General features: G+C 45.6%; 2 protein-coding genes across 2 annotated transcripts; both read right to left on the reverse strand.

The window, feature by feature from the left end:
* Positions 1–23088: 23088 nt before the first annotated feature.
* On the reverse strand, positions 23089–28927 carry LOC147958214 (uncharacterized). Its single transcript, XM_087531994.1, has 3 exons — positions 27649–28927; positions 26140–27588; positions 23089–23696 (listed from the first exon to the last, which is right to left on the reverse strand). The coding sequence occupies exons 1-3, from the start codon at positions 28925–28927 to the stop codon at positions 23089–23091; spliced, it is 3336 nt and encodes a 1111-aa protein (XP_087388120.1).
* A 42-nt stretch (positions 28928–28969) lies between these two features.
* LOC147958215 (uncharacterized) lies at positions 28970–32709 on the reverse strand. Its single transcript, XM_087531995.1, has 8 exons — positions 32544–32709; positions 32157–32339; positions 31859–32041; positions 30648–31076; positions 30481–30573; positions 29490–30410; positions 29260–29403; positions 28970–29121 (listed from the first exon to the last, which is right to left on the reverse strand). Exons 1-8 carry the CDS (start codon positions 32707–32709, stop codon positions 28970–28972), a joined length of 2271 nt encoding a protein of 756 aa, XP_087388121.1.
* Positions 32710–72089: the final 39380 nt, after the last annotated feature.

The raw sequence follows: 72089 nt of genomic DNA on the forward strand, positions 1-72089 counted from the left end.
TTTCCCCTTACTTACCTATCAAAAAAGGTAATTTCACCACTTAATATTGATGAATCTATGGTGCAAATGAGGTGAGGAGGAGGAGGCAGCCGACAAGCTTGGAGAAGGAGGTGGAGGGAATCAAGTGGGGAAAGTGAGTGTGTAGGTGTGGCTGTCCAAAATATCTAGCTGGTCCCAGGTTACTAATGGCGCACCACACAGCCATGTGCCATTAGTAACCCAACATACTAATGGCGCACCTCCTGGCCGTGCGCCATTAGTAGTTTTGCAAAAAAGTAATATATATATATATACATACTAATGGCGCACTTTGGAACGGTGCGCCATTAGTAGTTTTACAAAAAAAAGAATAAAAAAATACAGTAGTGGCGCACTCTATGGCTGGTGTGCCATTACTAGTTAGAACTATTAATGGCGCACTTTGCCTGGATGCGCCATTAGTATGGTTGGAAAAATGAAAAAAAAATTGTTACTAGTGGTGCACCTTGTGCCTGGTGCGCCATTAGTGTCTTCCACACTAATGGCACATCACCACATGGTGCGCCATTAGTATATAGTAGTGGCGCACCACTTCTCTGGTGTGCCATTAGTGTCAATTTCATCTATAGCCCTTTTCCTAGTAGTGTAGAGTTTGGATGCCCTCCTAGCACAACATACCGACCCTCGACCCCTCGGCGATCCTCGACCCCTCGACGAGCGTCGACCCTCGAACCCTAGGCGATCCTCGAACCTCGACCCTTGACCCCTCGGTGATCCTCAAACCTCGACCCCTCGGTGACCCTCGACCATCTACCCTAGTTCCCGACCCTCGACCGCTCAGCGATCCTCGACACCCTCATTCCAGATAATAAGAAGAGGAAGAAGAAGAAGAAAAAAGAGGAGAAGAAGAAGGAATAGAGGAGAAGAATAAAAAATAGAAGAAGAAGAAGAAGAAAGAGGAGAAGAAGAAGGAATAGAGGAGAAGAATAAAAAATAGAATAATCTCCTCTCTTTTTATTCTTCTTCCTCTTCTAATTTTTTCTCTCCTCTTCTTCCTCTCCTCTTCTTCTCGTTCTTCGTCTCCTTCTTCCTCTTCTTATTTTCCTTTTTCCTCTCCTTCTTTTTCTTCTTCTTCCTTCTTCCTTCTTCCTCTTTCTTCTTTTTCCTTATTTTCTATTTCCTCTCCACTAACCTAAAATCAACTAACCTAAAATCGATATCTACTAACAACCTAAATAAAAAAAATTAATACATATATGAAGAAAAACATGCTATGAACATCCAAACATATTAGCCACATCCATACATACATATAGCCACATACATAAATAAATTATATATATGAACAAAAAAATTCATCATATAAAAAAATCGACATATAAGAAGAAAAAATGCAGAGAGCCGGGGTGGCGGCTCACAGCGGAGACGGCCGGCGAGGGCCACGGCGGGGGCGGCGAGGGCACGGCGACGGCGACGGTGGTGGCTGGCCGGGGCACGGGTGGCGCCGGCCGGCGCGCTCGGGGGCGGGGCAGCAGGGGCGGGGGCAGGGGCGCGTGGGCTCGGGGACGGCGACGGCGATGACAGGGCACGGGCAACGGCGATGGCAGGGCGGCGGACGGTGTCGGTGCAGCCTAGCAGCATCGATGTCGTTGGCGTCGTCGGGGGCAACTGCGAGGTGAGAATGAAATTTTTCACAAGTGTTTGCTTATATACCCAGAGCATTGGTCCCGGTTGGTGACACCAACCGGGACTAAAGGGGCATTGGTCCCGGTTGGTGCCACCAACCAGGACCAAAGGTCAGTTTTCAGCAGCCCAAAGGGAGGAAGCAAAGACCTTTGGTCCTGGTTGGTGGCACGAACCGAGACCAAAGGTGGGTCTTCATCCCGGTTTGTGGCACCAACCGGGACCAAAGATGGGCATTGGTCCCGGTTGGTGGCACAAACCGGGACAAATAAACTGGCACGGCGGCGGTGTGGTGGGAGTTTAGTCCCACCTCGCTAGCTGAGAGAGCTCAACACCTATTTATAAGCTGCGTTGCGGCAGAGCTTTCGAGCTCCTCTCTAATTTGCAGGCAGTACTTGCCTACCCACTTCACTGCCATGTTGGGCCTATTGGGCCTGCGGGCCTGCATCCGGGCCCATGTACAGATGGGTTTCTAGTCGTATGCAGGCAATGTGGCCCAGTAGGCGGCATTTTTCGTAATTTTTTCTAGTATGTTTGTTTTGTTTTTTGCATTACTTAATTTTCTTTTGCTTTTTGATTTATTTTTAAAATTATTTTTGCCTTTAGGTCACAAAAATTATAAACTTTCTATTAGTGCCATTAGTTTTCAAATTTAAATAGTTTAAATTTGAATTCTTTGAAATTTGTGTGAATTACTAGTTTTGAATAACTTCATTATAAAAATAGATTTTTTAGTGATTCTTTTTCCTGCTATTTAATATTAATGTATTTTATCATTATTTTCAAAAAAAGATTTTGTTATTTTAGTTTCTATCAAAAAATTGTTTATGAAAATTCTTTTTGCTATTGAAGTTTCTAACAAAAAAATCTTTATGATAATTCTTTTTTCTATTACTGTTTTGAACAAAAAATACTTTGATAATTTAAGTTGCATAAATTTTATAAAAAATTAGTTTAAAAAATACTAGAGGTTTATAAAATCTTTTTAGTTGATTCTTGCTATTAGAGTTTTATAAAATCTTTTTAGTGGATTCTTTTTGCTATTGAAGAGTATTATAGTTTTGTATTAGTTGATCATAACAGAATATTTTAATTGATTATTTTTAGTTCATTCTTTATGGTATTAGAGTTTCATAAAAGTTTTCTAGTTCATTCTTTTTGCTATTAGTTCATTCTTTGAGCTAAATGACCCTGAAATTGAAAAGCACTTCAAATGAACTGTGAAAGGGTTGAAAGTTGGCATGGTATGATCATTTCACCCACATACACTAGTAGAAAATGGGCCTATTGTCCCGGTTTGTAAGGGCCTTTTGTCCCAGTTCTTGAACCGGGACTAAAGGGTCGTTACTAATGCCCTGACCCGTTAGTCCCGGTTCTAACCAGAACCGGGACAGATGGGCCTCCACGTGGCCTGCGCGCTGAGCCCAGGCAGGAGGGCCTTTGGTCCCGGTTGGTGGCACCAACCGGAACCAATAGGCATCCACGCGTCAGCATTTCTGTGGCTGGGGTTTTTGTTTTTTTAAGGGGGGGGGGGTTGGGGGTTTTGGGGGGTTAATTTAGGTATTTCATATATTGTGTTAGCTAGCTAATTAATAGAGAGAAGTGTCCTCTCTTATGTCCGTGCTTGGTCGACGCTACGTACTATACATACGTATAGAGAGGACTAGACATGCTAGCTAGCTAGTAAGCAAATGAAGGAAACAGAAGAACGTCATGAACATATATGCATACAGAGAGAAGTGATATTGACCACCTCTCCTTGTCCGAGAGATTGGTCGAACAACAAGTTCTCGTATATCTATCCGACACTACCGGCTACAAATATACAATAATTATCTCTTACAAATATAATCTCCTAAATTATGGACGCATGGTCCACATAGTATTCTCCGTCTTCAGCAATCACGTGGAGAATGCCGCCAATTCCTCTTGAATTGCTCGCATGCGATCTGGTGCTAGGAGTTCATTCTGCATCCGAAACATCTAATTTAAAGAATGGGGTCAATACATATATATATATATGAATGAATGAAACTCAACACAAATGATGGTAATAAAATAAAATTGTGAATATTGTTATTTATGCACTTCATATTGTTCGTTAGAGTAGCCCTGCTCATAGGTCGTGTGGCGGATGGACTCGCAGATGTAGTATCCACAGAAATCATTCTCTGGTTCCTACCACAACCACTTTACTAGAAATAGAGGTCAATCAAACTGATAAGCAAGAATTCCAAATGGTATTGATGAAACTAGCTACTATAGTACTTACTTTCGGGTGTCTAAATTGCAGCTCCTTCGGCAGTCCCAGAGTTTTTCTGGTGAATTTTCTCCAAACCCTGCTAGACAAAGAAAACAATTACTTGATATCTGAAATGAACAAAGTTGCTGATATGGTGGATATCGATTTAACTTACTTCTCGAGCATTTCAGTCATGTCCGCATACTCCTGGGGATCTTTTCGTCTAGAGTCCAAGACAGTTACTACTCCTTGCTCAAGCCTAATCTCTAGGAGAATATAGTGGTACCTGCGCACGCATGCATAACTCATCAATTACATTACTATAACCTGGACTAATATATAAGGGAAACCGAATATGCACAAGACAGTAACACTCACTTGAAGTTGTAAGGAAAGAGTATTATATCTTTTTGTTCATTTATTTTGAATGATCGTAGCAAGTTGGCCTCGGTTTCTGCGGCATGAAATTTAACCTGAGTTGCATCTATGAGATATGTGTTAATGAACCCAATATCACCGACTTGCCTTTTCTTCAATTCGGCGATCTTCAATCTGCATAACTAATATAGTGAGGATAATTATAAATACATGCAATGAAAGAGCTGAGCTATATAGAGAGACTTAATGACAGAAGTAGCAGTACTTACAGACAGTAGCAGGTGACCGTTGCTTTATCGAGGGCCAATTGATTGAAAAACTGATAGAACTCCTCAAATGGAGTAGGCAACAGATCAATTCCAACGAGGTCATGCTCCGGTTTAACTCTCACATACAAAGTACTCCTCCCCCAGACTCTCTGCAGATTTTCAAGTACCAATCATGCAATCTTTGCATCATCGTTGTTAGAGATTTTTCATCTTTGACGAGAGGCTTCCCGTACTCGTATCTGTGTATCTGCACGTCCATGGGATCATAATGTACATCGTCGGGCAGGTAATCTTCAAGATTGCTATAACCGGGCACCATCCTCGGATCGACGATGTCGCTAGGCACGTTGAGCGGGGGGCACGATTGCTTCGCTTGTTTACCGAGCTAGGCAATTTGTTTCCCAGCTGCTTGTCGTTCTTTCATCCTTTGATCACTGACTGTACTTCCCGACCGCTCCGCTTCGGCCCATGTCTTTCCAATAATGTGCTCATAGTTGCCTTTCGGCGGAGACTTGGGTGGTTTTGCCAGGGCAGCTAGAGTGCACTTCACTTCCATTGGATCTACCTTCTCCTCCAGAGGTGGATGTCTCTTTGCTTTCAACCCTTAAAACCAGTCATCCACTTCACTTCGCGCGATCTTCGCGTTCTCCTCCGGGGTCCTCTCGTATGGTAACTTATCTGGAGTCTTCAGAGAAGGACCGAATCTGTATGTCCTCCCTCCTCTGGCTGTACTGCTGGACGCCAGCCGAACAGACGGAGCAGCTGTCATCTTTACTTGCTTACGAGGTGGAGGAGAAGGACTACGACGCGCCGGAGCAGCTGCCGGAGCGGCGGCGGGTCTCTTCCGCCCTTGCTGACGAGGCGGACAAGGAGGAGGCTGTCTGCTCGGGCGCGCCGGCGCAGGCGGAGAAGGAGGCGGAGTGCCGCCACGCACCAGAGAAGGAGGCGGCCGAGGGCCCTGATCGTCACTCGCCGGAGGAGGAGGCGGTGGAGGAGGCGGAGTGCCTTGACTCGCCGGAAGAGGAGGAGGAGGCGGAGGCGTCCGGATCGGAAGGTTGATGAGCTCCTTCCGCCATAGGCATGGAGTCTTTAGAGAAGAACCCAGCCGAGTCTCCCCTTCTCCGGTAGGGTGGTCAAGCGGGAGGTCCTCAAATCCCTTCGTTATTTCATCCACCATCACCTTAGCATATCCTTCTAGAGTCGGCCGGCAGTGAAAAGTTGCGCCGGGTTCATTAGGAAAAACACAGCCAACAACCGCCTTGACCTTCATATTCATCCATTGCATCATAAGGTGGCAATTTTGAGCCTCCGTGATAGCATCCACGGGATAGCTGGCAGGAGCCGTCAAGACAAGCTCCGGCTGAAGCAGCTCGATGGAAGCCACGCTGCTTCTCCGCTGAGATGGCGGGGTAGCTTCAGGGGAAGCTTCGGCAAGTCGTTTGTTGTGATTTGCTTCTCGTTCCTCTATCGCTTGTACCCTTGCGTGCAGCGCCTGCAGTTCGGTCTGCTGCACTTTCTTCCTCCTCTCGTGGCTTTTGTAACAGCCTGCGTCCGGAAACCCAGCCTTCCACGGAATGGAGCCTGGCGTGCCTCGTGTCCGTCCAGGGTGCTCAGGATTTCTGAGGGCCTTTGTGAGCTCGTCGTTCTCTCTATTTGGAAGGAACGTCCCTTTCTGCGCTGCATCGATATAGTACCGAAGCTTCTTCAAGGGTATGTCAAGTTACTCGTCCGTCCAAATACACTTCCCTGTTAGAGGGTCCAAGGATCCGCCAGCCCCGAAGAACCAAGTCTGGCAACGGTCTGGCCAGTTCATTGTCTCTGGTTCAATCCCTTTATCAAGCAGATCAGTCTCAGCCTTTGCCCACTTAGGCCGGGCTTTGAGGTAGCCACCTGACCCCGTGCGATGGTGAAGCATCTTCTTCGCAGCATTTTTCTTGTTTGTCTCCGACATCTTCTTAATCTTATCCGATGTCTTGTGGGCCACAAATGCGGGCCATTGATCTCTGATCTTCTCATATTTTCCCTTGAATTCTGGTGTCTCTTTTTTGTCGACAAACCTTTTCAGCTCATTCTTCCACCTCCTGAATAGCTCTGCCATCTTCTTAAGAGCAGTAGACTAAATTAATTGCTCTATAACAGGCTTCTCCGGATCCTCCTCTGGCGGCAGGGTGAAATTTGCCTTCAGCTCCTTCCAAAGATCATCTTTCTGCATATCATTGACATAAGACACCTCAGGGTCTTCTTCAGCCGGCTTAAACCATTGGTGGATGCTGATCGGGATCTTGTCCCCAACAAGAACCCCGCACTGAGCAGTAAATACATCCTTCGTCCGGATGGGTTCAATCGGTAGGCCATCGCGCGCGATTGCTGTGATCTCAAACCTTTCATCCTCGCGCAACTTTTTCTTCGGGCCTCGTCTCTTTACCGAAGTTGTGCTCGATCCGGAGGGCTAGAAAAAAGAAGAAATACGAGAGTTAATTAATATGTGTACGTACCAAAACAATGAATGCATCAATTAGCTAGTCTCAGCACAGGCTTAACTAATATATTTACCTGGCCGGACTCTGTTCGGTCACCGGAGCCGTCACCCTGTTCTTCCGGACCTGCTTCTTCACCTTGCTGTTCTTCCAGACCTGCTTCTTCACCCTGCTGTTCTTCCAGACCATCATTGTCGTTAAGAAAACACGACATGACATCACCTCCGTCTAAGATTATGTCCCGCAACCTCTCTTCTGCTTCCTTGTCTCGTCCGTGCTCCATATTGTTTCTGCAAATATATATTTTAACATGGCAATTATTACACAAGCATGACAACACGTGGATATATTAGTTTGGGTGTACTCCTCGAGAGTTTTCGGGAGGGGGTAATATCGACAACGATGAGATACATACACGGGAAAATAATGTTATCGGGGAGCGGGTATATCGACCCCCCCCCCCCCCCCCCCCGCGCACGTGTTGAAGTTATCGGGAGGGGGTAATATCGACAACGATGAGATACATACACGGGAAAATAATGTTATCGGGGAGCGGGTATATCGACCCCCCACGTGTTGAAGTTATCGGGAGGGGTTTATATATCGACAACGACGACATACGTACATGGGAAAATAATATTATTGGGGAGGGGGTATATCGACCCCCCCACGTGTTGAAGTTATCGGAGGGGTACGTATATCGACGAAGACAGACCCGATAAAACATAAGAAAACGAAGAAGAAATAAAAAGAGGAGAAGAAGAAAGGAATAGCTAGAGGAGAAGATCGAAGAAAAAAAAGGATAAGAAGAAAGGAATAGAGGAGAAGAAGAGAAAATAGAATATCTATTTTCTCTTCTTCTCCTCTATTCCTTTCTTCTTCTCCTCTTCTTTTTCTTCTTTTTTATTCTTCTTATTTATTTCTCCTCTTCTTCCTCTCCCCTCTTCTTCTCCTTTCTTCCTCTTCTTATTTCCTTTTTCCTCTCATTCTTTTTCTTCTTCTTCCTTCTTAAAAATACATGAAGTAGTATTGCCTAATTCATTGTTCATATGAATATACAAAAATTTGCATATTTACAATAATTAATATCACCAAAAAAATCTATGAACAGAAAAAAATCCTAATTTTTCTAAAAAACTATCTTTTGCATATATACACGAACATATATATACACAGAGAACATATATACATATATATATATAAAACAAGTATATATATGAAAAAAAGCATATATATATATATATATATATATATATATGAAAAAATGCTAGCTAGGGAGGGCGCCGCCCGGACCAGGAGGACTGCGGGGTCGGCGGCGAGGATGGCGACGGGGCAGTGGGCGCGCGCTCGGGGTAGGGGGCGCGGGCGACGGCGACGGCGGGCCGGGGCGGCGCGCGTCGGGGAAGGGGCCGGCGCGGCCGACGGCGAGGGCGAGCCGGGGTGGCGCGCGTCGGGGTAGGGACGCGGGCGACGGTGACGGGGGCGGGCCAGGGCGGCGCGCGTCGGGGCAGGGGCGCGGGCGACGGCGACGACGGGGGCGGGCCGGGGCGGGCGGCGTCGGGGCAGCCTGGCGGCGTCAGCGTCGTCGGGGGCGGCAACTGCAAGATGAGAGTGAAAATCTCCTAAGTGTGGAGTTATATAGTAGAGCCTTTAGTCCCGGTTCGTGGCAGCAACCGGGACTAATAGTGGTCATTAGTCTCGGTTGGTGCCACCAACCGGGACCAAAGGACACTTTTCAGCAGCCCAAAGGGCGGGAAGCGGTGGCCTTTGGTTCCGGTTGGTGGCACCAACCGGGACTAAAGGGTGTCATTGGTACCGGTTCGTCGCACCAACCGGGACCAATGCCACCCTTTAGTCCCGGTTGGTGCCACCAACCGGGACCAAAGGCCTTGTGCTGCTGCGCCCGCGTCGAAAGTTTAGTCCCACCTCGCTAGTTGAGAGGAGTGCGCAGTGGTTTATAAGCCCCACTGCCGCACCCCTCTTGAGCTTCTCTCCATTGCAGGCTTTCGGGCCTAATTGTCACTGCTATGCCTGTGGGCCTACTGGGCCTCCTGGGGGCCTGAATCCTGGCCCATGGATGGGTTTCTAGTCGTATTCAGGCTGTGGGGGCCCAGTAGCTGGCATTTTTTTGTTGCTTTATTTTTTTTGTTTTTTTGTTGCTTTATTTATTTTATTTTATTTTGTTTTTGCTTTATTTTTTAATTCCATATGCTTTTAGTTTTAGAAAAATTATAAACTTTTTGTTATTGCCATTAGTTTTCAAATTTGAAAACACTTTCTTGTATTTTGTTTTCTTTGTTGCTTTATTTATTTTATTTTGTTTCTACTTACAACAAAATACTTATTGTTGCTATTTTTATTTTTATTTCAGTTTTTTTGTTTTGTTTTCTTCATTATTTATTTTCTTTTGTTTTTTGCTTTATTTTTTAATTCTTTTTGTTTTAATTTTAGGAAAATTATAAACTTTCTGTTAGTGCCATTACTTTTCAAATTAGAATAGTTAAAATTTGAATTCTTTGAAATTTGTGTGAATCACAAGTTTGTTGCCCTCTTGAGAGTGTTCTTGGTGAGAACATTGTTGACAAGGAGTGAACCGGGATTAATGGTATTACGAGGGCCAAACCATAAGACATTAAAGCTTTTGAAATAAAATCTGAAAAAGTTGGCATAGCATGTGCATGTACAAAACGGAGAATGGTATCATACTCGTCTGTTACAAAGTTGGCATGGTATCATCATAATAGTTGCGGGAGAAAGTCTTCACTTTTTCTTCGCTTGTGTCATTTGCTTATTGCGCCGTAACCATGGATAATTTTCATCGTTTATCAGGATGCTTGGGTCAGCCTTGACTTTGAAGGGAGGAATTTCATGAAACTTTTCATAATCTTTAGACATGTCTGTCTTGCCCTCCACTCCCACGATGTCCCTTTTTCCTGAAAGAACTATGTGGCGCATTGGCTCATCGTATGATGTATTTGCTTCCTTATCTTTTCTTTTTCTCGGTCTGGTAGACATGTCCTTCACATAGATAACCCGTGCCACATCATTGGCTAGGACGAACGGTTCGTCAGTGTACCCAAGATTTTTCAGATCCACTGTTGTCATTCCATACTATGGGTCTACCTGTACCCCGCCTCCTGACAGATTGACCAATTTGCACTTAAACAAAGGGACCTTAAAATCATGTCCGTAGTCAAGTTCCCATATGTCCACTCTGTAACCATAATATGTGTCCTTTCCCTTCTCGGTTGTTGCATCAAAGCGGACACCGCTGTTTTGGTTGGTGCTCTTTTGATCTTGTTCAATCGTGTAAAATGTATTCCCATTTATCTCGTATCCTTTGTAAATCAATACAGTCAAAGATGGTCCCCTGGACAACAAGTACAGACCATCACAAATAGTGTTGTCACCTCTGAGACGTGTTTCCAACCAACTGCTGAAAGTCCTGATGTGTTCACATGTAATCCAGTCGTCGCACTACTCCGGGTGTTTGGAGCGCAGACTATTCTTGTGTTCATCAACATATGGGGTCACCAAGGTAGGTTTCTGTAAAACTGTGTAGTGTGCTTTAGACCAAGAATGCCCGTCCCTACATATTATTGAGTCCGCTCCTAGCGTGCCTTTTCCAGTCAGTCTCTATACCGCGATTTTGGGAGACCTATCTTCTTAAGGCCAGGAATGAAGTCAACACAAAACCCGATGACATCCTCTGTTTGATGGCCCATGGAGATGCTTCCTTCTGGCCTAGCGCGGTTACGAACATATTTCTTTAGGACTCCCATGAACCTCTCAAACGGAAACATATTGTGTAGAAATACGGGCCCCAGAATGACAATCTCGTCGACTAGATGAACTAGGACGTGCGTCATGATATTGAAGAAGGATGGTGGGAACACCAGCTCGAAACTGACAAGACATTGCGCCACATCACTCCTTAGCCTTGGTATGATTTCTGGATCGATCACCTTCTGAGAGATTGCATTGAGGAATGCACATAGCTTCACAATGGCTAATCGGACGTTTTTCGGTAGAAGCCCCCTCAATGCAACCGGAAGCAGTTGCGTCATAATCACGTGGCAGTCATGAGACTTTAGGTTCTGGAACTTTTTCTCTGGCATATTTATTATTCCCTTTATATTCGACGAGAAGCCAGTCGGGACCTTCATACTGAGCAGGCATTCAAAGAAAATTTCTTTCTCTTCTTTCGTAAGAGCATAGCTGGCAGGACCTTCATACCGCTTCAGAGGCATGCCATCTTTTTCGTGCAAACGTTGCACGTCCTCCCGTGCCTCAGGTGTATCTTTTGTCTTTCCATACACGCCCAAGAAGCCTAACAGGTTCACGCAAAGGTTCTCCATCACGTGCATCACGTCGATTGAAGAGCGGACCTCTAGGTCTTTCCAGTAGGGTAGGTCGAAGAATATAGATTTCTTCTTCCACATGGGTGCGCGTCCCTCAGCGTCATTCGGAACAGCTAGTCCGTCGGGACCCTTTCCAAAGATTACGTGTAAATCATTGACCATAGCAAGTACGTGATCACCGGTACGCATGGCGGGCTTCTTTCGGTGATCTGCCTCGCCTTGGAAATGCTTGCCTTTCTTTCGACATTGATGGTTGGTCGGGAGAAATCGACGATGGCCCATGTACACATTCTTCCTGCATCTGTCCAGGTATATACTTTCGGTGTCATCCAAACAGTGCGTGCATGCGTGGTATCCCTTGTTTGTCTGTCCTGAAAGGTTACTGAGAGCGGGCCAATCGTTTATGGTCACAAACAACAACGCCTTTAGGTTAAATTCCTCTTTATTGTGCTCATCCCACGTACGTACACCGTTTCCATTCCACAGCTGTAAAAGTTCTTCAACTAATGGCCTTAGGTACACATCAATGTCGTTGCCGGGTTGCTTAGGGCCTTGGATAAGAACTGGCATCATAATGAACTTCCGCTTCATGCACATCCAAGGAGGAAGGTTATACATACATAGAGTCATGGGCCAGGTGATGTGATTGCTGCTCTGCTCCCCGAAAGGATTAATGCCATCCACGCTTAAAGCAAACCATACGTTCCTTGGGTCCTTTGCAAACTCATCCCAGTACTTTCTCTCGATTTTTCCCCACTGCGACCCGTCAGCGGGTGCTCTCAACTTCCCGTCTTTCTTACGGTCCTCACTGTGCCATCGCATCAACTTGGCATGCTCTCCGTTTCTGAACAGATGTTTCAACCGTGGTATTATAGGAGCATACCACATCACCTTCGCAGGAACCCTCTTCCTGGGGGGCTCGCCATCAACATCACCAGGGTCATCTCGTCTGATCTTATATCGCAATGCACCGCATAACGGGCATGCGTTCATATCCTTGTATGCACCGCGGTAGAGGATGCAGTCATTAGGGCATGCATGTATCTTCTGCACCTCCAATCCTAGAGGGCATACAACCTTCTTTGCTGCGTATGTACTGTCGGGCAATTCGTTATCCTTTGGAAGCTTCTTCTTCAATATTTTCAGTAGCTTCTCAAATCCTTTGTCAGGCACAGCATTCTCTGTCTTCCACTGCAGCAATTCCATTACGGTACCGAGCTTTGTGTTGCCATCTTCGCAATTGGGGTACAACCCTTTTTTGTGATCCTCTAACATGCGATCGAACTTCAGCTTTTCCTTTTGACTTTGGCATTGCGTCCTTGCATCGATAATGACCCGGCGGAGATCATCATCATCGGGCACATCGTCTGGTTCCTCTTGATCTTCAGCAGCTTCACCCATTGCAGCATCATTGGGCACATCGTCTGGTTCCTCTTGATCTTCACCAGCTCCCCCCGTTGCAGCATCACCGTATTCAGGGGGCACATAGTTGTCATCGTACTCTTCTTCTTCGCCGTGTTCCATCATAACCCCTATTTCTCCGTGCCTTGTCCAAACATTATAGTGTGGCATGAAACCCTTGTAAAGCAGCTGGGTGTGAATGATTTTCCGGTCAGAGTAAGACTTCGTATTCCCACAATCAGGGCATGGACAACACATAAAACCATTCTGCTTGTTTGCCTGCGCCGCTTAGAGAAATTCATGCACGCCCTTAATGTACTCGGAGGTGTGTCTGTCACCGTACATCCATTGCCGGTTCATCTGCGTGAGTTATATATAATTAAGTGTGTCAAAAACCATTACAGAACATCATGAATAGATAATTAAGTGACCAAATTAATATAAGTTCATCATCACATTAAAACCAAAGTACATACATAGTTCTCATCTAACAACATATAGCTCTCCAGAGCATCTAATTAATTAAACCATACATTGAAACTATGTAAAACATTTCAATGCGAAAACAAACGCGATCATAATCGCAACCAAGGTAACAATTGATCCAACGGCATAATGATACCAAGCCTCGGTATGAACGGCATATTTTCTAATCTTTCTAATCTTCAAGCGCATTGCATCCATCTTGATCTTGTGATCATCAACGACATCCGCAACATGCAACTCCAATATCATCTTCTCCTCCTCAATTTTTTTTATTTTTTCCTTCAAGAAATTGTTTTCTTCTTCAACTAAATTTAACCTCTCAACAATAGGGTCGGTTGGAATTTCCGGTTCACATACCTCCTAGATAAATAAAATCTATGTCACGTTGGTCGGCATAATTTTCATAAACAATAAATGAACCAATAGTTATAAAGATAATATATACCACATCCGAATCATAGACAGGACGAGGGCCGACGGGGGCGGATACCAAAACCATCGCACTATATAAGATGCAATAATAAAAGTAAGAAAATGATACAAGTATCTATCTAAACATACATGTAAGAATACTTTTCCTTTCAGAAAGAAGATAAGAACAAGAGGCTCACCACGGTGCTGCCGGTGATGAGATCGGCGCGGGTGATCGACAGCGGTGAAGATGGGGGTGGGGCGTGACGGACCGCTAAACCTAGACAAATATTGAGGAGAATGGAGCTTGGAGAGGAGAAAGCTTAAGTAGTGTGGCTCGGGCATTCCATCAAACACCTTGCGTGCATAGGAGGTGAGCTAGAGCACCACCAAGCCCTCTCCCCCTTGGCAACAAAAAACAGAGCAGTGTGCTCTGCTCCTGCGCGAGGGGGTATATATAGGCACCACCATTGGCCCCGGTTGGTGGCATGAACCGAGACTAAAGGGGGGCCTTTGGTCCCGGTTCATGTCACCAACCGGGACCAATGGTGGTGGGCCAGGAGCCAGGCCCATTGGTCCCGGTTCGTCCCACCAACCGGGACCAAAAGGTCCAGACGAACTGGGACCAAGGGCCCACGTGGCCCGGCCGGCCCCCTGGGCTCACGAACCGGGTCCAATGCACCCATTGGTCCCGGTTCTAGACTGAACCGGGACTAATGAGCTTACCCGGCCTGAACCTTTGCCCATGCGCTAAAAAGTTGAGAGGGTTACGGCAAAAGCTGGATGCACATCGTGTACAAAATGGACAATCTCTTTCGAATTATCAGGGTTTCGGACGAAAACTCATCCGTTACAAAGGGATTCCATTTTTTGATCTTATTAGTTCTCCAGATTTTTTGTGTGTTCAAAATGCACCATTCAAGTCCACATCATCAAGTTTCAACCCTTTCTGACTTTATTTGGTATTTTTCATGCATTTACTGATTTTTTTAGCTAAATGACCCTGAAATTGAAAAGCACTACAAATGAACTCTTGAAAAGGTTGAAAGTTGGCATGGTATCATCATTTCACCCTCATAGCATGTGCTAAAAAGTTGAGAGGGTTACGGCAAAAACTGGATGCACTTCGTGTACAAAATGGACAATCTCTTTCGAAATATCAGGGTTTCGGACGAAAACTCATCTGTTACAAAGGGATTTCATTTTTTTTGAACTTATTTGAACTCCAGACTTTTTGTGTGTTCAAAATGAACCATTCATAGCCACATCATCAATTTTCAACCCTTTGTGACTTCATCTGGTATTTTTCATGCATTTACTGATTTTTATAAGCTAAATGACCCTGAAATTGTAAAGTACTACAAATGAACTCTGAAAAGGTTGAAAGTTGGCATGGTATCATCATTTCACCCACATAGCAGGTGCTAAAAAGTTGAGAGGGTTATGGCAAAAAATGGATGCACTTCGTGTACAAAACGGACAATCTCTTTCGAAGTAGCAGGGTTTCATACGGAAACTCATCTATTACAAAAGGCATTTCATTTTTTCACATGTAACTGCAGTGACATTCTATATCAAAGGCATCATACTAATAGTTGTGGAGAGAAAGTCTTCACTTTTTCTTCGCTTGTGTCCTTTGCTTATTGCATCATAACCATGGATAATCTTCATTGTTTAACAGGGTGCTTGGGTTAGCCCTGACTTTGAAGGGAGGAATTTCATGAAAGTTTTCATAATCTTCAGACATGTCTATCTTTCCCACCAATCCCATGATGTCTCTTTTTCCTGAAAGAACTATGTGGCGCTTTGGCTCATCGTATAATGTATTCGCTTCCTTATCTTTTCTTTTTCTCGGTTTGGTAGACATGTCCTTCACATAGAAAACTTGCGCCACATCATTTGCTAGGAAGAATGGTTCGTCTATGTACCCAAGATTGTTCAGATCCACTGTTGTCATTCCATATTGTGGGTCTACCTATACCCCACCTCCGAACAGATTGACCCATTTGCACTAAAACAAAGGGGCCTTAAAATCATGTCCGTAGTCAAGTTCCCATATGTCCACTGTGTAACCATAATATGTGTCCTTTCCCGTATTGGTTGCTGCATCAAAATGGACACCGCTGTTTTGGTTGGTGCTGTATTGATCTTGGGCGATCGTGTAAATTGTATACCCATTTATCTCTTACCATTTGTAAGTCAACACAGTCGAAGATGGTCCCCTGGCTAACGAGCACAACTCATCAGAAACAGTGTTGTCACCCCTGAGACGTGTTTGCAACCAACTGCTGAAAGTCCTGATGTGTTCACATGTAATCCAGTCGTCACACTGCTCCGGGTGTTTGGAGCGCAGAATGTTCTTGCGTTCATCGACATATGGGGTCACCAAGGTAGAATTCTATTGAACTGTGTAGTGTGCTTGAGACCAAGAATGCCCGTCCCTACGTATTATTGAGTCCCGTCCTAGCGTGCCTTCTCCAGTCAGTCTCCCCTCATACCGCGATTGAGGGAGACCAATCTTCTTAAGGTCAGGAATGAAGTCAACACAAAACCCAATGACATCCTCTGTTTGATGGCCCATGGAGATGCTTCCTGAGGGAGTCCTGGACTAAGGGGTCCTCGGGCGTCCGGCCTGTTGGACATGGGCTGGACTAATGGGCTATGAAGATACAAGATCGAAGACTTTCTCCCGTGTCCGGATAGGACTCTCCTTGGTGTGGAAGGCAAGCTCGGCGACCAAATATGAAGATTCCTTTCTTTGTACAATCCTAGTTCCCTCCGGTGTCTATATAAACTGGAGGGCTTAGTCCGGAAAGACACACAGTCATACAGGGGTTTTAGCCATTACGATCTCGTGGTAGATCAACTCTTGTAATACTCATATTCATCAAGATCAATCAAGCAGGAAGTAGGGTATTACCTCCATAGAGAGGGCCTGAACCTGGGTAAACATTGTGTCCCCCATCTCCTGTTACCATCGACCTTAGATGCACAGTTCGGGACACCCTACCCGAGATCCACCGGTTTTGACACCGACATTGGTGCTTTCATTGAGAGTTCCACTGTGCTGTCCCCAAAAGGTTCGATGGCTCCTTCAATCATTAACAACGATGCTGTCCAAGGGGAAACCTTCCTCCCCGGACAGATCTTCATGTTCGGAGGCTTCGCACTGTGGGCCAACTCGTTAGGCCATCTAGAGCAGATCGATAGCTACGCCACTGGCCATCAGGTCAAATTTGGGAGCTTGAACTACGTCACGGATATCCGTGGAGACTTGATCTTCGATGGCTTCGAGACCATGGCAGCCACTCCCTGTCCCTACGGTGAACACGACTTAAATCTGTCACCGGTCCATACTCAGGAAATTGCACCTGTAACTACTCTAGCTCTAGATCCGGAGCAGATCGCGACATCCGAGGACGGGAAGCTCAACCACGCCACGGAAGCCGCTGACTCCGCGGCGTTGGAGCCGCACACAGACCCAACCTCGGGTGATATCTGTGTCTCCGGAACCTCGGACTTGTTTCCGGTGATAAGTTCCGAACCATGTGTGTCCGCTTACGTCGAGCTGGATCGGTCATTGATCACCAAATTTAGTGCAGCGGACATCTTCCGACACTCGCCTCTAGGCGACGTGCTGAACTCATTAAAAAATCTGTCCTTAGCGGGGGGACTCACAGCCGAACTATAACCGGAATTTCTCTTCCCACCCGCCACCCACTACATAGCCACTTTCGAGGATTTAACCGACATGCTCGATTACGGCTCCGAAGACATCGACGGTATGGACGACGATGCAGACGAGGAGCATGGACAAAACCCACCGTTTACAGGACGCTAGATGGCCACTTCGTCGTACGACGTATACATGGTGGATACACCCAAAGAGAATAGCGGCGAGGACAAGGAAAAGCCAGTTGGGGACGAGCCTCCCAAAACACAACCATAGCGTCGGCGTCGGCGGCGCCGCTCTAAATCTCGCTGCAGCAAGGACAGCAACACCGACACAGGAGACGATCACACTCCGGACGGTGCCAAAGAAAGAGAAGATCCCGACAAACAAACGGCCGAACATGACGATCGGGAAGATGGGCAAGTCAGCCCTACTGAATAGGCCACAAACGACGACTCGGAGGGCAGCACTTATCTTCCACCCTACGAGGATGAGGTGAGCCTTGGCAACGAATATTTTATCGTGCCTGAGGAACCTCTCGAGTAAGAGCGCTTTAAGCGCCAGCTAATAGCCACTGCGAGAAGCCTGAAAAAGAAGCAGCAGCAGCTTCAAGCTGATCAAGATCTGCTCAACGATAGATGGACTGATGTCCTGGCAGCCGAAGAATATGGCCTTAAGCGCCCAGCCAAAAGTTACCCGAAGCGCAAATTTTTACCTCAGTTCGATGACGATCATGACTATTAATTGGCAATGATCGGCCTTCCCCTACAGAACTGCAAGCTTCCTTGTTCTGATCATTTATTAGGAGTAGTAAGAGAAGCAGTATAAATTTGAACAGGATTTAAATTTGAAAAACAAGGACTTATAGTGGTGCAAGATTGATCTCAATTTTCTTTGACCACACGGATATCCTTTAGTTTCAATATATAATGGACAAAATTAATATTTATAATGTTGTCTACTTACCTTTGCTTTTATGTAGGAAACCCATACATTAGTACTACCAAACATGATGTGATTGAGTACTCATTACCGGGGACATTGATCGGTTGCCCCTGTGCTATCTGCACAAGCAAAACTCCGTCAATGAAAAGTAATTCATAATTATGTGGCCTATGTGGCCAGATCAAGAAATCCTAACTATAGTTTGATTGTCTGATTCCTAAAAAATAACTCTACTTCTCAAAATAAAATAATGAAAATAACACCCAACTTATTTCTAATATAATTTTCTTGGTTCATCATCTCCTAGATTATATCAATTAGTCCCGAGTCTTGGCTCGACGCAAATCTTTCCTTGCCGAGCGGAGCCCTTGTCATCTAGCCACCAGTCTCGACCAGCTCCACATCCGTTGTTGACAAACTTCAGCTTCCATCTCCCTTGAAAAAATATACTGATCGAAGAAACATGTGAGGTATTTTTGTTCTAGCATATAAAAATAAATTAGGCCGCCCTGATGACACTTTGTGGTTCACCGATGGCCATGCAGGTGGGAGAGCACACTCAGTGACAGATAATCGTGATCGCCGGCCATTTGTAGGAGAGCATGATTGAAGCAGAGGAGGAGGCATCGGCCGTACAGATGAGTCCACACAGATTTTTATCGGGAGAATATTTGATTGATGGAGCCATTGGATCTAGTCTTTATTTCACGGTCAATCAGCCGGATCGCTGACTTTTTCCCTTTCTATCGTTGGATTTTTTTTACATTTTATCTTTGGAGTTTTTAACGGAGGCATTCCTTCTTAATTTGTGCAGACGGGTGGATATTTTCCTTGTTTTTTCGATTGACGTGAGGCTTTCCTTGTTTTTCTTTGGTCGTGTATGTTTAATCTTTTATTTCACGTATGTATGTTTTTTTGCAAGGTTTTATTCACATACGTGGTGAGAAGTACTTTTTTGAGGTTGTGACTTTTCTGGTCATGTCGCGTTGTATTATGTTTTGAGAAAAGTCTAAAATAAACCTTGAATTTGTACTCAGAGTCTGAATCAAACCTTGACCTTCAAATCCGTGAAATTAGCACCCTATTCTCTCTAATCCTGGTCTATCCCAGCCCTTTTTGGCTAAGAGCTTGTTTGTGCCCGGGGGATTGCATAAGTGGTGGGGATTCGCTCCGCGTCAGGTTGAGCGCCACTCTGTGCGCGTTGGCTGGCGAAATAAGATGACTAGCTGTTATCTATATCGTGTTCTGTTATTAGTTAAAAAAATAGGATGAGTTAAAGCAATACGAGCATTGCTAGAGTGAGGAGGTACAACTCTTCTCACTTTGTTCGAAACTAGAATGAGCTGGATGAGTAGTTTATAAAAAAAAAGATTGAGCTGGATGAGTACTAGTGAAGAAAGGGACGGGATATCGAAAAGTGCAAACAGCAACCGAGCTTCACGGAGCTCTTTATTTTTCCTTCAAAGAAAAATACTTTTTTCACATCCAAAAAAAATCTGGAAAAAGCATACACATAGATATATGTTTGTAGTATTCATGTATAAAATTTTATAAACATACAGGGAAAGCACAGCGACTTTTCGATTGTTTACTACAACAAGTTTTGCCCGAGTCCAGGGAAGGAGGGGTGATGACGGCGGCGCGCCTTCAGCTCGCTTTAATGCTTGTAGTCGTCACTAGGTGGTGTATGGATTTGGATATAGTTTTTTTTATTGTCGGTAATCATTGTACTATCATAATTGATGATGAATATATTGAAAGTTTTTCTAGAAAAAAGTGATGCACACAAAAAAGATAAATACATGAATTAAAAGATGTCTTTCCCTTTTTGTTTTTGGGACTGATAATTGTCTTTTTTATGCAATATGCAAATAATCAAATTTGCTGAAATTTTGTACATACTAGAAGAACATGCATATGTATTTGTAGAAAAAAAATATTATTTGAAACTTTTTAATATATTTTGAATATTTTTTTGAAAAAGGGACTCCATGAAGCTTGTGTTTTGCAACGGCGCATCTCCAACTGCGGCGACAAAAACCCCGCGCACGTGGTAAACTGCCATTTTAGCACGTGCGAGATGTTTTCACGCGCTCCAGCGGAGGCGAGAAACTCGGGCGCGCGGGAAATGATTGCGCGTGGCGGGAGGTCGCGCGCTAAATTTGGCGCACCGCTTCCGGCGCGCCTATAAATTGCTACGCCCGCCACGTGGTCCACATTGCCACGCGCTCTCTCCCTGCTTCCTCTGATTCCTCTGCCGCTTCCTCGCCCCGCCACCGACACGCCACCACCATGTCGCCGCGCCGCCGGGATCTTCAGGCTACCGCGGTGTCCGCAAGTGCCCCTCCGGCGCCTTCTATGCTGAGATTCGGTCCGGTGACGTCCGCCTCGGCCTCGGCACGCTAGAGTTGCACCGTAGTTTTATCTAGTTGCGCCGTAGTTTTTATCATGTCGGACTAGTTTTTTTATCTATCTATACTATGATGAACTACGTACACACTGTGAAATATCTATGTATCGTTTTTTTATCTATTTTAGCGCGCCGCGCATAGCGCGGCTGTTGGAGATGCTCTAAGACAAAGCCCTGCAGTTGCAGCTGCACACCATCACATTATCAAACTGATTACAGCAACAACACATGCATTTACTGATCATGCACGCCACGACGTGCGCCACTTTGTGCTGCTGCTCCTCGGCCATGCTAGCCAAGCCAGCAAGTAAAAGGAGCACGAGAACGTACAAGGTCGAGCGGAGATGAGGGAGATCGGTTGATCCTGCTAGCACTGTGCAGCGCAATGCATGCGATTGAGCAATGCAATTGTCAAACACACAATGCCGATCGATGAAGGAGGCTTCAGTTGGGTTGTGTCTGGTGAGAGCCCACGTGGCGAGAACGATTGAAGTATGGCCCATAGCCAGCCCAGCTAGCGCTGCCCTCCCCCCTCCCCCAGTTACATATGCAATCCCCCCAGTACAAACGAGGTTTCAGCAAAAAGACGCCGGGATAGATCGGGGTTAGAGAGTTTAGGGTGCCAATTTCAAGGATTTTGAGGTCAGGGTTCAATTCAGACTCAAAGTACAAATGTAAGGTTTATTTTAGACTTTTCCCGTATGTTTTCACACCAAAGATCAAGTCGTATGTTTCTTTGTAAGATTTTATTTCACGTATGTGTTGAAAACTCTTTTTGTAGCTTGTTTTTTCTTTCTGGAAAATAACGTAGATGCTAAGGACTATTTTATTTTGCGAGGTGTAGGCCTAATTTTCAATTATACTAGTAGAATGCCCGTGCGTTGCCACGGGCTCTTGAAATATTTTAATGGAGTTATACAAAGATAATGCATGTTAAATTTCACACATAGATGGTTACCGTAGTAGCAAGGTCGCTCCGTTTGATCTGAGCACCAAGTGAATCCAATACTTGAATCTCATGTTTTTTGGCATTGACGATTGCTAGATACCATTGGTACTCAGGAATGTTAATCGGAATGAATAACTGGTGTAAATATCGTACAAGAGTAGTGACACTTAGATATAAATAATAGTAAATCATTATACACATGGATTAATTAAAACAATACATTATTATATGCATGGATAATGAGACGAAATAAACAATATCTTGTTGTACATAAGTATTAAAATATTGTAAGATATGATGATATTTTGATGAGTCTGCGTCTTTTTCTCCATCTTCTTTTACCTGACCACATACAAACGTGCTAATACTATGTACCTTTTCACCCTCCCTGTCTCGTAGATAAATCATTTATCACCTGTAATTCCATATTTAGAATATATTTATGTTATTAAATATTATATGGTTTATATTACTAAGTACAAAGTTTATGCAATTGGCCTTACACCGTCATGCAAAAACATATAATCTTAAGGCATTCCAAATCGTCATTTGATAACAAGACTTCTCCAATGTCCACAAACTTGGTTTTCTTGGGGGCGACATGATTGATTCGATGATTGTAATATTTCTAGGGATACAAACATAGTCCGTCGGCATGATACAAAAACGAGCCAAATCAATATAAAAAATAAGCCAAATTAGTTGAATACAAAAGGCAATATGGCGAAGGAAAATTGATAGTACCATTGAAAAAAATACTTTGTGTGATAACATTTAAATTGGCGTCCTTTTTCTTTTTACGAGATATATCACCGCTTCCACACCATTATGTTGTAAAAAAACTCGGTGAATTTTGACCCCTTCCAGCGACGTCGCTCCGAAACCCTAGTCGATGGACTCCTTTGAGCGTCTCCAAAATCCATATCTATGTCTCCTGTATTCTGAAAAAATAATAATAAAACTATGCATTTTTTATATTATTTTTTGCAACATATATATATATATAAGGATTAGCTATATGCACCCTTCTTGTGATGTTTCAGTCTGGTCCGTCGTTACATCATCCAAATCCATCACGTTTTGTTATCTCTGATGAACAAAGTGGAACACATAAAATATAAATGATATTTTATACTGCATTACATAAGCATCGTAAAATATATACTCGCTCTGTTCCTAAATATAAGTCTTTTTAGAGATCCTAATGCAGACCAAATACGAAGCAAAATGAGTGAATGTACCCTCTAAAATATATCTATATACATGCGTATGTAGTCTTTATTTTTAACAAGATCTATTTTTAGGAATTGAGGGAGTAGTAAAAACAAAAGTGAGACTAACACATTTTTCTATTTGCAAAAAGAATAATTTTCTTTTTCACCCACCCAACCTAATCCCACCCACTCTCTCCCACTCACACCCACTCACTCTCTCCCCACCGCATCACCGGCCTCCTCTTCTCCGACGCGACGACGGCGCCTGCATGGCTGCATCTCCGCTGCTAGCTCTGGCTTTTGGGCTGACCTCCGCATCTTCAAACCCCACCTCTCCCCGCCCACTCTCTCCCCCTCACATCCGCTCACTCTCTCCCCGTCCTCTTCCCGCCGCGTCGCCGGCCTCCCCCTCTCCCCCACGACGGCGGCGACCGCATCTCCGCCGCTAGCTCTGGCCTTTGGGCCGACCTCCACGTCTTGAAACCCCAATCCCTTCCAGTTTGAGCCAGCCCCGATCTCATCCCTGCCGCCTCCATCTTCGCTGTAGACAGCCCCACCCTCATCCGCTCCGGTCTCGTACGCGACGTGATGCTCCATCCATTGGTACGCGGCGGCGGTGGTTCGGTCCCGAAGGCGTCTCAGTATCGTCAGGACCAGCGCGGAGCAGGCGTTCAAGATCGAACTCTCCGACGCGGAGGTAAGCGCCGTGATATCCGTGATTTGGGGAGGAGTGGTCCAGGTGCGGTCTGGCTCGAATTGGTGTGGTTTCGAGAAATGCGTGCCATTGTTGTGGGCTTGGAGGAGTAATGTTTCTGTTTCTGCAGATATGCGGACCAGGTGGCTGTGCGTGAGGGCGAGATGGAGGCTAAAGGCTGGCGTGGAGGAGGTGCTCTTTAGTTTCTTCGTTGGTGTTTAGTTAAGTTTTGTGCTTCTGTTAGATGTACCCGAGTTGAAAATGTGCCGTGCTCGCTTCACCCAATTTAATTTTCTGTTTAAGGATTAGTTATTGAATGGTAGATGCTATGTACAAATGCTCGAGTAGTGAGTAGGCAAAAAATGAAAATACTACTTCTGCATGATGGCACGGATAGGGCAGTTTGCATTGCATTCTGTATTTTGGGACATAGTATTTTTTGGCAAGTTTTATACTAATAGTGACTTGATCAGTAGTAGATGAAATTGCCGTATGATCTAAGCATGCCTCTTCTAAATGTACTTTAATATGTAGCTCCAAATTTGTAAGAAATAGCAACAAATCTCGACACCTTTTGCAAAGGAGTGTGGTGCTAGCTATCATGGAACGGAGCCTAATAAAACTATGAATACTCTGTCTTGACTTGGTGTAAAGATGAATCCCCTGCCGTGTAACATTTCTCTGTTAATCTCTCCCTCATGTTTTCTGTTGGTTTAGTTAAAAAAAATTGACCGCGACAATATTTTTTTAAATGCTGCAGAAAAACTTCAATATGATAGATACCACAGTAACTTAAACAACAGAATTTTTTTAAGCCAAACACTTGAAAATATGTAGTACTATGGCTTTTTCCAGAAACCACAAAACACATGTTAGAGCTTGTATTCTCTTGCAATATTTTGAAACCATTAGTAATCTTCAGTCAGACTGAAAATTATAGGCTAATTCGATGAACAGTTTGGCACCTCCTGAGTATAGTAGTGTGTACGGATGTGGCAAAGCTTGCAGTCTGAGGTCTCCGCAATTTTTATTTTGAAAGTGAGTAAGCTTAGGAGTGTCTCGTCATGTTTCACAGCTAACTATGTAGTAGCTACGTGTGTTTCCTGATTACATATTATGATATTCTCATAACTATGCCCATTATCCTGATTAATGTGTGCTTCTTCTCAGATAATTGATGCTGTTGTTGCTGCACGTATTTTAAATGCAACACTCGTTGTTCCCAAATTGGACCAAACCTCCTTCTGGAAAGCAGCAAGGTTTTTTCAAGTACCAACAATTTCTTATCTAGTCTTCTAGGTCTGCTCATGTTTTTAAGAAGACTGAAATGTGTTTCTTGTGTTTATACCATTTCTCTGCACTCTGTAGTGACTTTGCTGAAATTTTTAACGCCGACTGGTTCATCTCATTTCTATCAAAGGATGTAAGGATTGTGAATGGGCTTCCAAAGATAGGAGGTAAAGTGTGGGCTCCTATTCCTGAAAAACTTCAAAATTACTTTGCTTCCAAACGCACACAAGCTTTCTGTGAAGTAGAGTCTCTCTGTTGGCTTTTGAACCATTAGCTATTGCCATGGATGTTTACTGTACACCTTTTTTTCAGCATCACTACGATTTCCAGCGACTACTTGCAATGTTCCATGTAGGGTTAAGTATTAATATCTGGTACAGATTAAGGGGAGTTCCACCACCTTTCTTCTGAGATACAAGTTTTTTTAACTGAAATTAATTTGTAATGGGATGGAAGGGAGTTAATATTGCTACTAAATATTTAACGGTTTGCTACTAAATATTGAACCGTCCAGCCTAAGGCAGTGAAGCCACCACCCTTAACGGTTTGCCCATCTGTACCATTAATCCAGTGGGATATACTCTGGTTGCTTTGCCCATCTGTACCATCAATTATCGAAGAACCAATGGCCACATTTCATTGTTGATTAACAGTGACTAACTTAACTTGAGATGCAAATAACCAATTGGTGTAACTGGAGTTCTAATACCAAAGATAGTCTCTGTCATGATCAAGCAACCAGAGTTATTCTGCATAAGGGAAATAGATAAATAGTAAAATAATAATAACATTGACAATGCATGCTTTGGGGCCGCATCAAAAATATTTATATAATGTAGAACACTCCAGTGGAGTCTAGTTTTACAACAACGGAGTGACCCAGGCAGTGTGCATTATTTGTACAAGAAAACAAAGCCGAGTTTAGATGTAGTAGATGATTGATTACAAAACAACAAAAGAATAATATACATAAGCAAACCAACAAAACGGAAAATAATGTCACATACAGCAAAACTTGGCAACTTGCAAAGTCTCAAATTCGAAGTAATATTATTAAATCACGCCTTGTAGTATAAACATAATAAAGTTCAGTTGCTAACATCGAAATATAGAGATCTGTACAAGAACATCGAAAGCACCAAATTATTTGTAGCATAAGAGTAAATCCTCTGTCATATCTAAGAGCGGACTTTAGCCTGTAAGGACTTCCTTATAGACGATGTTCTTCATCGAGGTTTGTAAGGACAAGACATGTCTTTTTCGCTTCTTAGATTTACCGCTTTGCTTCTTGGCATTCTCCTTCTCCTTCTCCTTCTCAATGAGGATCTTTATATTTTTCTTCGCGGTGGCTCGAGACAATGCGACATAGAGTTGACCATGAGAGAACACCGGATTAGGTAGGTACACACCAACAATCGGAATAGTCTGTCCTTGAGCGTTGTTAATCGTCATAGCAAAGCTAAGCCTTACAGGAAATTGCTTCCTCTTGAACTTGAATGGAAACATGTCGTTGTCAGATGGGCATAGGGGTATTCGAGGAAGGAATACCCTCCTACCTGCATGTTGTCCGATCACGATTTCTGCGTCGATGGCGTTCCTCTCGAAACCTCGCACCACAAGCCTCGTCCCGTTACACAGACCATTAGCTGGATCAATGTTCCTCAGAAGTATGACAGGGCAGTTGAGCTTCAGTTTGAGTGCATGCGGAGGCAGACCGTTGGGAGTCAATCCATTTAGGAACTCGGGAGCGTAGTAGCCATATGGGTCGTCTTTTGCACTGTCAAAGCTATGGTAGATTAATTCTTCTCCCCGAAAACGCTCTACCATGCGTATGTTTATCTTGTCGACGTTGTCGTTTGTGCTGGAGAGGATTGTGCGTGAAGTCATGTAATTCGGATCGGACATGTTCCCATCTAGTCTTGGGAACACATGGTCAATCAGCTTCTCCAGGTCGTCACCCTCGCCTGTAGACGACACACAAATATCTTCAGGGAGTCGTATGTTTCCTTGATCGTCAACTTCCTCGGTGCCATTTCCTACCCTTAGCAAGTAATCCGCAAACCAGGTGTCATTATGAGCCCTCATGTTGGTGATGAGCCTTAGCTGGCGCATACCCTTCCAGAGGTGTGAACTTCGGTGGGTTGCATCGATTATCTGACCCCAGGAGCCCCTCCTGACGACCGAAAGCACCTGCCTGAAGTCCCCGCCAAACACAACAGTTTTTCCTCCAAAGGGTCGGTCCCGTCTTCCCATGATGTCACGCATGCTGTTGTCCAATGCCTCAACCGCCTGTCGCTTAGTCATGGTGGCCTCATCCCATAGGATCAATGAGGCCATCCTCAGTAGCTTGGCGGTACCACTCTGCTTCGTGAAGGTGCATGAGGCACCATCGTCGCAGCTCAACGGGATCTTGAACCTCGAGTGGGCAGTCCTGCCTCCAAGCATGATAGAAGCGGCGACGCCTGACGTCGCGGTAGCGATAGCGACGCTTCCCTCGCTTCGAACCTTGGCGAGCAGCGCCCTGTACAGGAAGGTCTTCCCTGTACCTCCCGGGCCATCAACAAAGAACACACCCCCATCACCGTGTTCAACAGAAGCTAGTATCTCATCGTATGCAGCCCTCTGCTCTGAGTTTAGCGACGAAGCCAATTTAGTGTCGTTGATGTCAAAATCGACGTTGGATTCCTCGATCACTTCTCTGGCCTCGCCCTCAGTTGGGTCAAACGCTTCGTCAATGCATGGAACAGCGAAATCAGCTATGTCTTTGCCCATGGACTACAACATACCCCTAATGTCAAGCAACACCATTTGTTCCACCTCAATCGGGCATGTGTGTGATCGCCGATAGTCATCAGACATAGGCTCGAAGTGCCTATCCCATAAACCGCGCACGTCGCCTGGCTCACAGTGCACCAAAATTGTTGCAAAGAGCCTCCTGAGCGAACATGGCATCGCCCACTGCTCTGCGTCGGTAAGACAGTCGTCGAGCGTGTTATCTGCCTCGATGAGTCCCAAACTTTCGGCAGCCTCTCTAAAGCTCCTGCATAGCCTACCGTCCACGGTGAGCAGGTCCTCATAGGATGTCTTGCTAGCAACATGGTTTAGCAGGATACGCAGATAGTATCGCTCCCCCTCTGCAGGATTGGCAGACACAATTCGACCTATCTGATAACGCTCCACCCGCTCTTTCCAATACTTCTTACCCTTCTGCCATGTGAACCTTCCAGGAAAATCCTTGTACAATATATTCCTAGCCCACGGGTGGTTTTGGTTAGCATTGAAATACTCTGTCAACATGGATTTGGAAGCATTCTCAGAGGCGACTACGTCGGTCAAGTGAGCTTGCTCATTGAATGCCACCCTGTGCATATTCGGGAGATGAAGAGGCAACTGTAGGACAGGCGGGTCATTGGCACACAAGGGGAAGCCAAATATCCTCCACATCGCCTCTGGAGGAGTAACCCACCTCGCGTCTACGTATCTTTTGATCTCATCAATGTTACCATTGGCGTCGGGCTGGTCGATGCTGAAAGAAGCCCTATCATGGCCCTTGTATATGTACTTGTAAAGGTATTTCACGGCCTTTATGCTAGAGCAAACCTCAACGTTGATGTGGCAATTGAACATCTGCAGAAGGTAAGGGTTATATGGCACAACCCATCTGTTGTCCAACATTTTACTCCGGACCTTAGCCTGCCGACCATTATCTCGATGATGATAAACTGGGTATGAGTCCTTGCCCTGTGCTGTGTTTTCATTGAACGGCCGCGGGTATCTGCACTTGCACTCGTTCTGCTGCATGCACACATTTTTTGGGTTGAGAGCACCGCATGGTCCGTGCATCATATGTTTCACCACCAAGGCGTGGAGTTCATGATACTTCTGCTTGTCTGGGAGCTCGGCAGAAATGAGCCGGTCGTACTGCTCCGGAACGACAAGCTTATAGGCAGAATCCATGATCAGCAAAAAGTGTGCATGGGGGAGGCCCCTCTTCTGGAACTCAACTACGTATACATGTGCAACAACAACACCCAGGATATTCTTCTTGAACAACATCTCTTTCATAGCCTCTAGCTTGCCATGGAACACACGAGCCACAAGATCAGGTCAGTCTTGCGCTGTCTGACCAGGAAACAACTCATTCGTTATCTCTTCCCAGTTAGGGTTGCAGGTCATGGTCAAGAAGATGTCAGGCTTCCCGTAGGTATGGACAATTGCCATGGCATCCATATGCCTCCGCTTCATGTCGCGGTCGCCGCCTGGGTACGTTCCAGGGAGCACTATCCTTACTCCAACAACGCTTGCCCGGGTCTCCCCGGATGTAATTGCATCAACAACTCCTTTATACAGGTCGGCACGGATCTTTGTCTAGTTCTTCCTGTACCATTTCAACCTACAACTCTCAATCTTGATGTACATGTCCACCCCCCATTGCTGGAGCAATCGTGCTCCACAGAGTATGGGATTGAATATCCCAGGTCGTGTCTGGAGCATGTAACAGTAGTAGTCTCTCACCGAGACGCATAACCTGCTATTCCCCTCTGCACATGGATGAGTAACGCGGACATTAGGATTCATATGAAAAGTATACAATTCATCTAAACGACAGAATACACATAAGGCTTACCTGCATCATCATCATCATCACGCCTACCTCTTGGTTGTTGCACAACCGGCCAAGGGACATCACGTTTATGAAGTTTCGGGTGCCAACCAAGCTCCCCCCTTGGGTAGAAGAGTGGGTAAGAGAGCGGGTCATACGAGCCAGCCGTCACATGTATACTGTGCCTCTGGTTGTCATTCCCGCAAAGTGTAATCATACGGTCGAACCTCTTCGCTAGGTCAGTGCCCTCCACCCAAATTGCAGCGACCTCAGATGACAGAGGTCTATTATACTTCCGTTGGTCTAGTCTCTGGTCAGTGTTGAGGTCTATCCTGTAATCGTCGAGGTTGTCCCTGTGCGCACCCAAACTCCTAAACTGCTGGGAGTAGGGGTTTTCCCTGAGTATGTCCACTAACTTTCTGACGACATCCTGGTCTGATTGCTCGGTGGCAGCCTTGCGATGGGTTAGGCCTGGGTCGTCGTCGTAGAAGTACAACTGTAGATGCTCTGGACGTGATGTTGGCCCGAAGGAATGAACGTTGTGGTAGATGGTGCCGTGCGCCCGGAACGTGTACACCCCAGACTTCATGTTTGTGTAGCTTTCATCAAGGCTGACGCCGAGGGTTGTGAAGGAGAAGTGGCCGTTGAAGAACCGTATGTTCTCCCGAAAATGCCTTGAGTCCGCATCCATGCTAGACCAAAGCCTCATTAGCTCCGGGATGGGCTCCGGTTGCTTCAGCTGGATCTGCCCACTGCGACAGCAGAATCCCGGGGCCTCGGACACAAACTTTTTGGCCTTGCAGTGATCGCAATTTGCGGCGTGCTTCAGTATGTGTGTGTGGTCTGGGAGGTTTGAGTAGACATAGTCCAATGGATCATGGTCGACATAGGTATTGTGACTTGAGTCTTCCAATTCGTTGTGCTCCATGTCATCAGCATCTGAGCCTGTAAACAATGGCTTATAATTAGTGTGATATTCCCAACGGGTGGATGTTGCTCAAGTGGGTGTACATACCTTCACCAGCAAACAGGTAATACTCATCGTCAAAGAGGCTGTCAGGGTTGACATCCTCATTCATGAGACAACTAAGGTAAGCGTCCATGTCATCTGCTCAGGTGCGAAACCAATAAATGAGGGTTCAGTCTCAAGGGACGCAAGGAGAGTAAGGATGGGAGTGTTACCTTCACTTCTGATAGTGTACTCCGGCGTGCTAGATGGGGTCGAGGCACCGTGTGCTTCAACTACGACAGGTTGTCCGATCTTGGTCATTTCCGGTTTGGAGATGAAACTGACGGTTTGGGTCTTCACCCTACATGCAAACCTTTCATTACGCCGATCTAGTAGAGCATTCCTCTCACCACGTGGTACATGCGTACATGTTTTTTGCTTGCCAACATTCTCCCGACGCTTCTTCACCGCCATACTGCCCTTGCAAGCTCGCTCTCTCGTCCTACGCCGAGCTCTGGACTCATGACTCTGCTCGTCCACTCCATTATCCGCTATTGTTACCGGATCACTGGTTTGCTGGTCGGCACTTTGTAGGTGCTCATTGATTTCTGTGATGTCGCCATCTATAGCACCATCACCGAAGGTTCTGCTTAGGTATGCACCTACAACATTATCGAATCATTATAAATATCTGATGAATTATTACATGATGAAACATGATGGTTGATAGGATAACTATCATCGGTTTCGGTGTTGCGAATGTATGTGGGGGCAGCATTGACGGTAGGAGCATTTTTTATTTGTTCACTGTATTGTTGTGCGAGGGTTGAAAGCGTGAGAGTCGGACAATGTGCATGAGGGTTGGACAATGTGCTAGTTAGATCTGGACGTGGCATTGCGATCGATTCAGCACACGGGGTGTTTTTCTTTGCAGCATACTTTGCCTTTCTCTTTGCACTTGACTCCCCCCTCTCATCCGGAGTCATGGTTTTAGGGTGTTGCATGCGCCATTCTTGCAGCTTCTGATTTTTTCCTTGAAGATCGATCGTTCCGTCACCCACTTTTTTCCGATAAATTGCTCGCCTCCGCGCGTTTCTCTGCTCAATTTGCTCGTTTGTTAAGACACCAGATGTGAGTGTAGTGGAAGGAGGCAATACTGCATCATCATGTGATAATGATGTATTGCTCGACCTAGTTGGGTTGGCTGGTAATACAGCAATGTGGAAACATAATCAGAACTTCATTGGTCAACCAGAATGAAGCTAGTAGAATATCAACAAATATCAATATCGACAATACGAAGTTTGTTTCATTTGTTGTTTTATTTTTGAAGGTTGGACAAAGATTCAAATGGTTGAGTTGAATGAAAATATATTAACCATATATTCTGAAACAGAGCGGGTATGTAATGTAATCGCAGTGCTGAAACAGAAAACATTCTAACCTGATACCGTAAGGGCAGGAAGATTTTCATGTAGATGCTTGACGGCGGCCTCATCTTTTTTCTTTTGATAAGTAGCTCGCCTCCGAGCTTTTATCTCTTCCCTTTTATCGTCAAGGTCCACAGAGGATGTTTTATACCCATTAGTGATATCACCGAGAGCGGGCCTATGAACATTTTGCACATCTGCTTGTATATTGAAGGAGGTACACTTGTCATTTATCTTCCGATAATAACCTTATAGTTTGCAACAAAGGGCCTATACATATAATCGTACTTCTGAAACATACTATATCCATACCTGATATCGCAAGGGCAGGCAGATTTTCATGTAGATGCTTGACGGCGGCGTCCTCTTTTTTCTTCCGATAAGTAGCTCGCCTTCGAGCTTTTAGCTGCTCCTTTTTTTCGTCAAAGTCCACAGAGGTTGGTTGATACCCATTAGTGATATCACCGAGAGGGGCCCGGAGAACATTTTGCACAACTGCTTCCCGTACAACGGTAACCTCATCATCTTTCTTCCGATAAGCTGCCCGCCTCCGCGTGTTTATTATCTCCCTCTTTTCCTCGTTATGTTTTATGCTAGCTAGTTAATTGTCATTGAAGGAGCAACATGTGAGACTTGTCGAACCAAAAAAGCATAATGTATTAATTGTTCACCATATTGATTAAAAACAAACATTCATACCAGACATTGTAAGGGAAGTTTGAATGTCACCATGGAGCTTGATCGCATCATCCTCTTTTTTCTTCCGATAAGCAGCTCGTCTCCTGGCATTTATCTGCTCCCTTTTTTCGTCAGACAAGTTACCTTTCATATGTTTGGCGACATTCACTCCAGATGCTGTAGTCATGTAATCGGATGTTGCATCGGACGCGGGTAAAACTTGTAAGGCATCACGTATTGACGCATTAATCACCACATGTCTTCCTCCATGTATATGAGACGCATCTTCAGCTACTGGAACAACACAAAAGCCATAAACTGGGTTAATACCCCTGTAAGCATGATATACGGTTTACATAGAAATGCCGTCGTCAGTTAATACCATTTGAACTTTGTGCTACATCTGTGGCACAAACTTGTGTGAGACAACTGGGAGGCACAACCGAAGGTTCATTACATTTTGCGGGGCTGTCTGCTTGATGTAAAAATAACAGTTATTGGACAGAACGAGTCAGTGTAGTGCTAACTGAAGAGCGTCAATTAAGCATTTTATGTTTAATACTCACCTGTAATCAGATGGGAAGGTCGTTGAACATTTGTGCTATTACCATCAGTCGGTTGGGGAAGAACCGGTTGTTCGGTTTGTTCAAGTATCCTCCGTTCTGAAGGATGTTCGTAAAACCGTGGGTATAATTGATCACATTAAAAGCATAAAATTATGATTACTATATCCGCACAAACTCATACCTGGACTACTTGGGTAAATCTCATCAACATTTGCCCCCTCCATCTGATCTGCAACGACTTCATCTCTCATCAACAAAGCAGCGCGGGATAGTGCTTGACATGTACAGCAAGATTTATAGACGAAGTTATACCTGGAGGTACATCTGACAAAGTCGTTTGTTCCGCTGCTTTGCTTTGTGGATTCCCCATATGTACCTATGAATTGACAGCAAAAAATTAGAGAGTTATTGATGGTTTAATGCAGGTTGCTATTCATCAGATCGTGCCAAAGTACTTCAAGATGGCTACAGGTTTGTGATCTGATTTTTTGAATGGACTTTCTGTAGGATCGAAAGTATGTCTAAAGGGGGGGTGATTAGACTACTTGACCAAATAAAAACTTAACCTTTTCCCAATTTTAGTTCTTGGCAGATTTTAGCTATTTTAAGATAAGTCAAGCAATCATCACATAATTCAAGCAAGCATGCAAAGAGTATATTGGCAGCGGAAAGTAAAGCATGCAACTTGCAAGAATGTAAAGGGAAGGGTTTGGAGAATTCAAACGCAATTGGAGACACGGATGTTTTTCCCGTGGTTCGGATAGGTGGTGCTATCCTACATCTACGTTGATGGAGACTTCAACCCACGAAGGGTAACGGTTGCGCGAGTCCACACAGGGCTCCACCCAAGGGTAACGGTTGCGCGAGTCCACACAGGGCTCCACCCACGAAGGGTCCACGAAGAAGCAACCACCCACAAAGGGTCCATGAAGAAGCAACCTTGTCTATCCCACCATGGCCATCGCCCACACAGGACTTGCCTCACTAGCGGTAGATCTTCACGAAGTAGGCGATCTCCTTGCCCTTACAAACTCCTTGGTTCAACTCCACAATCTTGTCGGAGGCTCCCAAGTGACACCTAGCCAATCTAGGAGACACCACTCTCCAAGAAGTAACAAATGGTGTGTAGGTAATGAACTCCTTGCTCTTGTGCTTGAAATGATAGTCTCCCCAACACTCAACTCTCTCTCATAGGATTTTGATTTGGTGGAAAGAAGATTTGAGTGGAAAGCAACTTGGGAAGGCTAGAGATCAAGATTCATATGATAGGAATGGAATATCTTGGTCTCAACACATGAGTAGGTGGTTCTCTCTCAGAACATATGAGTTGGAATGGTGTATGTGTTCTGATGGCTCTCTCCATAAATGAAGAGGAGGTGGAGGGGTATATATAGCCTCCACACAAAATCCAACCATTACACACAGTTTTCCAATCTCGGTGGGACCGAATCAACAAACTCGGTCGGACCGAAAATGTAAACCTAGTGACCGTTAGAGATTTTCGGTGGGACTGACATGCAACTCGGTAGGACCGATATGGTTAGGGTTTGGGCATAACGTAATCTCGGTGAGACCGATTACACAAACTCGGTGAGACCGAATTTGGTAATTAGCTAACCAGAGAGTTGGTCAGGCAAACTCGGTGGGACCGATTTGCTCTTTCGGTGAGACCGAAAAGTTACAAAGGGGAAACACTGAATTTACATTGCAATCTCGGTGGGACCGATTCGCTCTTTCGGTGAGACCGAAAAGTTACGAAAGGGAAACAGAGAGTTTGCAATCCCATCTCGGTGAGACCGAGATCCCTATCGGTAGGACCGAATTACTAGGGTTTGGCAGTGACTTATGGCAAATGAAAACTTGGTGGCGCCGGATAGGAAGAATCGGTAGGACCGAGTTTGGCTTAGGGTTTAGGTCAAATGTGGATATGGGAAAGTAGTTGAGGGTTTTGGAGCATATCACTAAGCACATGAAGCAAGAGGCTCATTAAGCAACACCTCATCCCTCCTTGATAGTATTGGCTTTTCCTAAAGACTCAATGTGATCTTGGATCACTAAAATATAAAATGAAGAGTCTTGAGCTTTTGAGCTTGAGCCAATCCTTTGTCCTTAGCATTTTGAGGGTTCCACTTTCACATCCATGCCATGCCAATCATTGAGCTTTCCTGAAATAATCATCTTGGAATAGCATTAGCTCAATGAGCTATATGTTGTTATGAATTACCAAAACCACCTAGGGATAGTTGCACTTTCAATCTCCCCCTTTTTGGTAATTGATGACAACATATAGATCAAAGCTTCGACAAATGATAATAAACATGAAATATATCGTCGCTTTGAGAAGTATGTGATAAGTAAGAGCTCCCCATAAATATATGCCCGTGCCCATCTTGGAGTTAATGAGCTCCTGGATCTGAGGGGCATATCCGCAACTCCTCTTCTGATCTGCTGCAGTCATTTTGATAGTTTCCACTATGAGGCTCATCACCTTGAATTTCTAAGGCACATCAAATACATGTAGCAAGTTGATAGTATGGCCTCTGATCATCTTGTGATCTCCAGACTTGGGCAATAAGGCGTGCCTTAATATCCAATTGATGGTTGGCAATCCTGACAGAAGATAGTGCACTGAGCCAAATTTGAAAGTGTCAAGTGCCTCATTTGGAATTTCCTTGTACATATTGGACATGGAATTGTGGTCCATTTTCTTCTTGGCATATATGTCCAAGTCATCATCATGCTCCTCTGGGGCATTAATGAGCTGTGCCCACTCAGCCACTGTAGATTGGTACCTTGTACCCTCAGACATCCAGGTGATCTTTCCATCTGGGTAAAAGTGTGCCGTGGAGTAGAATTGCATGATCAGTTCCTCGTTCCACTTTGTGAGCTTCTGCCCAACAAAGTCAGCAACTCCAGAATCACTAAAGCTGTCATATACTCCAGGGTAGTGTTCCTCCTTCTCCCTCATGTAGGTCCAGTCGACCCATCTCATGTCACAGACAATGGGCTTCTTATCTAGCAGCACAGTCTCATAGAAATATTGCTGCTCCTTGGTGTGAAATCTGTAATCCACGGCAGTCCTTCTCCTTGAAGCATACGGATCTGCTTCTCTCCACTTCCTCAGCCCTGAATCTCTCCTAAGCTTCATGTCCTCAGCCACAGGATGAGCATCGTTGTGGTCTGGGATCTTGGGCTTGAGCTTTCTCAGAACATTCTCTTCCTCTTCTTCAGCAACAGTCTCAGGCACTGGGGCCTTGTTCTTCTCAGCTGCAGGAATGCTCCTTGTATTCCTCTTGGGTGCAGACTTGGGCTTGGAGGCAGCTTTGGGCTTAGATGCAGTAGCCCCTGACCTTATGGCATCACCCATCAGCTTGGGTGCCTTGGGTGCTGGTGCAGCTACCTCTTCTTCCTCTTCCTCTTCCATGATGGAAGCCTTTCCTAGCACTCTGGCTACGGTCTTCTTGACCCTTTCCTTTCTTTTCTTTCCCTCAGCAGCAACTGGCTCTTCGGTGCAGGCTTCTCAGTTGAAGTTCTTGCCTTAGACATGGCCTGCCTGCCTGCTGGCCTTTTGATTTTCAGGCCTGGCTTTGTGCCTTGAGCTGGCTCAACTCTCTTGGAAGTGGCCTCTTCCTCTGCCACATAGTCTTCATCTTCAGAGTCTGAAGTTCTCTTCTTCCTCTGTCTCGTGGCAGCCTTTGGCAAGTTGCTAGGGGTGCTCCTGCTGCCGTCATCTGAAGAACTTGAGGGACTAGTGCCCTCACTCATCACCACTTGCTGTTCTGTCAGATTTTGGCTATCACTTTGATCAGACATGCTACAAACTTTGACTGCTGACCCTGTGAATAGGTTATAGATGAGATAGAGTGGATGAGCATCACAAAATGCAGAGATTTTTGCAAAAGAATGATCCAAAAAACTTAGTTTTAGTTTCCCACTGAAATCATCTCGGATCCATCGATTTTCAAACTCGGTGATACCGAAGCAGTTTTGGAACCTAAACTAGTGAACTCGGTTGGACCAAGTCACAGTTCGGTGGCACCGAGACTGCTAGGGTTTCACAGAGTTCCAAAATCGGTCACACCGATAAGTAATTCTTGGTCAGACCGAGTCTCACTTGTGCAATGGCATAAGCCAAATCGGTGGGACCGAGTTTTTCAACTCGGTGGGTCCGAGATGGTTTCGGCGGAAACCTAAACCTAGAATTTTCGAATCAAACCTAATCTATGAGTTCATTGACTGGATAGAAGTTTATCAAACGTGGCTAGAATCAATATGATCACAATGTGCTAGGAATCAGATTGGGGAATAGCACAAAGATCGAGTCCATACCCTAGTTCGGCGGAGACTCGCTACGGCGGCAACGGCGGGGCAGAATTCCCGTTGACGGCGACGGAGACCAGCGACTGGAGGCGGCTGGCGGCGAGAAGACGATCCGGAGACCACGAGGGCAGAGCAGGCTATCGCGTGGGCGGAGGGGTTCGGAGAAATTTCTAAAATTTTGCCCATGACTATATATAGCCCGACCCTGTCGGTGTGACCGAGTGGAACAACTCGGTGGCACCGAGATTCATAACTGCGTGCAGTTACTGAAACTCGGTGTGACCGAAATGTTCAAATCGGTTGCACCGAGATCGAAAACCTAGATCAAGTTAATGATCTCGGTAGGACCGAAAGTGGGGTATCGGTCAGACTGAGAATCATAAAGAGGTTTTGGAAGTTTAAGTCTATGACGAATCGGGGACTCCGAGCGCTCCTCACACAGAGTGGTTCGAATCTGACTTGATCAAATTTTGTGATGCAGCATGAATAGAGTTTGAGACGAGAAAAGCATAGATAGCTAGAGGAGGTTCTTAGGCATTCTTATCCATCCACTTGGCAGAAGAAGATAAAACCAAACAATCAAAACAACAAGTGGATGTCCTCGAATGAGTAAAAAATGCAACCAGCATGCTCACACAATAAGATGGCAAATGAAATATGTGACAAGGCATGCACAACCAATTCTAGCATCTATCAAGCAATTTGCGATGACTAGGTCATCTATATATGAGTATATTGACTTAGGAGTCAAGTGAGAACACTTGATCATAGGTCATACTCATCGTTTAAGCTCAAGTGGGGTTACCACTTTTACATAAAGCATTGTTGTGTTCACATCTTTAGAGTTGCTTTAGCTCAAGTCTTAGAGTAAAGCTCCCCCTAGATGTGATATCCCCCCTAAGAGGGATGAACTAACCTTGGGTTTTGTCGATGATGACTTCATGTAGATGTTGAAGATGTGGATGCTCAATGTTGATGTAGATCACTTGGAGCTATCCATTCGAGTGAATTGCACTTTCAATACCTACAAGGGTTAGTCCCACAAGGAACAAACAAGGATATCCATAGACATAGAGTGATGCACACACAAGATGATGTCCATGAAAACTTTTAGGTTACCTTGTCCCTTGTCTTACCAACAAGAGGGTTTGTGACTCCTTGAACTAGTGCAAGATGTGGAAGTTTATTGCACTTGTTCTTGCCAAAATGATAAGAGTGAAGTATGTTGGCGGAGTCACCCTCAAGAACTCTCTAGTTCTTCTTCTTTTGGATCCACATCATCTTGATGGGAACCCTTGGAGTTGTAGTCGTACTTGATGAAGTGGAACTTGAAGTAGTCTTGGGAATCCACTTGACTAAGGTCTTAGGAGCTTCTTCAAATGCGTCAATTTCTTCTTGAAGCTTGTCCTTGCCTTTTTGCTTTTAGTCTTGTGGTGGAAGATCATCTTGAGCTTGTGTCCCCTTGAAAGAAGTATCATACTTCTCTTGTTGAGGAACAAACTTTGTCTTGGGGTATTGATCTTCTTCCCACTCAACTCCATTGGCATTGAACTTTCGTTCAAAACCAACACCTTGATTCTTCTGGTGCATTCCTTGCTTCCGCACAATTTCCTCGAATTGCTTACTCCCGGCAAGGCTTTTGTACACTCCTTTCTCTATAATTCCCTTCAATAAACTATTTTCTTGCTCAAGTGTAACTTGGCTAAGAGAATCATTAGTGGAATCAAGAGAACTACTAGAAGCAACAATATTGGATTTAGCATGATCATTGTTACTGCTGGAGGAAGAATCTTTCTTGTTCTTGTTACTAGACTTGACTTGAGGCATGTAAGTGGATAAGAGTAAACGCTTGGCAATGTAAGAAGTGCTTTTCTTGCGGAGATCATCATTGATTGCTTTTAAGAACTCATGCTCTTGCTCAAGATTGAGCTTTTCAAAGCGTAATTTCTCATGAGCTCTTAAAAGTTCTTGATGATCTTCGAAGATAGTTTCATGAGCTAAGATAAGAGTGTTTAGTTCTTTAGTTAGAGCCTCAATCTTCTCCTTATCATTGTCATTCGTTTTATCTTGATTAGCATGTTTGATTGACGTTTCATCGTAGTATTCATCACTAGAGTTGTCAACAAGCAAATCATCACCTAACAAGTCATCTTCATCACTATTGAAATCAACATACTCGGGGTGTGTTACCTTAGGACCTTTGGCCATGAAGCATCTTCCAATTCCTTCATTTGGTGAGTCAAATATGTCGTAGGAGTTGGTTGACACAAGTGCTAGACCGGCAACACCTTCATCTTGAGTATCTTCGGAGTCGGAGTGATAACTTCTCTCTGAGTGGCTGTCGGAGTCGGAGCCGGATACCCATTCACCAACATGAGCTTGATGTCTTCGTCTTGTGTAGCTCCTTGATGATTTTTCCTTCCTTTCCGAATCCTTGCTTCTCCGTGAGTATCTTCGTTCATAACGATCATCTCTACTCCTCCTCTCTCTTGGTGGTGATTCTTTGCTTCTTCTTTTTGGAGAATCTTCTCTTCTCTTGTAGGGAGCCGTACACTCATTGGAATAGTGTCCGGGTCTTCCACAACTGTAGCAGTTTCACTCTCGACTAGAAGATCTTTTGTCATTGTAGGACCATGACTTGAAGCTTCTATCTTTGCTTCTACTCTTGTAGAACTTGTTGAAGTTCTTCACCATTAAGCTCAATTCTTCATTGAAGTCTTGTTTCTCACTTGATGATGTAGGGGCTTCACATGAGGCTTTATAGGCACCACTTTATTTGTTGTGAAGTTCCTCTTTATCCTTAAGTGACATCTCATGAGCAACAATTCTTCCAATCACCTCCGTTGGCTTGAGATCTTTGTAATTTGGCATCATTTGGATCAATGTGCACACGGTATCATATTTTCCATCCAAGGCTCTTAGAATCTTCTTGATGATGAATCTATCGGTCATCTCTTCACTTCCTAAGCCGGCAACCTCATTTGTGATGAGAGCAAGCCTAGAGTACATTTCAGCGACACCTTCACCATCCTTCATCTTGAACTTGTCAAGTTGGCTTTGAAGCACATCCAACTTGGATTCCTTGACAGAGTCGGTACCTTCGTCCATATCAATCAAAGTGTCCCAAATTTCCTTTGCATTCTCAAGACGGCTGATTTTGTTGAATTCTTCGGGGCACAATCCGTTGAAGAGAATATCACAAGCTTGAGCACTGTATTGCAACATCTTCAACTCATCCGCGGTAGCTTCACGGTTTGGTTCTCTCCCATCAAAGAAGTCACCTTGCAAGCCAACACACACAATATCCCAAACGGCGGGGTTATGTCCAAGAATATGCATTTTCATTTTATGCTTCCAACTAGCAAAATTAGTACCATCAAAGTAAGGACCTCTACGGTGATAATTTCCCTCGCTAGACGCCATACTCTCCTAGGTTGTGAAACCAAGGCTATGACCACCAAAGCTATGGAGATCAAAGCAAATGGAGATCAAAGCTCTGATACCACTTGTAGGATCGAAAGTATGTCTAGAGGGGGGTGATTAGACTACTTGACCAAATAAAAACTTAACCTTTTCCCAATTTTAGTTCTTGGCAGATTTTAGCTATTTTAAGATAAGTCAAGCAATCATCACATAATTCAAGCAAGCATGCAAAGAGTATATTGGCAGTGGAAAGTAAAGCATGCAACTTGCAAGAATGTAAAGGGAAGGGTTTGGAGAATTCAAACGCAATTGGAGACACGGATGTTTTTCCCATGGTTCGGATAGGTGGTGCTATCCTACATCCACGTTGATGGAGACTTCAACCCACGAAGGGTAATGGTTGCGCGAGTCCACACAGGGCTCCACCCAAGGGTAACGGTTGCGCGAGTCCACATAGGGCTCCACCCACGAAGGGTCCACGAAGAAGCAACCACCCACAAAGGGTCCACGAAGAAGCAACCTTGTCTATCCCACCATGGCCATCGCCCACACAGGAATTGCCTCACTAGCGGTAGATCTTCACGAAGTAGGCGATCTCCTTGCCCTTACAAACACCTTGGTTCAACTCCACAATCTTGTCGGAGGCTCCCAAGTGACACCTAGCCAATCTAGGAGACACCACTCTCCAAGAAGTAACAAATGGTGTGTAGGTAATGAACTCCTTGCTCTTGTGCTTGAAATGATAGTCTCCCCAACACTCAACTCTCTCTCATAGGATTTTGATTTGGTGGAAAGAAGATTTGAGTGGAAAGCAACTTGGGAAGGGTAGAGATCAAGATTCATATGATAGGAATGGAATATCTTGGTCTCAACACATGAGTAGGTGGTTCTCTCTCAGAACATATGAGTTGGAATGGTGTATGTGTTCTGATGGCTCTCTCCATAAATGAAGAAGAGGTGGAGGGGTATATATAGCCTCCACACAAAATCCAACCGTTACACACAGTTTTCCAATCTCGGTGGGACCGAATCAACAAACTCGGTCGGACCAAAAATGTAAACCTAGTGACCGTTAGAGATTTTCGGTGGGACTGACATGCAACTCGGTAGGACCGATATGGTTAGGGTTTGGGCATAACGTAATCTCGGTGAGACCGATTACACAAACTCGGTGAGACCGAATTTGGTAATTAGCTAACCAGAGAGTTGGTCAGGCAAACTCGGTGGGACCGATTTGCTCTTTTGGTGAGACCGAAAAGTTACAAAGGGGAAACACTGAATTTACATTGCAATCTCGGTGGGACCGATTCGCTCTTTCGGTGAGACCAAAAAGTTACGAAAGGGAAACAAAGAGTTTGCAATCCCGTCTCGGTGAGACCGAGATCCCTATCAGTAGGACCGAATTACTAGGGTTTGGCAGTGGCTTATGACAAATGAAAACTCGGTGGCGCCGGATAGGAAGAATCGGTAGGACCGAGTTTGGCTTAGGGTTTAGGTCAAATGTGGATATGGGAAAGTAGTTGAGGGTTTTGGAGCATATCACTAAGCACATGAAGCAAGAGGCTCATTAAGAAACACCTCATCCCTCCTTGATAGTATTGGCTTTTCCTAAAGACTCAATGTGATCTTGGATCACTAAAATATAAAATGAAGAGTCTTGAGCTTTTGAGCTTGAGCCAATCCTTTGTCCTTAGCATTTTGAGGGTTCCACTTTCACATCCATGCCATGCCAATCATTGAGCTTTCCTGAAATAATCATCTTGGAATAGCATTAGCTCAATGAGCTATATGTTGTTATGAATTACCAAAACCACCTAGGGATAGTTGCACTTTCACTTTCCTATATATGATATTGCAAATAGGTAAGTACAGATTGCCAATGGTTGCTGAAGAGCACACTTTTTGAAATTTCAGTACTTCATATATAGACTTTGGTTGTCACCATTTTCAGTAGGGATTTTGTTTAGTTACTTCATATAGACTTCATATAACTTACCTGTTTGCATTCAGTACTTCATATACACTTCATATGAAATTTCAGTACTTCACATAGACTTCATATAACTTATCTGTCTGCATACAGTTTTCTGGTCAGACTGAGTTTCCTATGGAAGTATACTAAGCACACCTGATGTTCACACCTGATTTTGCTTAGGTACTTGCATGAATTACTTACCTGTTTGCAGTCAGTTTTCTAGAAAACCAGATTTTCCTCTTGAAGAATAATAAGCACACCTCATTTTCCTCTTGAAGTATACATTCAGTTTTCTGGGTAACCTGAATTACAACTCCTGTCCTTTTCCAGCACAAGAGATCTACCCCAGCACCGCTTCCCCATCTCTGGTGGTTCTTTTGGCTTCCTCCATGGCGGCTGAGAAGATGGGTCACCAATTTGCACCACTGTACCTCATGGACAATTTGCAACAGCATTAACGAGGTCGCAGCCGAGGTCGTCCATCGTCGTGCCAGGCTAAATTTGGAGGACACCAAGGGTCGTATACCTATTGATCTTCTCTCTTGCCCTGTATCACAGGCTAATGGGTATTCTCCCTATTCAGGATGCGCTTACAAATCCTCCTTACCTTTTCCCATTTTAGTTGCAACGGAAGTCTTCAGTTGGGGAAGTGGATCAAACTATCAACTGGGAACTGGCAATGCCCACATATTAGATATTGCATGACTGCTTATCTCTGAATATCCGGATGTCCAAGACAACCAACATTGTGCCAGGCTAAAGTTTATGGCGTCCTGAGATGTAATCCATCAGGAGCCGTTTTGATGGACTAAAGTTTATTACGTCCAGGTCATGACACAAACACATGTGTAGACCCGCCTTGTTTTGATCGTCTAAAGTTTACTACGTCCAGGTCCCGGATGAGATCTAGGCAGCATACCTGAGATTGAAACGGCACTGCCCTTGGAGGGCGGCGACGGCGTCTCCCGGAGTTCGACGGCGGCGGCAGGGGATCAAACTGCCTCGACCTGGAGACGCGGATCAAACCGCCCTGCTCTGGAGACGCGGCGGCGGCGTCTCCCCTTGGACGACGGCTTAGGTACGAATCAAAGTTCGTCCGTGGTCGGCCGCAAGGGTCGGCGGCAGGGAGATCGTAGACGGGGCGGCGGCGAAGGACGTCGTACATACTGGAGGGACTTCGATGTCTCGTAGGGACGGGAATCGTGAGGGTTTTTTTTGGCTGTGTTTGCAGGGGGAGGGGGGGCAGCGGAGACGAAAAAAACCAGCGAAAAAAAAACGGTTGAAAGTGGTGGGACGAAAATAAACCGTACTATTCAACGAACTCGTCCATTAGGAGTAGAGATGTACGTGGTGAGAACCCTGTTTTCTTTTTTCTGAGATGTAACATGGGGGCTAAGAACTCACCCATATTTTTTTGTCGTACATTTTGGTTTGATCCCTTGGGTACGTAGTGTTTTTATTTGTGCAGACGGGTGGAGGTATAATTTTTGTTACGCAAGTTTGCTTTCTATTATTTCACGGGCAGATTGCCCGATCGTTTATTTTTTTCCCTTTTATCGTTGGGATTTGTTTTGGCATCTTATCATTAGGGTCTTTTTATGGAAAATTTTGCTTTTTAATTTGTGGGAACGGGTAGGGGCTTTGCTTTTTTTCTTACGTGAGGTTGTTTTTGTACTTAATTTGTGGGAACATGTGGGGCCTTTTTTTTTTACTTGTGGCTATCGTTGTTTTTTTACGTGAGTCTTTTCTTTGTTTGTTTAACAAAAGTCAGACGTGTCAGATGCATTTTTTACAGGCCAACATCATCCGCGTTACGCAAGTTATTTTTTAATCCTGGTCGTAAATTTTATAATCCAACGGTTTAATTAATTTTGATGATGTGAATTAATGAGAGATTATGAAAGGTGCCTCCAATTAGTAACGGGTTTGCTATTTAACAGTCAAGTGTTTTCCAATTCGTCAACATTCAAATTTGTGTCCGTCCGTTCTCGCGCGGAGATTCGCTCTGGTTTTCTTTTTTTTTTCTCGTGCTGGCGCCCTGTTTGCTCCGGGTGGTTTTCTTTACCGGGTTCGGTTTTTCTTTGTCTCAACCCGTAACCGCGCCCGTCCTGTTGGTTTTTTGTCCTGTTTGAGTTTTGGAGTGGGTGTCGTTCCCCTTTCGTTTGGTCATTCTGTTTTGATAAGGCCGAGGGAGAGAGCTCGGGTGGCGGCGGAGAGGAGGCGATTCATGATGATTCCGAGCTATACCACTGTTGGATTTTGATTTCTCCTCCCTTTTCTCTTCGTTCCCCGGCCGCCGAGGTTGGTTCCCCTTGTCTCTCGCGTTCCGCTTGGTCCTGTAGTTCCATATCTAGATGAGTTTCACGGTCGTGGTTCGTGGATCGTCTGTTTGTTGTTGTTCGTGGATCTGTGGTAGGTGCTGCCGTGTTGTTCTAGTCAGTCCTTCGTAGTCCGCTCGATTTCCCCCCTCCATTCTGCTCGCCTGAGTTATGTAGGAGCTTGTAGTTGCGGGTTCTAGGTCTGTAGTTGTGTAGGAGCTTGTAGTTGCGGGTTCTAGGAGCTTTGTGGTTGTTTTTCTCCCCTGGCCGTAGGTGTGTTAGGCTTTAGTTTTGTTTATTTTGTGTTGTAGATGGTGGAGGTACACGTACTGGTAGTTGCAGCGGGTTGATTTGCCTGGTAGTTGAAGTGGTTTCTGTCCCCTTGCTGTTAGATGATAGTTGTAGGTGGCTGGTCATGATTCCCCTCGGTAGCTGAGGTGTGTCTGAATGTGTTTCAGGAATCTCACTGAATTTGATGCTTCTATTACAATGTTTTTACCCCCCCCCCCCCCCCCCCCCGACTGGTGTTTTCCAAGTGTACTAACTATGTAATTATTCAGTGTATTTACAGTCTAATATCAGTGTATTTACTTTGTTACTTGCACTGTAATATCAGTGTACTAACTATGTAATTACACTGTAACTGTAAATCACAGTGTAATTTCAGTTTAATTTTACTTTGCAAGCCTAGTGATTTCAGCATGTGGTTAGTTAGTCATGCAAGTGGATATCTCTGTATTGTAGCTCAAAATTACTGTGGATCTTACCAATTTCAGTGTAACTACTGTAATATGTTTGCAGAACCTCCCTGTCCCTGCTTTTACAGTGTAATACTCCCATTTTACAATGTAATTCTCCCATATTTTTTGTAATTACCGTGTAATATGTTCTAGTAGTATGATTGTGTAATTTAATGTGTTATACTCCCATATTATAGTGTAATTCTCATAATTCTCCTATGTTTGTAATTACTGTGTAATCTGTCCTAGTAGTACTATGTAATTTACAGTGTAGTACTTCCAAATACTGCCAGAATTACAATGTAACTTTCCTCCCAGAATTACTGTGTTATTTATCATCCAATTACAGTGTAATTTGTCGTAGCAGTGTTGTGTAATTTTCCCTCTTATTCTAGTGTAAATCCTGATTACAGTGTCGTGAGATATGCAAGTTTTTCAGTGTATTACGCCATGGAATCACTGTGTAATTTGTCCTAGCAGTTACACAGTAATTTAGCCCAACTACTCATGTTTTTTACAGTGTATATGCCCAGATTAACAGTGTATTATGCACTAGAATCACTGTCTAGTATGCCCAGATTTACAGTGTAATTATGCCCAGATTTACCTATATTTTGTAGTGTAATGTTCATGCTTTAGCTCTGTAATTTTCAGGTTTAGATTTATGGGAAAGCTTCGGAAAGTCTCTCACCAGGACGTTCCGTTAGTGTCATCTTTTGAGAGTGCAGATCCTATTCGTGAAACATTCGTGCCTAATGACTTTGAGGAAGATGGATCATATCCAATGTCTACGGTAGTTATTTTTCTGTTATTTTTTTCTAGTTATATTTTCTTTTTGAGTTTATGTAATCAGTTTATTTATTTTGGCTTTGTTGTCTTTTTCCTTTTTTTCAGTAACTTTCTGGTGATGAAGGAGCCTTTGACAAAGCTCTTTTCAAGTTCTATGTTAATCAAGTTGGTTATCTGCTTTCTCTTTCTTATTCTTGCTGTTTTATGTTGTTGGTTATTTTCTCTTGTAGAGGTGACTTTTGGCTTTAAGTTTTTTCAGAATGTAAAATCACTGAAGAGGAAGTTATCATCCGCTGGTAGAAGAAATGTGGTTAGTCCTTCTCCTCTTGCCATGATGCTCTTTTTCAGTATTAGCTTGTTCATCTTATTATTTACTTTTTTGGTGCACTTCTTTGATATATGTTTCCTTTTTGTTTGTTGTAGAGGCAAAAACGGTCTACTGATTTCCCTACTTGTCCGACCTTCACCAGATATTTCTGGAAAGTTTTTCTCTGGGGTAGTTGATGGCATGTGTGATAGGTATAAGGGTGTCATCCAGACCTATGGCATGGGGTGTGTTCTTAATTTTGTTAGAACTGAGGTTGCTCTTAGGCTAGTTAACTGGCTTGCCAGTAGGTTTGACGTACCTGCTTCTGAGTTCCAGTTAAAAAGGAAGTTCATCCCAGTCACCAAATATGACATTCACAATATCCTTGACCTCCCAGTAGATGGTGAGCCACTTCTTTGTGATCCTGAGTCTGGCCGTGATTTTGCCCTCTCTCATTTCAATCTGTCAAGTATTCCTCCAGTTTCTTTCTTTGCAAACAAGCTCAAATCTTCTGAAGTTGAGTTGCCTAACGACGACATTTTCATATGCTTCATGATTGTTGCTTTCCACCTCATTTCTATGTCCAAACTCTAGCCTCAGTCCTAGTCCAAAGTATCTACATATCTTCAAGGATTGTCGCTTTGTTTGCAAGCTCGATCTGTCACAATTTGTTTATGAGTGGTTGTTGTCTAGTATTAATAAATTCAAGGATTCTACTAAAGTTGCTTCGAAGAGATCTATGACGTTTGGTGGCTGCCAGTACGCCTTTGTTGTAAGTTTTTTTATATGTAGCTCATTCCACTGATCGTGTAGTGTATCTTTTCTTTCTTTTTTTAACCTCGTTTGTGTTTGTTGTTATAGGTTTCTTACCTTGATCATCTCAATTTCGGTCCCCACTCTGTCCCTCATGTCAATCCTCGTCTACTAGCATGGAGAGGTAACAAAGTCAAGCAGTTTGCAGAGCTTGATAGAAACAATGGCCTCTCTTATGGGAAGAGGCCACTGCAGGCTTTTTGTCCTACAGCTCATTTGCAGGTATTTGTTTTTGTATTGTTCATTTTCTTTTATTGCTTTGGTTATGTTTTTAATTTTCGTCCGGTGTGTGTAAACTTGTTTCTATTTTCGCAGGAGTGTGTTGATAAATCTAAAGCAAGTAAGGATGTTGAATTTCCTCCTCGCAATGGCTTGTTTGCAGTGACTGTTCTGAATTCTTTCGGCCCTCGGTTTGGCTCCAAGGTACTTGATATGTGTATATTTCCATCTGTAGTGTTTTCATATATGTAGTAATCAGTGTTTACTTTGGCTTTTTTGCATTTTTGATTACTTGTCTCATTTCTCGGTTGTTTATTTTGTTCAGACTGCTCAGGAACTTGTTGAGCTTGTTGAGGACAGGAACAAAGACAAACCCAAGATATTTGTTGATTGGTCAGAGTCTCTTATTATTGAGGTGTTGGAATGTTTGTCCCGGTGCCCTTTGCACGCAAACACTGCTCCTGCAACAAAAGTTTCTGCCAGCGAGAATACTCCACAGAATAAATTCTCTTTTGGTTAGTTTCATTTTTCCCTTGTATTTTTGCTTTCTTATTTTATGTATTCATTTTGACTTTTATTAGTTTTTGTGTCTTTGTTTACTTCATCTCATTTTTTTTGCTTTGTTTCAAGATGTTGTACAGGCAATAAGTTAGTTTCTATTCAGTTTGTTATTCCTGATAAGAAACGTGCAAGCATTAAGGATATTCCATCCAGTGAAGTACATGTAGAGATTCCAAATGTAGGCCAGGCTACCCCTAATGCTGCTCGTGATGTTAATGATGGTGGTATTCACAATCCAGTGTTAATCTCCAGTACTTATATAGCTCATAAAGCGAATCAGGGTTTTTTATTTTTTAGTCATCTTTTTTATGGTTCTTGATAATTCCAGTGTTAAATTTTTTTCATCTAATTGTTCTGTCCCCTTTGTTTTGGTAGAGTGTGTCAAATCAAGACCCAGTTCCTTCCTTGTCTATCTTCGATGAAGCTAATGCTGAAGCTGGTACTTCAAAGGCTATGTTCTCAGGAAGAGCAGATTCATCTCATGGTATTTTTGGTTTTAATTTATTTGCATCTATGCTTTTTCCTATGTTTTTCCTTTTCGAATTGATTGTTTATCTTCTTGTGTTTATTCTTTTCTTTTTGTAGGTTATTTTCCTTCAGCAACTGGATGTGTTATTCCTGCCGTTGGTTCTAGCATGCTGGAATAAGGTATTCACTATGTAATTTACCCATAGTTTTCAGTGTAATTTAACATAGGATCACTGTGTAATTCTTCTTCTTGTTTTAGTGTAATTCAATACAGAATTACTGTGAAATTCATCACGTAGTTTCAGTGTAACTCATTGTAGAATTACTGTGTAACCTGTAGTTTCAGTAATTATATCTAGAGTTACTGTGTAATTCTTCTCGTAGCTTCATTGTAATTCACTATATAATCACTGTGTAATTCATCCTGTAGTTTCTATATTTATGCAAGTTGCTGTCTAATTGTAATGTTTTTTGGCTATGTAATTCCCTGACTGTTTTATTTGAGCCATGATTCCAGTGTAAGTTCCCCTAGATTTTACGATGGTTTATATATGTATTTGGAGTATATTTTTTGTAAACCGGGTTAGGGTTTTGCCTGACCCATTTTTGCCAAAATACAAAAAATAGTGGCTGGTGGGTTTTTGGGACATACAGGTGTCATCTGTTCATTTGCTACGAAATTTGAATGTTGTCAAATTGAAAAACAGTCGAATGTCAAATAGACAGTCCAGTAGTAAATATATACTAGTCGTCAACCCGTGCATCCGCATGGCTGGTGTATACATTTTGTGGATTATTTATTTTGTTTGAAATCAAATGTGTATATCTTTTATACATGGTCCTATTTCATATTTACAGTTATGAGTTCCAGCATGTTTGCATGTAAAAATTTGGAATTCTATATGCATGTGCCATATTGCAAAATATATATTTGCAAATGTGTCAATATGCTGCAACATTTGGTTAATTGTACTATTATATATTTATAACATGAGTGTATATCATATTTAATCTTAGTATAAATATTGGAAAATAGTAGTGATCTAAACACTCTTATATTTCTTTACGGAGGGAGTATCTTACTCTGGATTCATGGTGGTACTTATAGATTCGGAATATTGTTTTTGCAAACTTTTAAAGCCTAGCTATTAAAAGCCAAACATATATCGGTATATGCATTAGCATTTCAGTAAACAGTAATCTCGTATAAAAAATCCTTGTTAAAATTATGGTTGGTTTACGTTATGGTACTAATTAACATCAGTTTTATGGACGTCCAATTCGTACTAATCAGAGTTTATAATAAGATATCCTCATTTTCTTTAATAACAAATTTCAATGAAGATTTTAGATCACCTGAATAAATGGAAACAAACAATGTACAAACCTATGTTTGTGATATAGCTACGCCTAATTCCAGACCGATTAATGCGTGCCATCATATGAATAAGAGACCGAGATCTCATGTGAAATAGAAATTATTGTGCAAAAAAAACATAGACAAATCGAACCCACTTATAATCGTTATGTAACTTAACTGATTGTAATGTGTAATTATAAAGATATATTTATACCATCATATTCTTATAAACACTATCAACAAACAGATTTAGATAGAAATGCAGCAACTATGTTATATTGATATCCTTAAGTGCTCCCTATGTATATGTTTACCTCCTTGCATGCTAACTGGAACTGTATGCAATACTGCACCAAATTAATCCTATATGTAGTAAACAAAGTATATATTGCTTATTACTTTTTATATTTATATTATAAAAATTAAGTTGAAATGGCAGATCATATATATGCAGTAAGCAGAAGATAGCACAGAATTAATCGATCCAGTACTGTAAACATCATCCCATTCGGAACCTTTGTCATTGTTGGGATAGACAATATGCACCCATATGTATATAAGTATTATCGTTAATCAATTCAATAGTTACTATACTTAGCACAGCATTTCATTACAATATATGTATGGATATCAAGAGCATGCACTGAAAATTGCAAGAAACTCTCTGTTTTATCCTCGTCACTTTATGAGAGAAATAAATTCACTCATGTTGTTTGCAGACCTGATCTAACCTCCCTGCTGCCTGTAATCAAGTATGATAACAGGATCAAACATGGATTGCTCCTCTTGTAGTCTGTTTGAAATTATGGTGCATGGATGCTTATTTACGTATATAAAATCAAAACATTGATTCCAGGCAGCAACACTTCCTCTCCTCCTGCCTCAGTCGCTACATCAAATTCAACCACAACCCAGCCACCATGTTATTTTTGTCTTGGGCAAGTCCATCGTTAACCACAGTGACTTTCTTATATATGCAACATGACAACTAAGTGATATCGTGTGACTGCTCGATGATGAATTTTCCCTTTGCTGCCTGATTACCGCTGGACTTCTTCGCCGCTGGTCGTGATGCAATTGACATTCAGGTCTACCTCATTAGTGGGCTTCTTCTTCCCATGTCCAGTAGGATAACACCAATATATCTGCATGCTTCTTATTTTGTCACCATGCATGCCTTCATGGGGCGTCAGAGAATAATGCATATGTAAAACCATGTCGTGAGGGAGATATCCGTACTGTTTGGTTCGAGATATATTTGGAATAATTAGCCCGCACCTTGTTACTATTATTTTATTTGTATATGTTCCAAGAATCACAGAGCATCTTCTGGTTGTCATTGTTACTCCTGCCATAATATAAAACATGTAACCAACAATAATTAGAATACATTCATGCATCCACCAAAAGATAACTAAACTGCGTTGAAAAAATGATTATTTCATGTCAAAGAGAATGAAATACTTTGGAAATAGAATACTGAAAAGACCATTAGTTTGAGAAAAATAATCATACATGTGAAGCGCGGCAAAAGCCTGATTCAGTTAAAACAGAAGCAACATGTTAGTTAAACGGACTACTAAAATCCAAACCCACAAGCACGAACGTATCCATCGGACTACTAAGATCTGCATGTGTTGCCTCCAATGGCCCTTGCTGACCTAATCGATTTAATATCTCCAATCACAGAAATCGAATGAGAAATCACAATAAGATGCAAATAAAAATTCTTTGAAATTTCACAGGGGGATGAAAGGAAACCTGGAAATCATTCAAGTCATGCACATCAAATTGTGGTGTGGTTAGTACAACAGCAATCTTGAGGTATAACAGGAAGTCCTAGGCTAGGTGGTCAGGTGGATCGGTGGTGGCTGCACCTTGCATCAAGCATATGCATGCTTAAGGTAGAGATTATTTGAAGTATGAATTCTCTGTTACCTTTAATTTTTTGCATGTGAAGCACGTACACATATACTCCCGCAAATACTCAGCTGCCACCAGTGAGTACCTTTAATTTTTTGCATGTGAGGCACGTACACATAAATACTCGGCTACCACCGGTGAGTACTCTCCTGCCAGAAGATTGAACGTCCTGAGGTGATTAGCCTCTCATCCTTAGTGTCGTGCGAAAACAATCTATAGGTTTCCTAACCTAATTGTTACAGCACTACGCATGCCTATCATTGTTGAGATCTTTTTTTTTCTTGGCTGACCTAGAGGAAGGCGAGAGTCCTGAGTTATTGGGAGTGGGGTAGCGCTGCCTATCTTTTTGAGAGCAGTAGATATTGGCTGTCAGAGGGGAAGGAAAATCATGAGTGATTTGGAGAGAGGCACTATGCAAGCTGACCAAGAGGAAGGAGAACCGTGAGAGATTTGTAGAGAGGCACTACGCCTGCCTATCAATTGTGAGATCAAAATTCCTTTTCTTTGCTGATCTAGAGGAAGGAGAGAGTCCTGAGATCTTTGGGAGAGGCAGCTAGACCTGGAGATTTTTCTGTTTGGCTGACCGAGAGGAAGGAGAGCCGGATCTTGTGATTCATACCTGTGTGTTTGATGGCCATCTGTTCGTCCATGCAATTCTGCCCTAGGCTGCCAGCCTCGATCTAATCAGTCCTCCTTGAGCCAAGGCAACATGGATTAATTAGAGGGTTAGGAAACGGGATGGCTGTGGGGGAGAGGAGATGCGTTACGTGGGAGGAAGGAATGAGATAAAGAGAGGAATAGGAGGAAAGATATAATAAAGAGTTGAAGAGAGGGATAGGAGAAGGAGACCTCGTGAGAGGGCGAAGGAGATAAAGTAGAGTTTCAAAAAAAAGTGGAGTTTAGGAATATTTTATCCAACGGTTAATAAATCGGAGTTTAGGAATATTTTATCCAACGGTTAATAATTCGGTCCCACGAGATGAATGGCTCCTAATTACTGATTAACATGGTAATTTATTGAGTCTGTAATTAGTATAGGTATAGATAGATAGATAAGATAAGATAAGATACTTCTTCTTCACATACTTGCTTTGAATACTAAATGCCTTACCCGCCACGATCTTCTTGGCCTCCTGAATCTCCTGGAGGGCGCCCTGGGCCTCAACCCGGGCCTCTTCAGCGCTTTGGCGAGCCTTGGCGAGTTCGGTCTCTTGAGCCGAAACATCGCACTCCAAGGCCTCGCATTTCTTCACCACGTCCTGGAGCTCTTGCTGGACCTCGTTGACCCTGGCCTTGAGCTTCTTACGGGCGGCTTGCTCCTTGGCAGCTTTCTCCTCAGCTTTGGCCAGGGCCTTTTTAAGTGCCTCAACCTCGGTCGTCGCTCCTTCACATATCATAGCACTATGATCAATACACATCGTTTATTCTTTTCGAATACACTACGAGTCATTGCATACCTTGCTGGTCCTCCATCTGCTTCCTCGCTTGGCCGAGCTCCTCCTCGTCCCGCTCCAGTCTCTGCTTTAGTCCAGAGAATTCGGCAGCATGTGAGGCCGCGGCTAGTAACGACTTCGTCCCGTGTCCGGAAGGGACTCCTGGACTCCTGGACTTTCCCACCAGCCATACAAGATACAAGATTGACGACTTCGTCCCGTGTCCGGAAGGGACTTTCCTTGGCGTGGAAGGCAAGCTTGGCGATACAGATATGTAGATCTCCTACCATTGTAACCGACTCTGTGTAACCCTAGCCCTCTCCGGTGTCTATATAAACCGGAGGGTTTTAGTCCGTAGGACATGACAACAATCATACCATAGGCTAGCTTCTAGGGTTTAGCCTCCTTGATCTCGTGCTAGATCTACTCTTGTACTACCCATATCATCAATATTAATCAAGCAGGAGTAGGGTTTTACCTCCATCGAGAGGGCCCGAACCTGGGTAAAAACATCGTGTCCCTTGTCTCCTGTTACCATCCGCCTAGACGCACAGTTCGGGACCCCCTACCCGAGATCCGCCGGTTTTGACACTGACATTGGTGCTTTCATTGAGAGTTCCTCTGGGTCGTCACTTTTAGGCCCGATGGCTCCTCCGATCATCAACAACGATGCGATCCAGGGTGAGACCTTTCTCTCCGGATAGATCTTCGTATCCGGCGGCTTTGCACTGCGGGCCAATTTGCTTGGTCATCTGGAGCAGATCGAAAGCTACACCCCTGGCCATCAGGTCAGATTTGGAAGTTTCAACTACACGGCGGACGTCCGCGGAGACTTGATCTTCGACGGATCTGAGCCACCGCCGAGTGCGCCGCACTGTCACGATGGGCATGATCTAGCTCTGCCGCCGAACAGTGCCCTAGAGGCCGCACCTGTGTCCGTTCCGACCCTTAGCTCGGAGCCGACCACACCAATAGAGGATGGGTGGTTAGACACCGCCTCGGGGGCTGCAATCTCTACGGCGATCAAGCCGAACACCAGCCTTGTCCTCTGCGAAGCCCGTGACTCCAAGGTGCCGGACTCCTTTCCGGACTCCGAGCCCTCCGCGCCCCTACCAATCGAATCCGATTGGGCGCCGATCATGGAATTCACCACCACAGACATCTTTCAGCACTCGCCCTTCGGCGACATTCTGAATTCACTCAGGTCTCTCTGTTTGTCAGGAGAGTCCTGGCCGGACTATGACCGACAGGATTGGGATGTGGACGACGAAGAAATTCGATGCCTACCCACCACCCACTTCGTAGCCACTGTCGACAATTTAAACGACGTGCTCGACGTCGACTCCGAAGACATCGACGGTATGGACGACGATGTAGGAGACGAATATGAACCAACGCCTATAAGGCACTGGACTGCCGCCTCATCTCACGATGTATACATGGTGGACACACCAAAAGGAAGCGACGACGAGGAACACACATGCCTTTGAGCAATCGCCCGAACATGACAACTTGGATAAACAAACCGAACAACCCGTCCCCGGCGAAAACAACAGTCCGGACAACCTTACGCCGGATAAGCTCATGGAGCAGAAGAATCTCCACAAAAGGCTCATCGCCACTGCGCGTAGCCTGAAAAAGCAGAATCGGAAGCTCAAAACTGCGGAAGATGCACTCAGAATCAGATGGAGGAAAGTACTCAACACCGCAGACAAATGCGGCGGCAGTCGCCGCACAAAAAGCTATCCGAAGCAAAAGCTACGCCTGAATTTGACGAGGAGGCCTTAGAGCCCCCGCAATTAAAAAATAAGAAAGCCACCCGGTCGGATAGACGACTCCATGGTCAGCATAGAGCGGCAAGCGGCGCCGCACACAAGCCGGCACGCGATCCACTCAAGGATTCGCATCAAAAAGATGGCCCAGCCAGATCTATCTATGGGCAAGAAAGCAAGCTCTAGTAAACAATGCAACACAACAAATATCCGAACATCACGGCACACCCAAATACAGGGGTGCCGCACACCCCCTATGTTTCACCGATGAGGTTCTGGACCATGAATTTCCAGCGGGATTCAAGCCCGTAAACATAGAGACGTACGACGGAACAACAGACCCTGGAGTCTGGATTGAGGATTATATCCTCCACATACACATGGCCAGAGGAGACAACCTCCACACCATAAAATACTTACCCCTCAAGCTCAAAGGGCCAGCCCGGCATTGGCTTAAAGGCCTTCCCGAAAACACCATTGGAAGTTGGGAAGAGCTCGAGGATGCTTTTCGGGCAAATTTTCAAGGGACCTATGTCCGCCCTCCGGATGCAGACGATCTCAGTCATATAACCCAACAGCCCGGAGAGTCAGCCCGGAAATTCTGGAACGAATTTCTTACTAAAAAGAATCAGATAGTCGACTGTCCGGACGCCGAAGCCCTAGCAGCTTTTAAGCATAGCGTTCGAGACGAATGGCTCGCCAGACACCTCGGCCAAGAAAAGCTAAGAACAATGGCTGCATTAACAAGCCTCATGACTCACATTTGCGCAGGAGAGGACAGCTGGTTGGCAAGATGTAGCACCAGCGACCCAAGTACATCCGAAGTTAGGGATGGAAACGGAAAACCCTGACGCAGCAAGGACCAGCGCCGGAATAAGGGAAACAAACCAAAGAGCACGGCAGTCAACGACGGATTCAAAAGCTCGCTGCAGAATTAGAGAAAGCCGCCCCTCAAGGATAACAGGGACGAACTATCCAACCTAAACAAAATCTTGGACAAGATATGTCAAATACACAGTACTCCCGGGAAGCCTGCAAACCATACCCAGAGAGATTGTTGGGTCTTCAACCAATCCAGCAAACTCAACGCCGAACACAAGGGGCTCGACACACCAAGTGAGGAAGATGACGAACCCCACAAGCAGAGCACCAGGAAGCAAAAGAACTTCCCACAAGAAGTCAAAACAGTAAACTTACTTCACGTAACGAAATGAGTGGCGCCCATAGAGGTACGCGCCATACGGCCTATCCCAAAGGAGTCTCTCCAATGGTTGTTAAAATCGATCACCTTCAACCATCAGGATTACTCTAGAAGTATCCGGAACGCAGGCTGGACTGCCTTGGTATTAGATCCAATAATCAACGGACTCCACTTCACACATGTCCTGATGGACGGCGGCAGTGGTCTAAACCTGTTATATCAGGACACAATCCGCAACATGGGGATAGACCCAACAAAAATTCGCCATAGCAACACTTCCTTTCAAGGAGTAACGCCAGGCCCGGATGCCCACTGCATGGGCTCTCTCCGGCTGGAAGTTATGTTCGGCTCCGCCAACAACTTCCGTCACGAAAAGTTAACCTTGCATATCGCCCCGTTTTCAAGCAGCTATCAAGCACTACTCGGACGCGAAGCTTTCGCCCGCTTTAACGCACTACCGCATTATGCATCTCTTACGCTTAAGATGCCCGGTCCACGAGGCATCATCTCATTAAAGGGAAAACATTGAGTGCGCCTCCCGCGCGGGAGACTGTGCGGCTGCCTTGACAGCCCCACAATAAAATGGCTTCACCAGCCAAAACACCTAAACAGGTCGTTAAGACCACTAACACGGCTAGACGAATCCGGCATAAACATACAATTGATAAAGGCTTAATAGCCGTATACCCCTGTACTAGGGGCTCCGTGCATATAAAACAAGAGACAATAAAGCTCAATTTTACTCATTTCGAATTATACTTTGTTTATTTAGTACAACTTACGTTCGGCACGACGTTTCTTCAACTAAGTTCCTCTCTTTTATAGATGAAAACCGTGCTGCGCCCGTCCAGGATACGGCACAATGGAGACACAGGCGCAGATGTGCAGCAGGGACCCGTTCCAAGGATTCTTTTCAGATTAAGACCCTGCGTAAACCTTTTTTACTGTCTTTTGTTGATACACATCCCCTGGTTTCTTGGTATAACCGAGGAGGAGGTTGGCGTCTTGGCATGTGGCCACGTCAGAATTTTGCGCGTACCTGGACACTAGGGGCTTATTACTAAGGACATTGCCCCGCCCGCCCTCATAAAGACCGAATACCTTAGGGAGTGTTCGGCGTCGCGAGTTTGGCCTTATATGCATCAGCTCCGAATCATGTCTTTGGTCAAATGTTGGGTTTGCCCGGCTCCTGTGTTTTTCTGCCTTACGTTCCGCTCTATCGCCTAAGGCGGCACCAGGAGAACTACTGCGATTGTGCCCCGGTTCGGCCAGGCGAGCACCTCAGTAGAGAAAGCCAAAAACTGACTGTCATGATATAGCGTGAGACTGGTCAACCACTCGATGACCTACCGGAATCTCTAGGATTCCTCCGTATTAACGAAGGGCCGTTTCCCGGCCTGGCACATACGCGCCCCGAGTTTGGGCGAGCGCAAGCGCCACCAGGGGCTATATAGTAGCCTCACTGTCAAACTCCTATGGCTAAGTGAAAGTGATAAAGCATTATAGTCCGATTGCCTAGTTCGCTGCGCTATCACCTCCTTTGTAGGACCAAGACGTTGGATCAAGTGTGAAAATGTGCCTTCTGCGAACACCCCCGCATTATTTGCGTGGGGACTGAAGCCGACGACTGCCATCTTTCAGGTTATATATATATATATATGTATTAAACGGCCGCACAGGAGGTGTTATAATACTTGAAGGCACAAGTATAAAAAGCTTCTACAATTTATCAAAACATTGTTTTACAATAATATATGCTATTCGAACATAGTATCCTTCGAGCACTGCGTCTCTATTACACGAGCGCCTTGCAGAACTTCCTGAAAATAGTGCTCGGCAGGTACTCGGCTTTCGTCCGAATCTCGGGATGCAACAGCGGTGGTCTCCATCTCCGCCCAGTATGTCTTGACACGGGAAAGAGCCATCCGCGCACCCTCCATGCATGCTGACCTCTTCATCGCATTGATATGCGGCACCGCACCAAGGAACTGCTACACCAAGTTGAAATAACTTTTGGGCTCTGGCCTCTCCGGCCACAGATGACTCATGACATACTTCATGGAGAGTCCGGACAACCTATTTAGCTCGGCCCATTCGGCCAAACGATCGGCCAATGACAGTAGACGCCCCGAATTGTGGAACTGCGACAAGAAGAGCTTTTCCACTTCGCGATCTTCTTGATCGCGAAAGTGCTCGGCCGCATCTGCAGCACTCGCTGCCAAATCCAGATAGTTGTCTGCCGTACTCCACATCCAGTTTAACGGAGCATGTTTAGGATCACAGAACTTCCTCCGCAGCATAAAGGGCTTTCCAGCCGCGATATCTCTGGCCTGACGTAGCTCCTCCTTCATAGCTCTCATCGCAGAGCGAGCATCCTTGGCATCCGCAACAGCCTTCTCCAGGTCCGTCTGTTTCGCCCGATCTTCTTTTTCAAGAAGCTTGCAACGGCCAGCAGCGCTCTTCAGCTTCACGGCCATCTTGGCCATTTCCTTCTTGCTTCGGCAGTGAGGAGCCTGTTCGGCTTTGAGCTCTTGAATTGCCTTTCCGGCAGCCGCATCACTTTTCCTGGCTTGCTCCTTGGCTCGGGCAAGTTCCGCCCGAAGATTCTCCATGGCAGCGGCACCATCTGCATCAAGCGCACACATTGTAAGATACTGGCATCAAGCTCCTCTTACCAGGTGCCGCCGGAGGAATTACATACCTTGTGCCTCGTCAAGCCGCTTGTTGACAAGCGCGATGTCGGCATCTGCCATGACAAGTTGCCACTTTAGCTCGGCAAATTCATCAGTCCGGCTGGCCACCGGACACTTCGCCGACTACGTATGAAGGCGGCACATTAGACCTGGGATTATGATCCTCAGCGCGCCGTCACTATTGACAATGCACAGAGTCTCAGGGGCTACTATCTACATAGGGCGCATCTTATTTATGCGCAACTGTCAAAAAGGGTACATTATTTCGCATACCTCAAAGCCTGTCAGTAAACTCTTGACGGCCTCGTCCAATCCACTCTCCGCGGATGAAATCCTTTCAATCACCGTGCCCATCAATGCACGGTGCTCCTCTGAGATAGATGCTCGCCCTAGCAGATCCTTCAGTTCCTCCAACCGTGCACCGGACGATGCCGGACTCGTCCTATGGCCTTTTTCAAAGGCCGGACGCAGAGGGCTTTGGGGGAACATATGACTACTTTCCGGCCCTGCCGGATTCGGAGAAACTCTCCATGACGATACCTCAGGGTCGCCCGCCTCGCAAGGCGGTACGACAGGGGGAGGCGTTCCACTCTCCATCATCTCCGGAAGAAGATCCCCCGAAGACGAGCTCTGCTGAGAAGAACTGAGGTCCGAGCTACAAGGTCCGAGCTACAATATAAAGCGGGGAGTCCTCTCATTTCTTAAAAATAAACCTCCTCTCTACATACGGCTCGGTGGAGGGCTGATCCCCTTGAGGGCATAATTCGGCCGAAGTATCCCCCGGCGCAGGACCCTCTGACGAAGATTTCTTCCCCCGCTTTTAGGCCATGGTCTCCTGGTCTTCAGAGGCGGTCCTCTTCTTCCCCTGAGGAGAGGAATTTTCGATTCCTCCCTTCCCAACAGCCTCCTTCGAGGAGGCCGTAGCTCCCTTGTCCCCTCCCTCGCTTTCCTCCGAAGGCACAACCTCCAACGTCCTGACTAGCACGGGATCCGGCGTAGTCTCGGGGAGGGGGGCCGGACACCTGATTAGCTTTGCTTTCGCTATCCACTCCTGTTTAAAGGACAACTATTTTAGGGGCAATTTTATGATGAATATACAGATAGCAAGTCCAGGCACAAGGCTACTTACTTGAGTGTCCGGGCGATTGCAGCTCAGACCTGCGTCCTCGGTCAACCGGACACATTGCTTGTGATCCGAAGAACAATTTGTACATCTCCACGGGCGTCGCGCCCATGAAATGCTGGAGAGCTCGTGCTCCCTCCGGATTGAACTCCCAAAGGCAAAGGGGGCGACGTTTGCTGGGCAAGGCTCGGCGGATCAACATGACCTGCGTCACCACGACCAGGCTGATGTCTCTTTCTAAGAGATCTCGAATGCGTCCCTGCAACAAGGGCACATCCTTGGATGGCCCCCAATCCAGTCCTTTATTGACCCATGACACTAGTGGTGGTGGGGGACCCGAGCGAAAGGCAGGTGGCGCCACCCACTTGGTGCCCCTTGGAGCGGTGATATAAAACTACTCTCGTTGCCAAAAGCTGGACTCCTCTTGAAAAGAGCCCTCGGGCCATGGAGCATTAACGTTCTTGCTTATAATAGCACCTCCGCACTCCGCGTGCCGTCCCCCGATCATCTTCGGCTCTACTTTGAAGGTCTTGAGCCATAGTCCGAAGTGAGGAGTAATACGGAGGGAGGCTTCACACACGACGATGAATGAGAAAATATGGAGGATGGACTCCGGAGCTAAGTCGTGAAATTCCAGCCCATAATAAAACATGAGCCCCCTCACGAAGGGATCCGTCGGGAAGCCTAGCCCACGAGTGGGAATGACCTGCCCTTGAGCAGGCAGCCTATGCGAGATTTCGCTGGTCAGGAACCTGGCCTCTCTCAACTTTAGTACGTCCTCCTCCGTGACGGAGGAGGGCATCCATCGGCTTTCAAGGTCAGAACTGGACATTGTCGAAGATCCGAAGCGCCTGAAATCTGGAGCCTTGGGTGTTGGAACTCGAGGCAAAGGGAAAACTTGTTTGGGATTGAAAGAAAGGAGTAAGTCCTTGGTCTCTTTATAAGAGGTTGAATACCAAGGGCCCTCCCCGTAACCGTTTGGGACTCGGCTTTGATCGAGAAAACATACCAACGGGCACGACTGGGTTACCCACATCCGTATTGATGAGAATCTCGTAAATAAAGGGGACACGATCTCTGCTTTGAAAGGACGTGCCAAGGAAACCGCCTCGCAGAACACGCTGAGGTGGGACAATAAAACGATTCGAATAAAGGCTTGGCCGTGGTGTGATGTTATGCTACGGAATACGTCAGCAGATTAGATTTGTGTAAATACTATTCTCTCTATGGCAATATGTGGAACTTATTTTGCAGAGCCGGACACTATCCTTGTGTTCAAAATCTTCTATGAAGTACTTGGAGGAGGAACCCTCCTTGCAATGCCGAAGACAATCTGCGCGCCAGACTCGTCATCATTGAAGCCTGGTTCAGGGGCTACTGAGGGAGTCCTGGATTAGGGGGTGTCCGGATAGCCGGACTATACCTTCGGCCGGACTCCTGGACTATGAAGATACAAGATTGAAGACTCTGTCCCGTGTCCGGAAGGGACTTTCCTTGGCGTGGAAGGCAAGCTTGGCGATACAGATATGTAGATCTTCTACCATTGTAACCGACTCTGTGTAACCCTAGCCCTCTCCGGTGTCTATATAAACCGGAGGGTTTTAGTCCATAGGACATGACAACAATCATACCATAGGCTAGCTTCTAGGGTTTAGCCTCCTTGATCTCGTGGTAGATCTACTCTTTTACTACCCATATCATCAATATTAATCAAGAAGGAGTAGGGTTTTACCTCCATCGAGAGGGCCCGAACCTGGGTAAAAACATCGTGTCCCTTGTCTCCTGTTACCATCCGCCTAGACGCACAGTTCGGGACCCCCTACCCGAGATCCGCCGGTTTTGACACCGACACATACCGTTAGTTTCCTGCCAAAATGAATTGATCCTCTGTTCGGTTTTTCTTTCCAAACACCAGACAGTGTCTCAGGGGCTACTGTCTATATGGGGATTTTCTCCCTTGCGTCGCTTACCTCAAAACCTGTCAGCAGGCCGTTGCAGACTTCGGTCAGTCTGCTCTTGATGGGCTGAACTCTCTCAATCACCGTACCCAGAATGATACGGTGTTCTTCCACAATGGAAGCGCCTCGCAGCGCCTCTAGAAGATTATCCGGTGCCTCTGGTTGAGCAGAGGTCACCGATGGGATAAGCACACCTCCGTATTTCAAAGGAGTCTGCAGGACAGACTCCGGAGCTGTGTAGGTCTCCGGAACTGTATCCGGACGGGGGCGGAGTTGAATACGGCCCCCATCTCCAGTATCCATGGGGGACTTCTCCCCCATGTGTCCGGCAGCCGAGGTTTCGCCCTCTGGCACCACCATGACAGCCTCCTGAGACTCTCCCTAGCTTGGGAAGTCCTTCGCGATAGCACCTCGGCGTCGCCTTTGGCCGTGGGAGAGTTAGCGGCCGGTGGTGACTCGCTGGCCACCGCCCTTGAATCAAACGAATCTATTGATGAGGATCACTGGGAGCTGTCATGAGCCACACTGCAATTGCACAATTAATCATGTTAATACGATAAGGAGAAAAGGCCGGATACATGGGCGAGTACGAGTCTGTCAGTACTTACGACGCGGCTAGGGGCTTGCTCCGGGGGGGGGGGTCGCTCCGGACTGCTGTCGATGTCCCACGCGGTTTTATCCGCGAGGGGGCCTTTCCCCTTCTTGGGTGCCTCCGCCTCCAGATTTGTGGAGGCCGCCCTCTTCTTCCTCCCCCTATGAGGGAGAGGGTTGCTTTCCTCCTCCTCCTCTTCGTCTTCTTTGGCGGTAGAGGAGTGAGTCTTATCTTTGGACATCACGTCTGAAGTGCCCTTGCCGCGGGGGCCACCATGGCCCCCCTTGGCCTTCTTCTTGGCCTTCTTCTCCGGCGGCTGATAGGGCGTTGGGACCAGCATCTTCGCCAGGAGTGGGATGACTGGCTCTTCGGGCAGTGGAGCCGAACTGTGAATTCGCTCCGCATTCTCCGTCCATTTCTGAAAGGATAAATTAGCGAAGTTTAGTTACCCTCCTTGGACAAGCAGGTAGAAAATACGCCTTGAGATGTGAAGGACTTACGGCGCTGGCAGGGTAGGCAAGATCGTGCCCACGGTCCCAGTCTATGGCCGGTGGCTTCTCGTCACCCTTGAAGAGCAGCTTCCAGGCGTCTTCGTGGGTGGTGCCGAATGGCCTCACCAAGGTCTGGTGCTTCTCCGGATCGAATTCCCATAGAGGGGAAGTTCGGCTTTCGCAGGGGAGGATCTGGTGAACTAGCATAACCTAGATCACGTCGACGAGCTTGATGTTTTTGTCCACCATGCTTTGGATGCACATTTGCAGCACCATCAGCTCGTCCGACGAAGAACCAATTTGGGCCCTTCTCCATCCAGGAGGTCAGCCGCATTGGAGCTCCAGACTTGAATTCGGGAGCCGGCCGAGGTGGCGTCGTGGGGCTCTATAATATAGAACCATAGCTTCTGCCACTCCTTGACGGTCTCCACAAACATGCCTTTGGGGCATGTGACGTTGGGCATCTTGCTCACCATGCCTCCTCCGCACTCCGTGTGTTGGCCATCCACCACCTTCGGCTTCACATTGAAGATCTTAAGCCACAGACCGAAGTGGGGCTGGACGCAGAGGAATGCCTCGCACATGACAATGAATGCCGAGATGTTGAGGAAAGAGTTCGGGGCTAGATCATGGAAATCTAGCCCTTAATAGAACATAAGTCCGCGGACGAAAGGGTGGAGTGGAAACCCTAGTCTACGAACGAAATGAGGGAGGAACACCACCCTCTCGTTGGGTTTTGGTGTAGGGACGACTTGTTCCTTGGCCGGGAGCCGGTGGGCGATCTCCTTTGCCAGATACCTGGCCTCCCGCAGCTCGGCGATGTCCTTCGCCATGACGGAGGAGGCCATACACTTGCCTTGCCCTCCAGAGCCGGACATGGTTGAGAGCTTGCTCGGGGTGGCAGAAACGAGAACTTGGGCGCTGGAGCTCGAGAATGGAAGGGCAGAGGATGAAAGAAGGCGTGGGTGAAGAAATGGAATCCTTATCCCCTTATAAAGGCAGTGAGTATCGAACGCCTCCCCACTCGCCTCAAAACTCGCCTATTCCCAAGAGCTGTGTAAACGGCACGGTTGGATTACCCACGCCCGTATTAATGAGAATCCCGCAATAAGGGGACACGATCTCTGCTTTGACAAGACGTGCCAATGGAAACCACATTTCGAAACGCGGACAGGCAGACGAAAACGGTTTGAAATAATGACCGGGCAGGCATGATGTCATCTTGGAAAAGTTGTCAGCGGATGGGACTCATGAAATATTATACTCTCTACGGCTGTGTGTGTGGTACTTGTGTTGCAGATCCGGATGTTCGTTGCGTCCGAAGACTATCTTGGAGTATCCGGAAAGGAGAACCCGCCTAGCAATGTCGAAGACAATCTGTGCGCCGGACACCTCGTCATTGAAGCCATATTCCTTATAATATTTCTGATATATTACCTTTTAACATATACTGTACTGATCCTTCTTATTCCTTTCAGGGCCAAGCCTAGGCCAAGCAAGAAGGCTCGTCTGGACAAAGCGGCAGAAGAAAATGTCGCTCCTGAACTGGACAAAATACCAGATCCTGAAGCAACTATCCGTGATGATGTGCCGAACGACCCACCACCGCAAGACCATGACTTCCTCACTGAAGAAGCACATATTGATACCATAGGCCCTATTGATCAGCCCACAAGCCCTATCCGGATTGACAGAACAATTAGCCCGTCGAAGCAAGCTAACAAACCGGGGACTCCAGTACGAACCGGTGAAGCAAAAGATGATGATGTTGTTATCACTGGTATTGGTCATACCGAGCCAAGCAATCCTGTCGCTTTAGCCCCCAAGGGCTTAAACCGGGACTTTCCAATGTGAACTTCAACTTATCTGAATTTTGCCGATGTAGCCCCCGAGGGCCGGTTCAACTTAATGCAGTTAAACCGGGACTTTAAGTAATAAAGATTGCAGCATCAGTAGTTATTGAGCAAATAGCCATTAGCCCCCAAGTGCCAAGTTGAATACTTGTATTGAGCTTGGGACTTTGTAAAAAATTGTAGGATGAAGAGCAAGTATGCATTAGCCCCCAAGTGCCAAGTTGAATACATGTATTGAGCTTGGGACTTCAATTCTGCACTGTCATTTTCATCATATGATTATCTATATGTAGGATGAACTGAGCAAAAGAGAAAGCCAAATCGCCGACCTGCAAGAAAATCGGAAGTCCCAACAAGCTGAAACCTCTAAGGCAAAAGAGAAATTAACCAGTGCTTTAAGCGTCATGGAAAAGCTTAAGGAGGGCTACAACAAAGAGCGGGCGGATTGGGGCACTGAAAAAGCCGCTTTAACTCAACAAGAGGAGAAGGCTGAGGCTGCGCTCAAACCGGTGGTGGATGAATTGACCAGTGTAAAGCGGCAAGTGCATGCCATGACCACTGCTGTCTTTGGTAAGCCTTCTCGTTTTATGAAGTAACGAGGCCTTCTCATATAATTGCCAGTTTATTAATCCTTTGAATGATACAGGGACACGCATTGGTCACTTGGGATCAGATGTGCGGAACAAATTGAAAGCCGCCTATACATTGATAGAGCAATTGTATACTGGTGCGTAGCGGATCATTTGTACTGCTTCCCACAACAACCCGGCGCCCACCTTGATCCAGGACACTATTGAAAGGTTGTCTATGCTTCCTGCCTGGGTTGAAGAGCTGAAGAAATCTGCTACTCGAACCAGTGCTATCAATGCCTTAATCCGGGCAAAAGCGTGGGTGTCGGATTTTGATCCTATTGAAGCGGCCCAGGGCTACCCCAGTTTGAAGGAAGACGGGACAGAATTCAGTGAAGAGGATCTTCGAGTGATAAACCAGGAAGTGTGCCCTCTGGCTTGTCAATTGGGTGAAGAGGCGGATTTGTCTCACTATCAAGCCCAATATGATGACCAAAACAAACGAGTGGCTGCACCAATTCCTGAAGCGGAGAACCTTATACCCCCAATCCGTAAGCATACTTCAGCTCCTGACATTGAACCGTCAATGATGAAGCTGTCTTTCAGGCATTAATTGGAATGGACTGGACAACTGTGGATTTCCAGTCACTGGGTAGAGAAGCAGAGGTTGAAGCGGGACGAGATGACCCACAACCATCAGGCCACGCTGGTGACCAAGCATGAACCGGAAGCCGGTTTAAATTACTACTCTTTTGTGTTACACAGAAAACAATGATCTTATCTAGGCACCGTGTTGCCTTGTAATAGGCTAGCCGATACACTTGGTTTTGATATGCCTTCGTGCATAGTTAATGCAACTTATGCTTCCTTTGAATCATCAATCTTAAACTATTTTCTGCAGCCAGAAAACTTAAAGCGCCGCCGTGGTCGTACCACCAGGCGGGTCATAACATCTACGTACATGAAATCGAAGATAATATCTTAGATTTAGACATATGATCAAATATTGAGATATATAATACCTGCCATCGTAGGGCATAAAGTTGGCTGGGCCAATCTTGAAGTGGAGTTTTAAGAAACCCACGTTGTTGGAGGAGAAAACAGCTCCTGTGTATATAAGGTCGGTTTACAATGTAAACCGTTCCGGGTTATGATAAACACCGGTGTTACTCCATAATAGGATGTGAACAAAATAAATCAAACCGGGCAAATAGTCTCCGGATTAAGAGTTGACCGTGTTCCCTTAATTGACAGTCGAACCGGTTAAAAAATTGTCGGTTTAAAAACACAACAAAAGAAATATTTATCAAAAGAGAAACAAAATTCAAGCAAAGGAAAAGATAAAACCATTTGCAAAAAGAGGCCATTGAGCCAATCAAGTGGCATTACCATGGTCGGACACGACCAAGCCCCCAATAGGCGTAGCTATGGTTCAAGTCAGCCAGGTCCCCAAATGATGCAGTGGCATTATGCTGATCAAGAGGTGTAGTGATGGTTCGGGTTCGACCAAAGCCCCCAAGTGATTCTGTGGCCTTAGGCCGATCAAGAGGCGTGACTGGTTCAGACGTGACCAAGTCCCCAAGTGATTCTACGACTTTCGCCTATCAAAAGGTGTTGTATTGGTTCGGACACGACCAAGCCCCCAAGTGACATGATTTAAGGCTTTTTTGAAAAAGATAACTCAAGGGGTAAACCGGAGGCCGCTTTAAGACAAATACTCCGTGTAACCACACATGATGTAAAAATAACAGATACCCCGCTTTAGCTGAGGCTCCGGTTTATTGCATTGATCATAATATATACATTGTCATAATATGTACATAAGTAGAGCCGATGGCTCAGGTATAGTAAGGCCGAAGATGAGCTATGTTCCATGGCCTATTGGTCTCCTTGTCGGTGTCAAAACCGGCGGATCTCGGGTAGGGGGTCCCGAACTGTGTGTCTAGGCATATGGTAACAGGAGACAAGGGACACGATGTTTTTACCCAGGTTCGGGCCCTCTCGATGGAGGTAAAACCCTACTCCTGCTTGATTAATATTGATGATATGGGTAGTACAAGAGTAGATCTACCACGAGATCAAGGAGGCTAAACCTTAGAAGCTAGCCTATGGTATGATTGTTGTTCGTCCTACGGACTAAAACCCCTCCGGTTTATATAGACACCTGAGAGGGCTAGGGTTACACAGAGTCGGTTACAATGGTAGGAGATCTAGATATCCATATCGCCAAGCTTTCCTTCCACGCCAAGGAAAGTCCCTTCCGGACACAGGACGAAGTCTTCAATCTTGTATCTTCATAGTCCAGCAGTCCGGCCGAAGGTATAGTCCGGCTATCCGGACACCCCCTAATCCAGGACTCCCTCAGTAGCCCCTGAACCAGGCTTTAATGACGACGAGTCCGGTGCGCAGATTGTCTTCGGCATTGCAAGGCGGGTTCCTCCTCCAAGTATTTCGTAGAAGATTTTGAACACAAGGATAGTGTCCGGCTCTGCAAAATAAGTTTCCACATATTGCCATAGAGAGAATAATATTTACACAAATCTAATCTGCTGACGTATTCCGTAGCGTGACATCACACCACGGCCAAGCATTTATTCGAATCGTTTTATTGTCCCACCTCAGCGCGTTTAGCGAGGCGGTTTCCTTGGCACGTCTTGTCGAAGGAGAGATCGTGTCCCCTTATTCCGGGATTCTCATCAATACGGGCGTGGGTAACCCAGTCGTGCCCTTGGCATATTTTCTCGATCAAAGGCGAGTCGCAAACGGTTACGGGGAGGGCATTTGGTATTCAACCTCTTATAAAGAGACCAAGGCCTTACTCCTTTCTTTCAATCTCAAACGAGTTCGCCCTTCGCCTTGAGTTCCAACACCCAAGGCTCCAGATTTCAGGCGCTACGGACCTTCGACAATGTCCGGTTCCGACCTTCAAGGCCGATGGATGCCCTCCTCCGTCACGGAGGAGGACGTGCTAAAGTTGAGAGAGGCTAGGTTCTTGACCGGCGAAATTTCGCATAGGCTGTCCGCTCAAGGGCAGGTCATTCCCACTCCCAAGCCTGGTGAGAGTGTGGTGTTCATGTCTCACTTCCTTCGGGGGCTAGGCTTCCCGACGGATCCCTTCGTGAGGGGGCTCATGTTCTATTATGGGCTGGAATTTCACGACTTAGCTCCGTAGTCCATCCTCCATATTTCCTCATTCATCGTCATGTGTGAAGCCTTCCTCCGTATTACTCCCCACTTCGGACTATGGCTCAAGACCTTCAAAGTAGAACCTAAGATGATCGAGGGATGGCACGTGGAGTGCAGAGGTGCTATTATAAGCAAAAATGCTGATGCTCCATGGCCCGAGGGCTCTTTTCAAGAGGAGCTCGGCTTATGGCAACGAGAGTGGTTCTATATCACCGCCCCCAGGGGCACCAAGTGGGTGGCGCCACCTGCCTTTCGCTCGGGTCCCCCACCACAGCTAGCCTCATAGGTCAATAAAGGCCTAGACTGGGGGCCATCCAAGGACGTGCCCTTGTTGCAGGGCCACATCAGGGATCTCTTAGAAAGAGACCTCAACCTTGTCGAAGTGACGCAGGTCATGCTGATCCGCCGAACCCTGCCCGGCACATGTCGCCCCCTTCGCCTGTGGGAGTTCAATCCGGAGGGACCGCGAGCTCTCCAACATTTTATGGGCGCGATGCCCGTGGAGATGTACAAATTGTTCTTCGGATCACAAGCAATGTGTCCCGACTTGACCGAGGACGCAGGTCTGAGCTGCAATCGCCCGGATACTCAAGTAAGTAGCCTTGTGCGCGGACTCGCTATCCGTATATTTATCATAAAATTGCCCCTAAAAGAGCTGTCCTTTAAATAGGAGTGGATAGCGAAAGCAAAGCTAATCAGGTGTCCGGCCCCCCTCCCCGAGACCACGCCGGATCCCGTGCTGGTCAGGATGTTGGAGGTTGTGCCTCTGGAGGAAGGTGAGGGAGGGGACAAGGAAGCTAAGGCCTCCTCGAAGGAGGCTGTTCGGAAGGGAGGAATTGATAATTCCCCTCCTCAGGGGAAGAAGAGGATCGCCTCTGACGACCCGGAGATCATGGCCTCAAAGCGGGGGAAGAAATCTTCGTCAGAGGGTCCTGCGCCTGGGGATACTTCGGCCGAATTATGCCCTCAAGGGGATCAGCCCTCCACCGAGCCGTAAGTAGAGAGCAGTTTTTCTTTGAGAGGAATCCTTGCTTTATATCTGAGTAGAGTAACCGAATATTTACCTTGTAGCTCGGACCTTAGCCCTTCTCAGCAGAGCTCGTCTTCGGGGGATCTTCTTCCGGAGATGATGGAGAGCGGAACGCCTCCCCCTGCCGTACCACCTCACGAGGCGGGCGACCCTGAGGTATCATCACGGAGGGTTTCTCTGAATCCGGCAGGGCCGGAAGGTAGCCATATGGCCCCCCAAAGCCCGCCGCGTCCGGCCTTCGAAAAAGGCCATAGGACGAGTCCGGCACCGTCCGGTGCGCGGTCGGAGGAGCTGAAGGATCTACTAGGGTGAGCATCTATCTCAGAGGAGCACCGTGCATTGATGGGCACGGTGATTGAAAGGATTTCATCCGCGGAGAGCGGTTTGTATGAGGCCGTCAGGAGTTTACTGACAGGTTTTGAGGTACGCGAAATAATGTACACTTTTGCGACAGTTGCGCATAAATAAGATGCGCCCTGTGTAGATAGTAGCCTCTGAGACTCAGTGCATTGTCAAAAGTGACGACGCGCAGAGGATCATAATCCCAGGTCTAATATGCCGCCTTCATACGTAGGTGGCGAAGTGTCCGGTGGCTAGCTGGACTGATGAATTTGCCGAGCTAAAGCGGCAACTTGACGTGGTAGGTGCTGACATCGCGCTTGTCAACAAGCGTCTTGACGAGGCACAAGGTATGTAATTCCTCTGGCGGCACCTGGTAAGAGGAGCTTTATGCCAGTATCTTACAATGTGTGTGCTTGATGCAGATGGTGCCGCTGCCATGGAGAATCTTCGGGCGGAACTTGCCCGAGCCAAGGAGCAAGCCAGGAAAAGTGATTCGGCTGCCGGAAAGGCAATTGAAGAGATAAAAGCCGAACAGGCTGCTCACTGCAGAAGCAAGAAGGAGATGGCCGAGATGGCCGTGAAGCTGAAGAGCGCTGCTGACCGTCGCAAGCTTCTTGAAAAAGAAGACCGGGCGGAACAGACGGACCTCGAGAAGGCCGTTGCGGATGCCAAGGATGCTCGCTCTACGATGAGAGCTATGAAGGAGGACCTATGTCAGGCCGGGGAGATCATGGCTGGAAAGCCCTTTATGTTGCGGAGGAAGTTCTGTGATCCTAAACATGCTCCGTTAGACCGGATGTGGATTACGGCGGACACCTATCTGGATTTTGCAGCGAGTGCTGCGGATGCCACCGAACACTTTCGAGATCAAGAAGATCTCGAAGTGGAAAGGCTCTTCTGGTCGCAGTTCCACAATCCAGAGCGTCCACTGTCAGTAGCCGATCGTCTGGCCGAATGGGCCGAGCTGAATAGGTTGTCCGGACTCGCCATGAAGTGTGTCATGAGTCATTTGTGGCCGGAGAGACCAGAGCCGAAAAGTTATTTCAGCTTGGTGCAGCAGTTCCTTGGTGCGGTGCCGCATATTAATGCGATGAGGAGGTCAGCGTGCATAGAGGGTGCACGGATGGCTCTTGCCCGTGTCAAGACATACTGGGCGGAGATGGAGACCACCGCTATTGCATCCCGAGATTCGGACGAAAGCCGAGTACCTGGCGAGCACTATTTTCAGGAAGTTCTTCCAGGCGCTCATGTAATAGACACGCAGTGCTCGAAGGATGCTATGTTCGAAGCTTTTTATACTTGTGCCTTCAAGTATAATAGAAGCTTTTTATACTTGTGCCTTCAAGTATTATAACACCTCCTGTGCAGCCGTTTTAAGATATATGTATATATAATCTGAAAGATGGCAGTCGTCGGCTTCAGCCCCACGCAAATAATGCGGGGGTGTTCGCAGAAGGCGCATTTTCACACTTAATCCAACGTCTTGGTCCTACAAAGGAGGTGAGAGCAGCGAACTAGGCAATCGGACTATGATGCTTTATC

This window comes from Triticum urartu, chromosome 7A (genome assembly GCF_056163025.1).
Source record: "Triticum urartu cultivar PI428250 chromosome 7A, HENAU_Tu73, whole genome shotgun sequence".
Taxonomy (NCBI): domain Eukaryota; kingdom Viridiplantae; phylum Streptophyta; class Magnoliopsida; order Poales; family Poaceae; genus Triticum; species Triticum urartu.

Excerpts from the sequence above, each read along its gene's own strand:
- LOC147958214 (XM_087531994.1), bottom strand. The coding sequence starts at position 28,927 with ATGAAAGAGATGTTGTTCAAGAAGAATATCCTGGGTGTTGTTGTTGCA. Across the intron at positions 27,589-27,648 it reads GGTGTTGCTTGACATTAGGG|CGTTTGACCCAACTGAGGGC; the intron begins GTATGTTGTAGT and ends GCATTGACGAAG. Across the intron at positions 23,697-26,139 it reads GAATGCCAAGAAGCAAAGCG|AAACAGAAACATTACTCCTC; the intron begins GTAAATCTAAGA and ends GCATATCTGCAG.
- LOC147958215 (XM_087531995.1), bottom strand. The coding sequence starts at position 32,709 with ATGACTACAGCATCTGGAGTGAATGTCGCCAAACATATGAAAGGTAAC. Across the intron at positions 32,042-32,156 it reads GCCTGCCCTTGCGATATCAG|ATGTGCAAAATGTTCATAGG; the intron begins GTATGGATATAG and ends ATATACAAGCAG. Across the intron at positions 31,077-31,858 it reads TCCTGCCCTTACGGTATCAG|GTGCATACCTAAGCAGAACC; the intron begins GTTAGAATGTTT and ends ATAATGTTGTAG.